Consider the following 60,948-nt stretch of genomic DNA (forward strand, 5'->3'; position numbering starts at 1 on the left):
GCTTCCCACGTTCCATGCTTGCCTGTGGGCAGAAATAATTGCAGTCAGTCTACATAAGGATCAATATAAAAATGAAGTGGGACATAGAATCATAGGATCAGCCAGGTTGGAAGAGAGCTCCAAGATCATCCAGCCCAACCTAGCACCCAGCCCTAGCCAGTCAACTTGACCATGGCACTGAGTGCCTCAGCCAGGCTTTGCTTCAACACCTCCAGGCACAGTGACTCCATCACCTCCCTGGGCAGCCCATTCCAATGCCAATCACTCTCTCTGACAACAGCTTCCTCCTAACATCCAGCCTAGACCTGCCCTGGTACAACTTGAGGCTGTGTCCCCTTGTTCTGTTGCTGGTTGCCTGGCAGCAGAGCCCAACCCCACCTGGCTACAGCCTCCCTGCAGGGAGCTGCAGACAGCAATGAGCTCTGCCCTGAGCCTCCTCTGCTACAGGCTGCACACCCCCAGCTCCCTCAGCCTCTCCTCACAGGGCTCTGCTCCAGGCTCCTCACCAGCCTTGCTGCCCTTCTCTGGACACCTTCCAGCACCTCAACATCTCTCTTGAATTGAGTGGCCCAGAACTGGACAGAGTTTATCCAAGTCCTAAGGTGGATACTCCTGTTCCAAGACACAAAGCACACAGTGGTAAGCCACTTTGGACTACAAAACTGCACTGGCTACAGCAATACCACTGCACAGGTGCAGCAAACCCCCTCTGATAGGACACACTGCAAGGATCTTTGCAGGTGAGCTGAACCCCGTTCCAGTCAGCAGAGCACAGCGACCAAGGCCGCACCATGGCAGCACAACCTGTCTGCCACTGCCACCTCCTGAACCGCATCGCTGCCTCTGCCAGCGTCTCAGCTGTGCTGCCAGCGTCTGAGCTGTGCTGCCAGCGTCTGAGCTGTGCTGCCAGCTGCTCTCTGGGTGGCTGGGATGCAGTGTCTCCAGGGCTCATGTGGCACAGACATCACAGAATGGCTCCTCAGGATGGAAGAGACCTCGCAGCTCATCCACTCCAACCTCCTGCTGTGGACAGGGACACCTCTCAGCTAGACTCAGCTGCTCCAGGCCTCACCCAGCCTGGCCTTCATCACCTCCAGACAAAAGGCAGCCACAGCCTCCCTGGGCAGCCTGTGCCAGAGTCTCAGCAGCCTCCTACTGAAGAACTTCTTCCTCAGCTCCAGCCTAACCCTGCTCTGCCTCAGCTTCAAGCCATTCCCCCTTGGCCTGTCTCTAGACACCCTCAGCAAAAGCCCCTCTGCAGCCTTCCTGCAGGATCCCTTCAGAGTGGGATGGCAGCTTTGAGGTCTCCCTGGAGCCTTCTCTTCTCCAGGCTGCACACCCCCAGCTCCCTCAGCCTGTCCTCATGGCAGAGCTGCTCCAGCCCTTTGTGGCCTCCTCTCAGCTGTGTCCTCCTTCCCCTGGGGACACCAGAAGTTCTCAGCAGCTGCACTCCTGTCTATGTTTTTGTAAGAGGCTTCATTATTAATGGAAACCCTCTAAAAATTGTTATCCTGGAACAAGAGAGTTCAGTCTGTTGCTGAGTCATCATAGATACTGGCAAGCTGCTTCCTCCAGCAGTCCCTGGTCGGTGAGCAGCCTTTGGGCATGTTCCTGCAGCAACTCCCACTCTGCTAGGGAAAAGGATTACCAATGCAAATTACAGGGGTGTGGTTATTAAAGGGTACTAATTGGGAAAATGAGACATTTGCTGAGCTGAATGATTGCTAAAAGCATCTGTCCTCACCTTCAGAACCAAAAGAGGTTGAAAGAATCATGGAAAGCAGAGTGGTTTTTCTGGGGAAAGGCCAGGCATGGAAGCTGTTCCTCTCTCAGATTGTCTGAAGTGCTCCTCTCAGAGGCATCCAGCCCACAGGACATCCCCTCCTTATCTAATCCATAGCACTTCCCCTTCTCATCTGATCCATTGGATGCAGACCTCACATGGAGTACTGCATCCAGCTCTGGAGCCCTCAACACAGGAAGGACATGGACCTGATGGAGAGGCTCCAGAGGAGGCCACAAAGATGAGCAGGGGGTTGGAGAAGCTCTGCTAGGAGGACAGGATGAAGGAGCTGGGGGTGTTCAGCCTGGAGAAGAGAAGACTCCAGGCAGAGCTAAGAGCAGCCTGCCAGGACCTGAAGGGGCTACAAGAAGGCTGCAGAGAGACTGTTTGCAAAGGCCTGCAGGGACAGGATGAGGGCAATGGCTTCAAACTAGAGCAGAGCAGATTGAGATTGGATGTGAGGAACGAGTTCTGCACAAGAAGGGTGCTGGGACACAGCAACAGGCTGCTCAGGGAGGTGGTTGGGGCCTCATCCCTGGAGATACTCAATGTGAGGCTCAACAGGGCTCTGGGCAGTGTGATCTAGTTGAGGCTGCCCAGAGAGGTTGTGGAGTCTCCTTCTCTGGAGACTTTCCAAACCCACCTGGATGTGTTCCTGTCCAACCTGCCCTAGGTGTGTTGCTCTGGCAGGGGGACTGGACTGAATGACCTCTGAAGGTCCCCTCCAAGCCCTAACATTCTGTGACCACCCACGAGAGAAGCTTTGCTAGGTGGTAGTGCTTTAACTTCCTTCTGCTGACTCATCTCCCTCTAGTTCAAGCTGAAAAAAAAAGTGGGCTGCAGACCCAAGTCTCCCATTTCCCAAATACATCAAAAGCAGATAAGAATCCAGGGCTCTCTCTCCTCACATAAATGATCTGTTGGCTGCTGAGGATCCATAGGTGCCCACTGCTACCTCTTTGTGAGCAGTGTCACAGCATCTTCAGCCAGGAGGAGTGGGAGCACTGCCTCCAAAAGCAGCATAACTGAAGTCTCTTGGTGGAAATGGGAGAAACTCGATTGCACCTCCTGATCTAGTGGAGGATGTCGCTGCTTGCTGCAGGGGGGGTTGGGCTGGATGGCTTTTGGACTTAGCTTCCAACCCAGCCCCTTCTGTGATTCTGTGAGCACCCACATTCATTCTGAATGGGGCCACTGATTGCTGGGTACGGTCTGGAGCAGCTGGCAGGTGCTTCTCCTCAGGGATAAACTGGCAATCCCTGTCTACCTTCCGTTCAAAGGCACTTCTGTGGTTCTAGGAATGCTTCAGCAGCCTTCTTTAAGAACAGATCCCAGGCTGAGGTTTCTCAGAGAGGTGAAGGTTGCTTTCTGCTGTGTTCCATCTAACACCCAGAAATGGCTTCAGAGTTGGGCACCTCAACACAAGAGAGATGTGGAGGTGCTGGAGCCAGTGCAGAGCAGGACAAGGAAGCTGTGAAGGGCCTGGAGAAGAAATCTGATGAGGAACAACTGAAGGAGCTGGGGATGGTTAATGTGAAACAGAGAAGGCTGAGGGCAGACCTCATGGCCCTCTACAGCTACCTGAAAGGACCTTGTGGAGAGGTTGCTGCTGGTCTGCTCACAGGGCACTAGTGGCAGAACAAGAGGGAATGGCCTCGAGCTGCAGCAGGGCAGGTTCAGGCCAGACATTAGGAAGAATTTTTTTCTCATCAAGAGAGGTCAGGAAGTGAAATGTGCTGCCCAGGGAGGTGGTGGAGTCACCAACCCTGGGTGTGTTTAAAGGTCATTTGGATGTGGTGCTTGGGGCTATGGTTTAGGGTGAACCTTGTAGAGTAGGGCTCTGGGTTGGACTGGGTGATGCTGAGGCTCTTTTCCAAGCTGAACGTTTCTGTGTCTCGGTGGGATTAAAAGCCTCCTGCTGTTTGTGTTGCTGTAAGTGGCTGCTCCTTCTCACAGAATCACAGAACCAGCCAGGGCTGGAAGAGATCACAAGGATCATCTAGTTCCAACCCCACTGCCACTGGCAGGGACACCCTACCCTAGACCAGGTTGGCCAGAGCCTCATCCAGCGCCTCCAGCTTTGCTCCAGCCTTTCTCCTGCACATGCAGCTTGCAATTTAAAAGTGTGAATCCCCTCACACCTCAGAGGACAAAGAGTTTCACAGGGAAGTGGATTTGAACACCACCAATGTACTTTCTTCTTTCCTTGGACAGCACTTTCAAGCTACATATGCTTGGCAGGTGCCTAATGAAGTGCAAGATCTTTACAGAGCTGCTGTGGATCGCAGGTGAGTCCAAGGCCTGATATTACTTACCTGAATACAAACTGATTTCTGCCTACAAACCGAGGCATGGCAGGATGCTGTGCTCTTGTACTGCTGTTGTGCTCCCTGGAAGCTGAAATCACAGACTCACAGAGTGAATCCAATCCTTCTGCCAGAGCAGAAGGGTACAGGTCACACAGGAGCACATCCAGGTGGGTTTGGGAAGTCTCCAGAGGAAGACTCCTCAATCTCTTTGGGCAGCCTGCTCAAATAACTGAACCAGGTATGTCAGAGAGTCCCAAGAGACTGTTTGGGTCATAGAACTTCATTTCCAAGGACACCTCAAATCCTGAGCAGACAGGTGGTGTCCCAGCTGCTCCTGAAATCCCTGCCCTGTGCTTAGCCTCTAACAGAGAGCTGGTGAAAGTCCTGCCAGGAAGGCTTCGGCTGCTTACATTGCTCTCCCCCAGGGCGAGATGATCTCTGGCCTGACCTTGGCCTTTCTAATGTTTCAGCCTTTCTGCCCAATGCAAAGAACACAGAAGGCAGCGAAAATTGCCTCTATGGGCAGGCATCAGCAGTGTTAAGAACTACAGCCTGAGTGCCCAGCTGGGCAGGGCTGAACTCCACCTCCGGCAGCTCTGCTGGCTAGCAGCAGCCAGGGGTCCTGCTGCTCTCCAGCTGTTTGCCTTCTGCTTTCCTTCTGCTTCTCAGTGTAGAATGTGAGCTCTGACACTGCACCTGGACTGCTCCTTCAGGATGAAGCAGGATGAAAACACAGAGTCACAGAATGGCTCAGGATGGAAGGGACCTCAGAGATCCTCTACTCCAACCTGCCTGCTGTGAGCAGGGACACCCCTGAACTAGACTCTTCTCCAGTCTGAACACCTCCAGCTCCCTTAGCCTGTCCTCACAGCAGAGCTGCTCCAGCCCTTGGACCATCTTCGTGGCCTCCTCTGGCCTCACTCCAGCAGCAATGTGTCCTCCTTCTGCTGGGGACACCAGCACTGGAGGCAGGATTGGAGGTGAGGTTTGAGCAGAGCAGAGCCAAGGGGTGCAATCCCCTCTCCTGCCCTGCTGCCCACACTCCTCTGGCTGCAGCCCAGCACACAGCTGCCTTCTGGGCTGCATGAGGGCACTGCTGGCTCCTGGGGAACTGCTCAGCACCCAACACCCCCAAGTCTCTTTCTTCAGAACTGCTCTCACTCCACTGTGCACCCAGCCTTGATTTGGTCCTGAGCTTGGCTCGACTCAGCTGCAGAACCTTGCAGTGTAAGTTGCTGAACCCCCTGAAGCTGGCACTGGCAGTGGAGCCCCCTGTTGAACCTCCTGCAGTGAGACCCTTCTGGCTCTAACAAAGCAATACCTCAGAAAAAGAAAAGTGAGTATCAGTCACCTGCACTTTGAAATAGCAGCTCTGGGATTTTGGGTGAGAACTATCCAGCCTTTTTGTTTTGGAAGGAGCAGATATTTACAGCTGTACCTAAGCTGCTGCTCCTGGGGTGAATCACTAAGTTCCTAATCTCGCTATCAGCCTCTGAGCACATTGCATTTGCATCTGCGTCTTACAGCTCGTTGTGTGACAACTCCTACTGCTGGAAACCTGCTGGCCCAGCTGAGATCTGCAGCACCAGGCTAGCTCTGGCCACTTGGCTGCTGAGATTTGTCAGCTCCACGACACTTCTCTTCGCTGCTGTTCTCTAATGTGTCTTCTCTCTCTCTCCTCTTTCTGTCTTCACACGCAAGACAATGTCAGAGGCTTTACTAAACCCCATCGTCCACCTGGACTTTAGTACAGCCTTTGACACTCTCTCCCCCAGCATTCTCCTTCAGAAACTCCTGGCACAAGGCTTGGCTCAGTGCCCTCTGCCCTGGATAAAGAAACTGGCTGATGGCTGGACACAAAGAGTGGTGGGGAATGGAGATAAATCTGGCTGGTGCCCAGTCACCAGTGGTGTCCCCCAGGGCTCAGCACTGGGTCCTGTCCTCTGTAAAGTCTTTGTCAATGATCTGGCTAAGGGGATTGAGGCAGATGACACCAAGCTGGGTGGCTGTGTCCATCTGCTAGAGGGCAGGGAGGCTTTGCAGCCAGACCTGCACAGGTGAGAGCCATGGGTCAAGGCTAACTGTATGAAGTTCAACAAGGCCAAGTGCCAGGTCCTGCACCTGGCTCACGACAACCCCATGGTAAGCTACAGACCTGGAGAGGTACAGACAGGAGCAGAGGAAATGGTTCCAAGCCACACCAGGGGATGTCCAGGCTGGATGCTAAGAAATATTTCTTCCCAGAGAGGGTTCCCAGACATTGGAATGGTCTGCCCAGGGCAGTGATGGAGTCCACATCCCTCAGGGTGCTCAAGCAGCCTGCGGAGCTGGTTCTTAGGGACATGGTTTAGTGTTGACCCTTCAGTGCTGGGTGGAAGGTTGGACTGGGCGAGCCTGGAGGTCTCTTCCAACCAGATTTATGATGTGCTTCTGTGATTATTTTTGTGTCCTGCTCCCTAGCATGTTGCTTTGGATTTCTGAGGTTTTAGCAGCTATTCCTTATAATTTTCAGCTTTCTCTTTCCTGTTCATCTCCACCATATTCCTTTGTGCAGGAATCCTGTGCTTATTCCTTATGCTCAAGATAGAAACTGCTTCATGTAAGTATTCTGTATTCCTTCTTACATCCGGACACAGCTCTCATGGTGTGGACACTTCTTCTACAGAGGAATCTGTGCCAAACTACCCTCTGTGTGTTAGGGGAATCTTAAATACAGTACAGGTGGCAAAATGAGAGCTGTAGAGATAGAGCAGGCAAAGAGGAACAGTGCACAGGTTGCCAGGCTGCTGGAGGATTTCTGGAAGGGAAGCTGAGAGTGGCCTCTCATGAGTAAGAAAGGAAGGAAGCAAAGGAGTTTTGGGAAACCTTTTTTTTGGTTCCCATTCCCAGAGGTTAAGCCTCCTGATCGATTTCTTCACGCAGGTTTCTGCAGGGCTTCCGGCACAGCCAGGGAGGTGAGGAGGGAGAGCTGATGCCTTGCGCAACACTGCTGCGTGGCAGCTTGGCTCTGGGTGCTGCAGCCTGGGAACCAGCTCGGGTTAGCCTTGCAGGGAGGCTGTGCCTCACAGAGAGAGACATCCAGCTGAAATCCAGCTGGGAGGACACTCCCCCACCTTGGGTCTCCCTGTGGGAAAGAGTTGCCCTCCACTGTTGTTTCATTCCATTCGTGATTAATTGTGTGCCAAGAGAGCTCTGGGGCAAGCTTAGTGATTGAGGACTGTCACAGAATCATAGAATCAGCCAGGTTGGAAGACACCTCCAAGCTCAGCCAGTCCAACCTAGCACCCAGCCCTGTCCAAACAACCAGAGCATGGCACTAAGTGCCTCATCCAGGCTTTGCTTCAACACCTGCAGGGATGGTGACTCCACCACGGCTGTTTGATCATTGCTCTCCTCTGGTCTCATCAAGCTCAGCTCCTCAGCCTTAAGATCTGATGGGTTTCATTTGAACATTTCCAGAGTTTAGGAGACATTTCTGTTGGTTTAATTTTGCTCTGGTGAGAGCTGACCTTGAATCCTGTGGCCAATTCTGGTGTACCCATCATAAGCACACAGAGCTGTTAGAGCGAGTCTGGAGGAGCCTCCTGGAAGCATGCTCTAAGGTCTCCCTGGAGCCTTCTCTTCTCCAGGCTGAACAGCCCCAACTCTCTCAGCTTGTCCCCGTAGGGGAGGTTCTCCAGCCCTCTGAACACCTTCACGGTCTCCTCTGGAGCCTCTCCAGCAGCTCCAGGTCCTTCTTGCGCTGGGCCGCCTGAACTGGAGGCAGTGCTGTAGGTGGGGCCCCAGCAGAACAGAGCAAAGGGGCAGAATCCCCTCCCTGTGCTGCTGGTCGCACTTCTGCTGCAGCCTGGGCGGCAGCGAACGCTTTTGTGCTGAGGTGTCTCAGACACGAGTCACTTCCCACCGCATTCCATCTTCTTGTCCTCTCTACAATTAAATAATTTGTTACCACCATGTTTGCCCTTCCCTCACCTCAAACTTCATTCCCTTCTCATGCTTTGGCTTCAGGCTTGACAGGCTGAGCTGTCACTGCAGCCCTGCTGAGCAGCTTCTCCTGCCCCTGCTGCTTTGCAGAAGTCGCAGCTGTCCTCTTCCACGCATCTTTTAGTGTCCCCATGTCTCTTAACAGACAAGCAGGCACCACGGTAGCCTTGGGATTTTTGGGGGTGGTTTTCCTCTTGTTATCATTGCTGTGGTTTTTTGGGGTTGGTTTGGAGTTTTGGTTTGGTTTTCTTTTGTTTTCTTTTTTTTTTTTCCCCCGGCAACTGCACTTTCAGGTCCCAATAACTTACTGATCCTCGCTGAGTAAAAGTAAATGTCCTTTCAGGTAGGTTGGACTGGATCATCTTGGAGGTCCCTTCCAACCTGGTTGATTCTATGATACTATGATACAGGAGCTCAGCAAGCCCAGAGGAGGCCACAAAGATGACCCAAGGGCTGGAGCATCTCTGCTGTGAGGACAGGCTGAGGGAGCTGGGGGGGTGCAGGCTGGAGAAGGCTCCAGGGGGACATCAGAGCTGCCTGCCAACAGCTGAAGGGATCCTGCAGGAAGGCTGCAGAGGGACTTTTGATGAGGGTGTCTAGAGATAGGACTAGGGGGTTGGTTTGAATCTGAGACAGAGCAGGGTTAGGCCAGAGCTGAGGAAGAAGTTCTTCAGTAGGAGGGTGCTGAGGCTCTGGAACAGGCTGCCCAGGGAGGCTGTGGCTGCCTCCTGCCTGAGGGTGTTGAAGGCCAGGCTGGGTGAGGCCTTGAGCAGCCGAATCTAGTTGAGAGGTGTCCCTGCCCATGGCAGGAGGCTGGAGTAGATGGCCTCTGAGGTCTCTCCCAGCCTGAGCCATTTTAGGATGGTTAATCACTTGTTCACTCTCTGCAGGCCCCTCTACTAAACTCCTACGTGGCCACACACTTACATCCAAGCTAAACAAACTCCCTGCATGATGAAACGTCATTGACTTTGGCTGTGTTTTAACCCTAGGTGCAGCCCTGGACCCTTCTTTTTGTGCTCCTGGTGGATAATTGAGGAGTTTTCATAACCCGAAGGTGAGGGCATTAAAAAGAACCTGCGACCAAAGAGGATGTGGGAGCTGGGTTCTGAACGTGACACAAGCCATAGAAGGAATCCTGGGCTTTATTGTCTGAATTAAGTTGCAGGGACTGTTAAGTTAAACTTAAAATAACCCTTTTAAATGTTGTTGAGGATAATGAATTAGCCAGGAGGAGTCAGAGCCTGCTGCTGCCAACTCCAGCGCTTGGGGACTGGAGATAGCAAGGGCAGATAAGCAGCAGCTTTCAGGCAGTCAAATAAATTACATCTTGGGTTTGGCTGCATCCTGGCAGCAGAACCAAGCCTGGGGTTTTCCCTGCATTATCTTACTCTATGATTATGCAAATCTCCTTTTAATGTAGCGACTCCTTAACAGGAAATTAGCCTTAGACTTGCTGGTAAGCTCTTGCAACCGCCAGCCCTTTGCTTGCAAAAGCCCTGCGTGTCTGAGCTACAAAAGACACATTAACCCTCGCAGCACCAGCGCGTTGCAAGCATGCAAACAGCGGGACGTGCCGGGATACGTCGAGGATGTAGCAGGCGAAGCAGGAAGGAGATTCGTTTCCTAACACAAAAGCATTCCCGGGTTTGAAAGTTCAAGCAGGATGCAAACTGCGCTGAAGTTTACGTTCGGCTTTAAAGAGCATAAGGAAAACAGGGAGGGAGTAAAACCTCAGCGAAAAGCAGGAGCGAAGCTGAATGAAAGATGGAAACGAGGCTGCATCTTTCATTCAGCTTCACTCCTGCCAGCCTAGAGACAAAAGGGATGCGATCAGGAGCGCTAAAGGCGCTCCACAGCAGCTGCGGAGCCAGGTCCTGGCCGCGGGCGCTGCTGCCTGCAGACAGGCGCAGGGCAGGGAGCTGCGTGCTCGGGACTCGGAGGGTAGCAGGGACCCGAGGGGCTTCGTCGGCAGTCACGCGTGCCTGGAACCGAACGTTCAGGAAGCTTCTGCTGTGTGCCCTGTGGTGGGATCCCTGCTTACCTCTGGGCAAGCAGAAGAGCTCAGCTCTCCACGGCTGGGTTTGGTCTCTGCTAGGCAAAACTATCCTAGGGAACCTCTTCCTTAGGCCAAGGATCTCCAGCAGAAGAGCTCACAGAATCATAGAATCAAGCAGGTTGGAAGAGAGCTCCAAGCTCATCCAGGCCAACCTAGCACCCAGCCCTGGCCAGTCAACCAGACCATGGCACTAAGTGCCTCATCCAGGCTTTTCTTGAACACCTCCAGGGACGGTGCCTCCACCACCTCCCTGGGCAGCCCATTCCAATGCCAATTACTCTCTCTGCCAACAACTTCCTCCTAACATCCAGCCTAGACCTACCCCATCTTTCGTTTTAGGGCAAAAAAATAGCACTTATGCACACGTTGTCACTGGCCAGAGGTAAGCTGGCAGCTAGCAGTGGAGTGCCCTCCACCTCCCTTCCCCTTTTTAACCCCAGCTGAACCACAGACCGCTCAGCCCTGTTACAGGGGAGCTGAAGGGAACGAAGCACCCAACTTCCCAGTGGGATTTAGGGCAGCATCTGATTCATCCCTGCTCTTTTGAAACTTCTATCAAAGTGAACTGTTCAAGGCATGACCTTAAGGTAACACTGGAATCAGCCACAAAATCTAGACTGCCAGCTCTCAGCTTTAAATGTGAGCCCTGCTCTTTCTTCTGGATCCAGTGTGTTCTGTTTGTAATTACCAGGAATTACCATTAAAGCAATGGGAGCCAAGCTAGGGCTCATTAAGAAGCAAGAATTTGTGCTTAACTATTTAAATAAATTCTTGTTGATCTAGTTTCTGCAGATTAAACTCTGGGTTTGGGTTTTTTTGTTGTTGTTTTTTTTCTTTTACAGATAGGAGAAACTTGCTGGTATAACAGCAGAGGACCTTCAGAGCCCAAAAAGCCAAGTGGAGGGTGAGTGGATGTTTGCAGATGCTACTCAGGCAACAGGAATCCTCATGAGCCCCCATCCAGTCAAACATGCTCGGCCCACTCTTGGTACCCAGCACCAGCTGCTCAGGAACGTTTGCTGACTGCTCCAGCACTGTCTGGCAGGTACTTGAGTAGCTCTCAGGATACTGAGGAAGAAGAAACCAAACAAAATTGGCTGCTTGCAATTGGATTTATTTTCAACAGATTAAAATCCTCAGAATCATAGAATCATAGAATGGGCTGGGCTGGAAGGGACCTCCAAAAGTCATGAGGCCAAGCCCCTGCACTCAGCAGGGACATCCTCCTCTAGATCAGGTTCCCCAGAGCCCTGTTGAGCCTCACCTTGAACATCTCCAGTGATGGGCCTCAAACCTGGGTGACCCATTGCAGTGTCCCAGCACCCTCATAGTAAAGAACTTGCTCCTAACATCCAATCTCAATCTGCTCTGCTCTCATTTGAAGCCATTGCCATCATCCTGTCCCTGCAGGCCTTTGCAAACAGTCCCTCTCTGTCCCTCTTGTAGCCCCCCTCAGGTCCTGGCAGGCTGCTCTCCGTGTTGTAGTTCCACCAGAGGTTTCCCCCCCTCAGCAGTTTCACAGCAGTGCAGCACTAGCAGGCAAGCTTGGTGCACAGGTCCTTGTGTTCATGCCAGCCAAAAGCCAGTGAGCTTTTACTAACCCTCTGATGTGTGCAGGGAGCCCTTGGGTAGTACCAGGACCAGCGCCTGAGAGCTCTGTTTCAGGCTTGGGGCTCATCTCGTGCAGTGTCCTTCTGGAGTAACAAGCTGGAAACATTCAGTGGACCTAAACTTGACCCAAGGCTACAGCTACACTGACTCCTGTGGAGTACCCTCGGTTGGCTGGCAGCAAAGCACAGCCAGAGGCAGGGGTGGCTCACACCTCCTCAGACTGTGCCGCCAGGCTGAGAGCTGGGCAGAGGGGGACCTCAGCAAGTTAAATGAGGACAAGTGCAGGATCCTGCACCAGGGGAGGAACAACACCAGGCACCAGTACAGACCAGAGGTTGTCCTGCTGGAAAGCAGCTCCGTGGTGGCCAGCAAGGTGTCCTTGTGGCCAAGAGGGCCAGTGGCATTCTGGGGTGCATCATGAACAGTGTGGCCAGCAGGGCTAGGGAGGTTCTTCTGCCTCTCTACTCTGCCCTGCTGAGACCACACCTGGAATACCGTGTCCAGTTCTGAGCTCCCCAAGTCCAGAGAGAGAGATTTGCTGGAGAGAGTCCAAGAGAGAGCTACAAGGGGGGGCTGGGGGGCAGGAACATCTCTGCTGTGTAGAGACTGGAGAGTCCTGGGGATGTTTAGTGTGGAAAGGAGAAGGCTGAAAAGGGATTTGAGCAATATCTATCAATATCTGAGGGGTGGGGGCCAGGATGAAGGTTCCGGGCTCTGGTGGTGCCCAGTGGCAGGACAAGGAACAACAGGTACAAGCTGGAACCCAGAAGGTGCCACCTCAGCACGAGGAGACACTTCTGTATGGTGAGGGTGCTGGAGCCCTGGAGCAGGCTGCCCAGGGAGGTTGTGGAGTTTCCTTCTTTGGAGACTTTCCAAACCCACCTGAGTGTGTTCCTGGGTGACCTGCCCTGGGGTTGGACTGGGTGACCTCTGGAGATCCCTTCCCACTCTTGACATTCTGTGATTCCATACTCTGTTACAAAACCCTTCCTCAGCTCAGAGGGGTGTCCTTGGACAGCACCTGGGCACGTCAGGCACAACTTTAATCTCACTTTACACACAGAGCAAGAAAATAAGAACAAAGCCTCCAGGGGTTCCACTCCCCTTACAACAAAAGGAAACTACAAACCCCAAGTGGCTGTAGCAATGCAGCATCTTCCCAACAGGCTCTGTGAAGAGCACCGCTGACAGCTCCTTGCAGTGAGGATGTCTGAACCTCACCACTCAGAGGGTTTGAAACCAGTTTGCAGCTAGGAAGCCTGACTATCAAACCAGACTTCTCCTGTTCCTTGACACAAAAGGAAGCCACCTGAAGTGCCCCAGGTCTGGGCTTTGTTTTCTAAGAAATTGCCATCTGCTGGACAGTGAGGGGGGGGAGGGAGGGTGGAAGTTACAAAACCAGTGGCTAAAAAAACCCTAACAAACCACTTCAAGGAAGGCTGCTGGTTTCTTTGCTTGCTTCCACTGGTCAGTGGGCTTTGTGAGATCTCATTTTTCACCCAAGGATTTCAGAGGGAAAAGAAGCAGTGGCTGAGGTCTTACAGCATTCACTGCAGGACCTGGACTGGCACCGTAGCTGCTCGCTGTTACAGATCTCTCTCTTCGTGTTTCAAGGTGCTGTATGCTGCAGTTTCATTTCCTTCTTGGAAAGCAAGCAGGATGTTTCCTAGGAAAAGGGTTTCATTGGGAAAGGCTGGAACTTAATGAGTTTGTTGGATGAGCCACTTGAAATGGGAGCAATGGCATTTTTGCATAAGCCTGTGTGGTGATGCTCAGCTCAGACAGTTGGCTCCAGCAAGTGATCAGGGCTCTGCTGCCGACCTGAGAAACACTGAGCTGGCTTTGCTAGCCCACAGCTCCCCGCAGCAAGCGAGGCAGTGAGATGCAGTGGGACTTTGGAAGCTTTCACCACACAGGAAATGGTCCTGGGTTTATTCTACAGAGCTGGAGCTGAGCCCTAAGCTTTCTAAACACTCTGGGACACAGAAATCATAGAACTCATAGAATGGTCCATGCCAGAAGCGACTTCTAGAGTTCATCTAGTCCAGCCCTCCTGCAGACAGTCTGAACAGTCCCAAGGAAAGGGGGCAAGTGCTGTCTGCCAGCTTCAGCTCTGAGGGCCCAGCTCTGTTTCTCTTCTGGCTCACCTCTGAACTGATGCAAGTTTTTACCAGTGGCTTTCCTAGGAAGCAAGAGGATCATGTTCTCCACCCAGTCCCACAGCACTCTCCTCTCACTTGGAAGGTTAGCTCAGCTCACAGCAGCTCAAGAACAAGCTAGAGGTGATGCAGGGTGAAGTGGTGGGAATGCATGACATAGGCCAGTTGGTGCTCACCCTGCCTTGGCTCACCCTGGGCACTGCCTCTCAGTCTGGTGCTACTGGGGGGCCACTGCAGGAGACTTGGAAAGACACTAAGGTACATAAATAGGTGAGTCACGATTTAAGCAGCAGTTTAGTGAAGTCTCCTTCAGGCTGGCTGAGTACACATCACCAAGAGCTGTGGCCACCAACAAAATCTCGAGGACAGGGATGTTGTCAAAAGGCAGACAAAGGCAGAGAGCATCCTCAGCAAGGCCTTCCAAATGCAAGCTGTGTAGTTCTGTTTCCTATTCATGACAATGACAGTTAAGAACATTTCAAAACACAGAGGCTGCAGGCTGGATTGTGGCATGAAAGAACCAATAGCTGAAGCCAGGCTTTAGGGTTGGTATCTGACTTGTAATTAAAGGGTGGTCCTCCCTGTTTCCCCCCCAGGAATAAAGGCCACCATATCCTTCAGCAGCTGCCAGCTAGAACAAGTCAAATGGTGCACTAACAGAGCAGGCTGAACAAGTGCATGCTTCTGAAATGTGTATTTTTAAAGCACATAAATGTCAGATCAGTTCTCTGCAGCTTTTTCCCAAAATCTTGGTTTTGCAGATGGATTTTCATCTCTCCCCCTGCAGCATTTGACAGGAATCAGAAGTAGCAGGCATCCTTCAGCTTTTGTTTTGGTGAAGTCTCCTTTCCTTGGCTGTGTTTTGCCAGACTGCTCACATCTGTCAATCAGCACCACCTTCTGGTGCTGACAGCGTGAGGGAGAGTCTGGAGCTGCCACCAGCAGGAAGGAAACCTGTGAAGAGAGACAGCAGTAAAGTGAAACTGCTCTAAACCCAGGGACTTAGTCACAGGAAACAGGTAAAGGCACATGAAAGCCATTGTACCAGCTCAGCCTGATGCAGGGGCTAAGGAGCACGTTTAGAATGGCTCATAGAGTGGTAGAGGTTGGAAGGGACCTCCAGAGGTCATCCAGTCCAACCTCTCTGACAGAGCAGGAGCACTCAGGGCAGGTCACACGGGAACACACTCAGGTGGCTTAGGAAAGGCTCCAGAGGACACTCCATAACCTCCCCAGGCAGCCTGCTGCAGGCCTCCAACACCCTCACCACACTGAAGTTTCTCCTCATCTTGAGGTGGAACCTCCTGGGTGCCAGTTGGACCTGTTGCTCCTTGTCCTCTCTCTGGGCACCCTCTCCCTGACACCCACCCCTCCTGGTTCCTGCAGTCCCTGACGCAGCTCAGTGCAGGACTGGTGAGCAGTGTACAGCCCTGTGCTGGCAGCACTCCCAACAGCTGCTCACACAGACACACACACACTCGGCACAAGCCTCCTGTCCTGCTGCTTCCTCCCCCACTGTGGGCACCATGGCCAAGGACACAGAGATGTTTGTTCTGGGTTGCTGCTGCCTGAGCAGCCACTTGGCATCTCCCCTGAGTGGCTGGAGGGAACCACCTGATGTGCCACACGTGTGCAGCACTCAGCCTGCGCTGTGCAACCAGCCCAGCACTTGGCCCAGCAGCTCCTGCACACCCCCAGCACTGCTATCTCTGGACTTGCTGAGTTGCAAGCTCCCAGCCCCTGAAGCATGACACCAGCACTGTGTCCTGCCACGCTGAGCTGTGTACTGCTTCTGTGAACTCCTTCATCTGAAGTACTGCCTGAACCCCTGAAAGCAGCTCTGTGGAGAAGGACCTGAGTGTGCTGATGGGGAACAGGTTCACCAGAGCCAGCAACGTGACCCTGGAGATCCTGAGGGCCATTAAGACTGCAATCAACAGGTCCAGGGAAGTTCTCCACCCTCTCTACTCTGCCCTGATGGGGCCACAGTAATGGGTTCAGTTTTGGGCTGCTCAGTTCAAGAGGGACAGGGAACTACTTGAGACAGGCCAGTGGAGGGCGACAAAGAGGCTGAGGGGGCTGAAGCATCTCTGACAAGGAGAGACTGAGAGCTCTGGGGCTGTTTAGCCTGCAGAAAAGCAGCCCCAGCGGGGATCTGAGCAATGCTCAGCAAGAACTAAAGGGTGGGGGGCAAGAGGCTGGGGCCAGAGTCTTGTCAGTGGTGCCCAGCGACAGGACAAGGGGCAGTGGGCACAAACCAGAACCCAGAAGGTTTCACTCAGACATCAGGAAACATTTGGTGCGAGGGTGCTGGAGCCCTGGAGCAGGGTGCCCAGAGAAGTTGTGGACTCCCCTTCTGTGGAGAGATTCCAAACCCCTCCCTAGACACAGTCCTACAAAAACAGCTCCAGGCAGACCTGCTGTATCAGGGGGGTTGGACTGGTTGATCTCCAGAGGTCCCTTCCAACCCCTACTTGGGATTCTGATCACATTAGCTCTGTGTAAAATGTCAGTTATGGAAACCTCCAGCCCTTGGAGCACTGCTGCATCCACAGACAGCACCAGGGTGGTGTGCTGCTTGAGGCAGGCAGGAATCAACAGCTTCAGCAACTTACAACCAGTTTTGCTGAAGGCAAGGAGAAACCCCAAGCCACCATCTAAGTAATGCCCACTCAGACAGATGGAACCCAAAAGCTGCTCCTGCCAGCTGCAGAACAAGCTTGGTGTTGAAGCAGCTTTGCAGAAGTAAGCTCACAAGGCCTGGGGCTGTCTTCTCCACTGCCCTTCTCTGGTAATGCTTGCAGAGCTCAGTTAGCAAAGGCAGCTGCACCCCACGCTCTCCACAGGTGCTGAGACATACACAGGACAGGCTCCACTCTTAATGCAGTGCCTTCTGCTGCACTGTGGGGCACGGGAGGATGGTCTCAGCAGACGTGCCCATGGTGCTAAAGGAGTGGGGCAGATGTGCACCACTGAAGGTCCCTGAGGGGCAAAGCAGGCTAAGGTGACACTGTCAGCTGTAGCCTCTCCCTGCAAACAGATTAGCACAGAAAGAATCCACACCTGGACACCACGGACACTGCCATTCACACAATCCCATTTTCTCCTGCTGGGTGCTTGGAAGGATCCAGTCCATGCTGCTTCATCTGCACCGCAATGTCGAACAAGTAATCGTAGCACTCACACCTGGAAGGAGAGGGAAGAGCACCCTGCAGTGTCAAGGCAGCCTCCAGTTTCACCACTTCTTTTGACAACCAATCATTCTCTCCCTGCAGCTTCACCCCCCCAGTGTGACAGGCTGACTACACAGTCCTCTGAGCACCTGCTTCCACGGAAAGTGCCCAGCATTTTCCCTGTTTAATCCATCAGTAAATGAAGAAATAAATTCCCCAAATGGAACTAGAGAATGCTACACTAAAAGGAGGAGAGCCACAAGGATGATCCAAGGGCTGGAGAAGCTCTGCTGTGAGGACAGGATGAAGGAACTGGGGGTGTTCAGTCTGGAGAGAAGAAGGCTCCAGGGGACCTCAGAGATGCCTGCCAATAGCTTAAAGGATCCTCCAGGAAGGCTGCAGAGGGACTTTTGCTGAGGATGCCTAGAGACAGGACAAGGGTGAATGGTTTGAAGCTGAGGGAGAGCAGGGTTAGAGTGGAGCTGAGGAAGAAGTTCTTCAGTAGTAGAGCACTGAGACTCTGGCACAGGCTGCCCAGGGAGGCTGTGGCTGCCTCCTGCCTGGGGGTGCCCAATGCCAGGCTGGATGAGGCCTTGAGCAGCTGAGTGTAGTTGAGAGATGTTCCTGCCCACGGCAGGAGGCTGGAGATGAGCTCTGAGGTCCCTTCCAGCCTGAGCCATTCTGGGATTCTGTTGGCAGGTATCATGTAAAAGCAGAGACTGCCTGCAGGTTTCATGAGGAGGAACCTGTCCACCTGAATGAAAACCTCTGCAAGCCTATGAGCCAGCAGTGACAGGAAGGGAAAGCCAAGAGGCAGATTCAGGGTAACCAAAAGCTGCCTAGACATGCAGTGAGACCAGAACTTCCCGTGCTAGCTCCTTGTCCGTGGGTGGGAAGTGCACCCCACTGGAAGGCCCCTGACCCAGTGAGGCACAAGAGCAACAGCTGCTCCATGCCACCTCGTACTCACATGGTCTTGGCCTTCTGCCACGTCTCTCCCCACACGTAGACCCCGTGGCGCCGCACCAGCACGGCGCAGGAGTCCGGGCAGCGCTCCATGGCGCGAGCCATCCTCTCCTTCAGGTCCCGCTCCTCCGGCGTGTTCTCCACGATGGGCACCACCAGCAGGTCGTCATAGCTGGAAGAGAGATGGATGGTGGATTCCAGACCAGAGCTGTTTTTGGATGCAGGAAACTCCTCCTTCAGAAAGGCTGGCCAAAAGGCTGGCTGCAGGGCCAGCCGTGGATGCTGCCTGCCTTGCCTCCAGCAAGGCTCCTGGCACTGTCCTGTAACACCCCCAGGGCAAAGCTCAGGAAGTGCCATCCAGAAGAGCAGAGAGAGAGCTGGATCAAGAACTGCCTGAGCAACAGAGCCCAGAGGGCTGTGACCGACAGCAGAGAGTCCTGCTGGAGGCCTGCTTCTAGTGGTGCTCCCCCGGGGTCAGTGCTGGGTCCAGCCTCGTCCAACATCTTCACCAACGAGCTGGGTGAAGGGATGGGAGTGTCCCCTCAGCCAGTCTGCTGATGGTGCCAAACTGGGAGGAGTGCCTGACACCCATCAGGCTGTGCTGCCATTCAGACAGACCCAGCCAGGCTGGGGACTTGGGACCTCATGAAGTTCAGTGAGAGTAGGAGTAGGGTGCAGCACCTGGGGAGGAACAACCCCTGCACCAGGGCAGGTGAGGAGTGACCTGCTGGAAAGCAGCTCCACAGAGTAGCACCTGGCAGTGCTGGTCAGTAACAAGATGTCTCCAAGGGCAGCAATGTTCCCTGGTGGCCAAGGAGTACTCAGGCGCATTAAGAAAAGTGTGGCCAGCAGGGCTAGAGAGATTCTCCTCTTCCTCTGCTCTGCCCTGGCAGGAGCACACCAGGAATACTGTGTCCAGTTCTGCGCTCCTCAATTCAAGAGAGCAACAGGGATCTGCTGGAGAGAGTTCAATGGAGGCTATGAGGATGATGAAGGGCCTGGAGCATCTCTCAGACAAGGTAAGGCTGAGAGCCCTGGGGCTGTTTAGTCTGGAGAAGAGAAGGCTGAGAGGGGATCTCAGCACTGGCTACAAATCTCTGCAGGGTGGCTGTCAGGAGGATGCAGCCAGGCTCCTTTCAGTGGTACCCAGTGACAGGAGGAGGGGTAGTGGACAAACTTAAGTCACAGGAAACTTTATCTCAACACGAGAAAACTCTTCTGTACTGTGAGGCTGCTACAGCCTTGGAGCAGGCTGCCCACAGAGGTTGTGGAGTCTCCTCTGGAGATCTTCAAATCCCACCTGGATGTGCAACCTGCCCTGGGTGCTTCTGCTCTGGCAGGAGGAGTTGGACTGGATGATCTCAGGAGGTGCCCTCCAACCCCTACCGCTCTGGAATCATCCTGCACCAGGAGTGAGCAGGTTCTCAGCACATTGGCTCACCAGATACACTCTGTGCTGGAGGAGCATCCAGGTACTCCTCTCACACCCAAACATTTGCTGTGCTGGCAAAACCTGAGCTACCTCTGGGACACAGGAAGAATTACCACTTCCATGTGTTGGGTGTAGCTGTTCACACATCACTCTGCTCTTGGGTTCCCTGACAGCCTTCTCAGGCTCTCCCCATCATGCCCTGGCATCACCTACAGGCTTTACCTCACATTACTTCAAAGGATCACAAGATGGAGGAGGAAATGAAGCTGTCTGCTGGAGAGCAAAAAGCCCCTGGAAATGAGGTTGCCCTGCTAAGAGACGTTAATAGAGAGCAGAATGAAGAGATGAAAAGCAGTCTGTGAGAGAGTCATCAGTGGGCTACAAGTGATCTCCAGTGAGGCCGAGAAGCCCAGCTCCAGAGGCAAGATGATGCATGCTCCTCAGTGCAACCTGCCCAAGAGCTTCACCTGAAGGAGGACTGGGATATTTGGCATTGCCTGAATCTTAATTAACACTGGCAGAAACTTGTCTAAGTGGTTGTAATAAGTCCCCAGTTCAGGTTGAAATCCATCCTGGAGATCACAAGGAGATTTCAGGAGTGAGTGCTAGCAGCACTTGAATGAAACAAAGAGACAGCAGTGCTGAAAATAACCTGGCTTGTAGCTCACAGCACATCCTGAACACCCAAAAGGTCTCCCCCCCAGCAGCCTGCAAGGCCAGGGCTGCCCACAAAAAAACACTGAAGTGCCCTGGTTTGCTCAGGCTTGCTTGGACTGACCTATTCTGATCACCCAAATCAGATCTGGAGTCTTTGCTAGTGAGGCCAACTGAGTGGAGAGATTGACTTCAGTGGAGAGATTGACTTAGTAGGTTCTGCTTTTCGCTTGAGCCTGAGGCAGGTGTAAATATGGACTCCTATCATCACCCTGAGCTTTTCATCCAGGACTAATGCCCATGAAACCCCAGGAGGACTCTAAGCCAGCCAAAGACCTGGGGTCTCTTTGGTCTGATGAAAATGTAAGCAGCCCAGATTGAGCCAAACCATCCTATGGAAATATCCTGTGATGCTGCTGGACACATCCCATTCTCCTCCTGCTGAGGCCAAAGGCAAGCCTCCTCTTCAGGCCAGCAAACACTCCTCACTATCCCACCTGCAGCACTCTCCTGGAAAACTCCCAGAGAGGGTTGATGGAGCTAAACCCAACCCATCATCAGCCTTACTCTTGAAAGATCCCATTCTGTACTCACAGAACCCCAGAGTGTAGGGGTTGGAAGGGACCTCCAGAGGTCATCCAGTCCAACCTCCCTGACAGAGCAGGAGCACTCAGGGCAGGTCACACAGGAACACACTCAGGTGGCTTAGGAAAGGCTCCAGAGGACACTCCATAACCTCCCCAGGCAGCCTGCTGCAGGCCTCCAACACCCTCACCACACTGAAGTTTCTCCTCATCTTGAGGTGGAACCTCCTGGGTGCCAGTTGGACCTGTTGCTCCTTGTCCTCTCTCTGGGCACCCTCTCCCTGACACCCACCCCTCCTGGTTCCTGCAGTCCCTGACGCAGCTCAGTGCAGGACTGGTGAGCAGTGTACAGCCCTGTGCTGGCAGCACTCCCAACAGCTGCTCACACAGACACACACACACTCGGCACAAGCCTCCTGTCCTGCTGCTTCCTCCCCCACTGTGGGCACCATGGCCAAGGACACAGAGATGTTTGTTCTGGGCTGCTGCTGCCTGAGCAGCCACTTGGCATCTCCCCTGAGTGGCTGGAGGGAACCACCTGATGTGCCACACGTGTGCAGCACTCAGCCTGCGCTGTGCAACCAGCCCAGCACTTGGCCCAGCAGCTCCTGCACACCCCCAGCACTGCTATCTCTGGACTTCCCTGGAGAAGGGACTCCACAGCCTCTCTCTGGGCAGCCTGCTCCATTGCTCCACCACCCTCACCACACAGAAGTGTCTCCTTAAACTGAGGTGGGACCTCTTGTCTCGTGGTCTCATCATCTTGCTCACTTCTTGAGTTTACCTATGAGGCTGTGATGGTCTCCAAAGCCTTCCTGGAGCCATGGTAGACACCATCCACTGCTCTCCCCTCACCTATGCATTTGGTCCTGCCTTCACAGAAGACTTTCAGATTGGCCAGGCAAGATGTCCCCGTAGTGAATTCATTCTGGCTGCTCCTCATTCCCTTCTCCTTTCAAGTGAGAGATGGCCTCCAGAATGAGCTGCTCTACCACCTTCCCAGGGATGGAGGTGAGGCTGACTCATCTGGAGTTCCCTGGATCTTCTTTTTTGCCCTTTTGGAACCCTGCAGTGCCACTGGCCTTCTCCCAGTCCTCAGGCACCTCCCCTGCTCTCCATGACCTCTCAGAAATGATGGAGTGGCTCAGCAACACTATCAGCAGCTCCCTTAGCACTCATGGGTGCAGCCATCAGGGCCCAAGGGTTTGTGCCTTTTCATTCCACCCAAGTCATCTCTAACCCAGTCCTCACTGACCAGTGCAGAGTCTTCCTCCCTCCAATGTCTGAGATTACTGAGGGCTGCTCTGAGCAGTCAATACTGAAGCAAAGAATGTCCTAAATTTCTCTGGAATTCAGGGAACCTTGCGTGAGGCCAGGCAGTGGAACAAGCCTGGGGGGGCTCTGAGCACAGCTCTGGGTCCTTGCAGAGCACGAGACCAGTGGAAAGTAAGGGTATGGCTCTCCCATCAATCAGACCCCATGGATTAATCACCCAGCTGATACCCTGAAGGAAGGTGGAAGCCACCATGCTGCAGCAGGGGGGCTTTAGGTTGAACACGAGGAAGGATTTTTCACAGGCACTGTCACAGGCTGCCCAGGCAGGTGATGCAGTTCTCACCCTGGGGATGTTTCAAAGCACCCCTGGTGCTTGGCAGTATGGCTCAGGGGTGCACTTGGTGGCACAGTGTTAATGGTTGGACTCAATGATCTTGAAGGTCTTTTCCAAGCTAAAGGATTCTAACATTCTACATTCCTTAGGAAGCCTGGAGTCTGCAGCTTCCATTGGTTTGCTGTTCTGCAGCATCAAGAGGACTGCAGAGGATGACTGGGAGCTATGAAACCACATCAGCAAGTTCACCAACACCAAGCTGGGTGCTCTGGCTGACAGCTGGAGGGAAGGGATTCATCCAGAGGGGCCTCCACAGGCTGAAGGCCTGGGCCCAAGCCAACCTCATGAGGGTCAACAAGACCAAGTGCAAGGTCCTGCATCTGCACTGGGGCAATCTCAGGCACCAGTGTAGGCTGGGCAGTGCTGGGCTTGGGAGCAGCCCTGAAGAAAAAGACTTGGGGGTGCTGGTGGAGGAGAAGCTCAACACGAGCCAGCAGTGTGCACCTGTAGCCCAGAGAGCCAAGCAGAGCCTGGGCTGCAGCCAGAGCAGTGTGGGCAGCAGGGTGAGGGAGGGGATTCTGCCCCTCTGCACCACTCTGCTGAGACCCCACCTGGAGCACTGTGTCCAGTTCTGGAGCCCCTGGGACAGGAAAGGTCTGGAGGTGCTGGAAGGTGTCCAGAGAAGGGCCATGAGGATGATCAGAGGACTGGAGCTGCTCTGCTATGGGGACAGGATGAGAGAGTTGGGGTTGTTCAGTCTAGGGAAGAGAAGGCTCTGAGGAGACCTTCTTGTGGCCTTCCAGTGTCTCAAGGGGGCTGCAAGAAAGCTGGGGAGGGACTTTTTAGGGTGTCAGGTAGTGATAGGACTGGGGGGAATGGATCCAAGGTAGAGGAGGGCAGATTGAGATTAGACATTAGGAAGTTCTGTGTTGCCCAGGCAGGTGGTGGAAGGCCAGGCTGGATGTGGCTCTGAGCAAGGTGATCTAGTGTGAGGTGTCCCTGCCCATGGCAGGGGAGTTGGAGCTACATGGTCCTTGAGGTCCCTTCCAGCCCTGACAGTTCAGTGGTTCTGTGAAATCAGTGCTGTCTCCTGACTAACAGTGAGGAATGGTTAAGAATTCCAAGCACATACCCAACACACACCACTGCTGGATGTTTTCCTCTCCAACCAGTGCTGATGGACAACTCAGTACCAGAGGTGTCTTTCACCACCTTCCCAATCAAAACCCTCCTCCCCTGCTGACAAGAAGGCAGAGCTGGCAAGTCAGCCAAAGGGAACAGAGGCTCCCACAGCAGACACGCCGCAGGCTCCCTTGCCAAAGGGCAACAGAGAGCTACAAAATTCAGCATCAAAAAGTGGAAAGAATGCAGCATTTCCATTTCTTCTCTACCTGTCAGGGATTACATAAACCTTGTTTGCAGATCCCAGCTCAGCTCTCCGTGGGTGGAGTCCTCCCAACAAGCCATCACACATACTCTGGAATAACTCAGCACTTACCTCAGAGCTCACCCTTGAACAGTAATAACTCCAGCTCTAATGAGCTGCTTATGTGAGGTTGCTTTCAAAGGCTGTCAAGGCAAATCTCAAATCCTCCACTCTCTTAACATGCCCTGAACTAGCACAGGCAATGCCAAGTGAAGTCCATCCAAAGGTAGTTTGTACCTTATCAATCCAAGCCAGTGCTGGCTGGCCCTGGTTTCAGCGGAACATTGCAAGGCTGTGCAACATCTCTGCTCCTGAGAGATGTGTCAGGGCAGGGCTCCTTGGCTTCTCAAGCTCAACAGGCCACAACAGCCTTGACAGGACAAGGCTTTATCTCAGATTTCTTCCACAGGCTTAAGACCCTCTTAGGGAAAGCCAAGGATTGATTAACTCAGAGGTCTTCTTCTTCCTAATACTTTGACAGACTCAGAATGTTGGGGACTGGAAGACACCTCCAGAGATCGTCCACTCCAACCCCCCTGCCAGAGCACCAGCACCCAGGACAGGGCACACAGGAACACATCCAGGTGGGTTTGGAAAGTCTCCAGAGGTGGAGATTCCACAGCCTCTCTGGGCAGCCTGCTCCAGGCCTTCAGCACCCTCACAGTGACAAAGTTTTCTCTCCTGCCCCCATGGCACCTCCTCTGCTCCAGCTGGCACCTCTTAGCCCTTGTCCTGTCCTTGGACACCCCTGACCAAAGCCTTGCTGCATCCTCCCCACACTGCCCTGCACACCTTTAGCAGCAGCAATGAGGGCAGCCCTCAGGCTCCTCTGCTCCAAGCTCCCAGCCCCAGCTCCCTCAGCCTGGCCTCTCAGGAGATGTTGCACTGCCTGCAGCAGCTTGGTGGCTCTGGGCTGGGCTCTCTCAAGCAGTTCCCTGAGGTCCTTCTTGAGCTGAGGGGCCCAGAACTGGACACAGTATTCCAGATGTGGCCTCAGCAGGGCAGAATAGAGAGGCAGGAACTTCTCTGGGCCTATTCACACAGCACTTGTAATGCACCCCAGGATGCCCTTGGCTTCTTAGCCACAAGAGCCTCCTGCTGGCTCATGGGCATCCTGTGGTCCACCAGGACCCCCGAGATGCTTTCCCTAAAGCTGCTCTCCCACAAATCATTTACATACTTGGACACTCAACTGCAGTGACTTCTGCCTGGATAAAACAAAGTTAAATGGCAATAGCCTGACACAGAGCCAGAGAGCAATACCGGTGGTAGCCTCCTGAGGTACATTTCTGGATTCCTTTGATCATCTCCTGGTGAGTAATGGTGAACTCACTCCCTGGGTACAGAAGCGTAGCCATGACAGCAGCCTTGGAGTGAGTATGGATCACTGCACCTGCCCCTAAAAACACAGCAAGAAACAAAAAAGCATCTTGAGGATTAATTTGAAAATGTGTTCATCAAGGAAATGGCATGGACAGAGCTAACTCATCCTGTAGCATCATGGAGTGGCTCAGCCTGAATGGCACCTCAGAGTGCCTGCTCCAGCAGAGACACCTCTCAACTAGACTCAACTGCTCAAGGCCTCATCCAGCCTAGCCTTCAACACCCCCAGGCAAGAGGCAGCCACAGCCTCCCTGGGCAGCCTGTGCCAGAGTTTCAGCAGCCTCCTACTGAAAAACTTTCCTCAGCTCCACTCTAACCCTGCTCTGCCTCAGCTTCAAACCATTCCCCCTTGTCCTGCCTCTAGACACCCTCAGGAAAAGTCCCTCTGCAGCCTTCCTGGAGGATCCCTTCAGCTACTGGATGACAGCTCTAAAGTCCTCCTGGAGCCTTCTCCTCTCCATGCAAAGACCCCCAGCTCCCTCAGCCTGCCCCCATAACAGAGGTTCTCCAGCCCCTGCATCATTTTTGTGGCCTCCTCTGGACTCACTCCAACATCTCTGTGTCCTTCTCATGAAGACATTCCCTGTGCCAGGGAAGGTTTAGGTTGGACATTAGGAAAAAAATTCTTTCCTCAGAGAGTGGTGAGGGGTTGGAAGAGGCTGCCCAGGGAGGTGGAGGAGTCACCAGCCCTAGAGGCGTTCAAGAAGCTGTAGGTGTTCTTCAGAACATGGTTTAGTGGTAATGGTAGCTGGGCTATGGTTGGGCTCAGTGGTCTTAAAGAGCTTTTCCAGCCTTAATGATTCTGTGGCTCACTGCTGGAGCTGCCTACAAAAACAAGGAGGTGAACGAGGCTCAGAGGAGGTTACCACAGCTGACCCTTTGCACACCCATAAATCAGTAAAGCCATGTTTGTGTGCTTGGAGCTGCTGTGTCTGAGCCATGTTTGTGTGATTGGAGCTGCTGTGCCTGAGCCATGTTTGTGTGCTTGGAGCTGCTGTGTCTGAGCCACGTTTGTGTGCTTGGAGCTCCTGTGCCTGAGCCATGTTTGTGTGCTTGGAGCTGCTGTGCCTGAGCCATGTTTGTGTGCTTGGAGCTGCTGTGTCTGAGCCATGTTTGTGTGATTGGAGCTGCTGTGCCTGAGCCATGTTTGTGTGCTTGGAGCTGCTGTGTCTGAGCCATGTTTGCGTGCTTGGAGCTGCTGTGCCTGAGCCATGTTTGTGTGCTTGGAGCTGCTGTGTCTGAGCCATGTTTGTGTGCTTGGAGCTGCTGTGTCTGAGCCATGTTTGTGTGATTGGAGCTGCTGTGCCTGAGCCACATTTGTGTGATTGGAGCTGCTGTGTCTGAGCCATGTTTGTGTGATTGGAGCTGCTGTGCCTGAGCCACGTTTGTGTGCTTGGAGCTGCTGTGTCTGAGCCATGTTTGTGTGCTTGGAGCTGCTGTGTCTGAGCCATGTTTGTGTGCTTGGAGCTGCTGTGCCTGAGCCATGTTTGTGTGCTTGGAGCTGCTGTGTCTGAGCCATGTTTGTGAGCTTGGAGCTGCTGTGTCTGAGCCATGTTTGTGAGCTTGGAGCTGCTGTGTCTGAGCCACGTTTGTGTGATTGGAGCTCCTGTGTCTGAGCCACGTTTGTGTGCTTGGAGCTCCTGTGTCTGAGCCATGTTTGTGTGCTTGGAGCTGCTGTGTCTGAGCCACGTTTGTGTGATTGGAGCTCCTGTGTCTGAGGGCTGTGCTATTGAATATGAAGCTGTGCAGGGGCTGCTGCAGGCACTGCTGATCTAGGGGCACTGGCTCTGCACCTCTCATGCTGTAGGCATTCATGAAGAGCGGTGTGCATTGGCTCTTCTTCAGCTTCTTGTGCACGGGGGGACCACTGATGTCCTGTCCACTCAGGTCACACACAAACATGTCTTCTGGCTGTAAGGAAAGAGTCACCTGTGAGGGCCTGAAGAATTGTGCTTCACAGCATCACAGAATGCTAGCAGTTGGAAGGAACTTCCAGAGATCATCCAGTCCAATTCCCCTGCCACAGCAGGGTCATCCAAGGCAGGGCACACAGGTAGGTTTGGAAAGTCTCCAGAGAAGGAGACTCCACAACCACCCTGGGCAGCCTGCTCCAGGCCTCCAGCACCCTCACAGCAGAGGAGTTTCTCCTCATGTTGAGATGGAGCTTCCCAGGTGCGAGTTTGTGTCCACTGCCCCTTGCCCTATCACTGGGCACCACCAAACAGAGCCTGGCCCCTTCTTGACACTCACCCTGCAGATATTTGCCATCTTCCTGAAGGACTGTGAGGTGCCTTTAGGGAACACACCTCTGCCCTTTGGAGCTGGGGGCTCATCCTGAGGTCAGTCATGTGCAGCCATGGTGTGCTTACAGCACCCTGGGGGCATCAGCAGTCCCGGGGGTTTAACTGACAGAGACAAATCTCGCTGCTAATGCAGCTGAAAATGGCACAGGTGACCTTGACTCCACCTGCTGATCCTCCCTGGGGTTGTGATCCCCCTCCCCACAGTGCTCCCTGTGGCTGATGCTGATCTTCAGGTCTAGAGCTGGGTCTGCTCAGCCTGGAGAAGAAAAGGCTCTGGGAAAGTTGTCCTGCATGTGACAAAGTTTTACCAGGGCATGCAGAACCAGTGGGGGTGGCTGGAAGAAGCTGGATTTAGATTAAGCAGCAGGAAGAAATTCTTGCCTGTGATGAAGGTAGTGAGGCACTGGAACAGGTTGCCCAGACAAGTTGTGGAGACTCCAAGCCTGGAAGTGTTCAAAGCCAAGCTGGATGGGGCCTTAAGCAAACTGGTGTAGTCAAGTGTTCCTACCCATGGCAGGGGGTTTAGAACTCGCTGATCTTTAAGGTCCTTTCCAACCCAACCCATTCTATGCTCAATCTCTCCTCCACTTACATTTTGGAGGTTTTTTGGAAAGGGAGGTCACCTTTTCCCAGGGAGAACCCACCACATTACTGAGAATATCAAAACCATGATTTGTCATCAAACAAAACCAAATAAGAGCTAAGCGTAGTGCCAGAGTGACCTGAAGCCACAGCCAGACAGCTTTAAAGCCAGCCAAGCTTGGTAAAGGACAAAGCTGGACTTCAGACAGGTTCAAATCTCACAGCCTGCTGTGCCAGAGCCAAGAAACCATTGAGAATCATCCAAGAAACCACTGAGAATCATCCAGAGCAGGCACTGAAGCATCTTGGTTTGCTGTGGGAGTGCAGTGCTAGGCAAACTCCTCTGCTGTTTCAAGAAGGCAGCCAACAGCAGAACAAGCAGCTGACTTGTCAGAAACAAGACCCAAAGCAGAAGTGCTTGGATCCACCCCAGGCTGAGCTCCCAGACAGGACTGCAGCTGGACATACCTGTATCCTCTCCTTCTGGACCCCTGAGGGAGCAATGTAGATTTCATTCCTAAGGAAAATCAGAGGGGAAATGCAGAGGGTTAGACTGGAGCTGAGGAAGTTCTTCAGTGGGAGGATGCTGAGACTCTGGCACAGGCTGCCCAGGGAGGCTGTGGCTGCCTCCTGTCTGGGGGTGTTCAAGGCCAAGCTGGATGAGGTCTTGAGCAGCTGAGTCTAGTTGAGAGGTGTCCCTGCCTGTGGCAGGAGTTTGGAGTGGATGATCTGCGAGATCCCTTCAGCCTGAGCCACTTTATGGTTCAGTGAGACACAGCCTTACTTCTCCTACAAAGAACAGCACTCAGCCTCCTCCTGCAAAAATCCCCAATCCCCAGAATGCCAAAGGAAAACAGACCACGAGAAACTGCAGCAGACACTGATCTCTGACAGAAGATGTGACAGAACTTGCAGTTAAGAACCTCCAGAGCACTACAGTGAAATGAGCTATCTGTGCTGTTCTGCAGTGCAATTGCTCTCGGGGTTTACCTGTGCAGTGTAGGGCTTTAATGCATTTATATATCTATTTTTATTGACAACACTGAAGCCAATCCAACTAAAGGACTGAAATTCAAGTAGAAAAGCATCTTCTTCAGGTAAACCTTGTCAGGTTTACATGAACAAAGCCTTTAAAAATGGCTTTAAATGAAAATTAATTTAAGGCATTTTCTGAAGTATTTTCAGTAATAGCAAAAACAGCAAAAAAAAAAAAAAAACAAACAATGCCCAACCCCAGATCATCTCAGACAACTGCAAATCACTTTCAGTGCCAACAGGAGCAGAGCAAATCCAGGAGCACAGAGACATCTAGTGAACACTGAATCCAGTTACAGACACGGAGACAGAAGGATCATCAGTCCAACCCCGCTGCCAGAGCAGGGTCACCCAGGGCAGGTCACACAGGAACATGTCCAGGTGGGTTTGCAAAGTCTCCAGAGAAGGAGACTCCAGAGTATAGAACTGTCTGCTCTTGGGTTCCATCTTGTACCTGTCATTTCTTACCCTGGCACTGGGCACCACCAGAGCCTGGCACCTCCAGCCTGACCCTCACCTCTCAGATACTTATACTGATCAGATCCCCTCTCAGCCTTCTCTTCTCCAGACTGAACAGCCCCCAGGGCTTTCAAGTCTCTCTACACAGCACTGTTCCAGTCCCCCAGCCATCATAGTAGGTCCCTTCTTCACTCTCTCCAGCAGATCCTTTCTTGCCTGCAAACTGTCAAGGGTGGGACTCCTCTGCTCTACGGACGGCATCTGAAAGCTTGGTGCCTGGAGGAAGGCCCTCTAAATCCCATCCCCAGTGAACTGAAGCAGGTAGAGCACACTCTTCCTTCAAGACAACTTTATTCACCTAAACTGAAGACAGGAAATGGACAGCCCAGCAGCTGCCTCTCCTCTGGACAACTGCAGTGATTAACTCAGACCAGCTCCCTCCCTTCTGCAGCTTACCTCTGGGGTACTGTTCATTCCCCCCTCCACTTGCTTGCTTATTCCTGACTTTCTAACTCTTTTCACAGCACTGCCTTCTCCCACCCCTATCACAGCCACCCTGTTCTAACCACAGCCACCCTGTCTCTAACCACCACTTTATTTCTTCTCCACCTTTACTTACCCATGTTTTAAGCTGATTCCTCCACCAGTTCCTGTTACCCAGCCTAAGCCATAGAACAGTCTGCAAAGCTCTGGAATGAGATTCCTTGGATGTAACTTGTCCTACAAAAAACATAAAGAAAGAAATTAAAACCCCTCCAGAGCATCACAGACCTGAGTTTCAGTTCTGCAGCAGGGTTTAGAGGAGCAGCACTTCCACGGTGCAGTGTGGCAGTCTGGTTTGTGCTCACCCACCCCACTGACACACTGCCTGCATGTTTGCACTACCCCTTTGCACTCTGCAGGTTCCAGTCACACCTTGAAATCAACAAAGAACACCCCTCAATACAATGCAGCTTGGATTGTCCTTCACAGGGAAGCTCTCCTGTCCAAGTTGTTCAGATGCAGTGGCCCACAAGTGTTTCAGCAGTGAGATTAAGTCTCAAAAGAAGAAAGAGAAATGGATCTAACACTGACACACTTGCAGCAGTTAGAAGCTTCAATAGCTTTTAAGTGACAAGTCATCTGTGGCTCTGCTGCTCAGCACAGTCACTGGTGCCCAGGAAAGAACCTCTCCAAGAGGCTGTAAGGCTGAAGTGGAATGCTCAGTGACCCTCGATGGTCTGAAGGTAAGACTATAGGACATAAGCTGAGTGGTACTAGGACTTCCTCAAGACTGTCTCCTGGCCCTTAGAATGCCAGCAGAGGTTTTGTGCAGTGCAGCAGGCAGAACCCTGGCAATCTGTTGCAGCTGCCAGAGAGGGCTGCACACCACAGGAAAATGCTTCCCATTGGTGCTGGACTTGCAGAACCAGGCGTGGAGGTGCAGTGGCAGGAGCACGGGAGACTGAAGCAGGGAGAGTGGCCGTGTGGCAGGAGGCAGTGACGATGAAGCAATGGAGAAGGAAGGCATCCTGGAGCAAGTTTGGCTGGGTTTGGGATCTCCCACTTCAGAAGCTGCTTTGGCAGTCTGTTCAACTGTGCCTGGTTACAAATATCTTCTTAATGTCTAACCTAAGCCTCAGTTGCTGAAACTTAAACTTGGGATCTCTTTTACTAAAGAGTTATGGACACGAGGAAGACATTCTTCTCTTTCACCACATTTTACCTCATAAGACAACTCCATCTGCTCCTCTCCAGGGCTCGGGCACCCTCACAGCAAAGAAGTGTTTCCTTATGTCTAAGTGAAACCATCTGTGCTCTAGTTTGTGCCCAGCTGCCCCTTGTTCTGCCACTGGGCGCAACTGAAAAGAACCCAGCCCCATCCTCTAGATCGGCACTGCTCAGGCTGCTCTCCTCCAGGCTGAACAGCCCCAGGACCCTCAGCCTTTCCGCATCAGGGAGATGCTGCAGCCCCTTCAGCGTCTTTGCAGCCTTCACTGGACTCTCTCCAGTAGTTCCCTGTCTCTCTTGAACTGAGGAGCACACAGCGGGGGGCACCTCACCAGGGCAGAGGGGCAGGAGACCGTCCCTCGACCTGCTGGCCACACTCTTCTGGTCGCACCCCAGGACACGTTGCTGGCTCACGGGTTCCCAACCAGCACTCCTTTTCCGCAGAGCTGCTGTCCAGCAGGTCACCGCCAGCCCGCAGGGGTGCAGGGGCTGTTGCTGCTCAGGGGCACTCTGAGCTCCCCTCCCGAGCGCACCCCGCAGGTTACGGCCAGCCCGCAGGGGTGCAGGGGTTACTCCTGCTCAGGGGCACTCTGAGCTCCCCTCCCGAGCGCACCCCGCAGGTTACGGCCAGCCCGCAGGGGTGCAGGGGTTACTCCTGCTCAGGGGCACTCTGAGCTCCCCTCCCGAGCGCAGCCCGCAGGGGTGCAGGGGTTCCTCCTCCCCAGGGGGGCACTCTGCGCGTCCCTCCCGAGCGCAGCCCGCAGGGGTGCAGTGGTTCCTCCTCCCCAGGGGGGCACTCTGCGCGTCCCTGCCGAGCGCAGCCCGCAGGGGTGCAGGGGTTCCTCCTCCCCAGGGGGCACCCTGCGCGTCCCTCCCGAGCGCAGCCCGCAGGGGAGCAGGGGTTACTCCTCCCCAGGGGGCACCCTGCGGTCCCTCCCGAGCGCACCGGGCCGCGGGGCAGGTGCGGAGCCTCCTTACCTGCACGCCGCCGTCCTCCTTGGCTGCCGCCATGGCGCCGGGGGCCTGCCGCGGGGGCTTCTTGCTGGCACGGCGCAGGTGCGCCCTGGCTGCCTCTGCCTGCCTGTCCGCGGCGGAGGACACCGACCCCAGCGATGCTCTGGGTGGGCGGCCATATGGTGAGGGTGGGACGGAGAGACCTGCTACCTGCCCTCAGGTCGGAAAAGCAAGAGAGGGCCAGTAGCTGGGGGGGAAATGTGAGCGTCCCTCGGGGATGGTGGAACGATTGAGTAGGGCTGGGGCGCGAATGCGTTTGTGGTGGGCGTTGGCTTGTACCGGCGGGGAGAGAAGCGGTCAAGGCCGAGCGGACGGGTAAGCCCCAAGGCAGGGCTTGTGGCGGTGTTCCGCTCAGGCGGTGCGGAGGCAGCCTGGGAGCGGGGCGGGCAGGGAGCGCCGGCAGGAAGATGGCGGCTCCCCTGCGCTGGGGCTGCGGCGCCAGCGGCGCGCTGAGGCTGCTGCTCGCCCGGCGGCCGGCCCTGGGCGCCGCCGCCGCCGCTTTCCCGGCCCCGGCAGCCCGGAGGCGTCTGCACGGCAGCCCAGCGCTGCTGGGTGAGTGGCTCCTGCCGCCGCGGAGCTGCCGCGGGCGGGCGCGGGGCTCGGTGCGCCGCGGCAGGGAGGTGCAGCGCCCGGAGCTGGGTGCGCAGGCGGCAGCGCCCGGCCGCGGCTCCGCTGCCACCGAGCGGGAGGAACCGGGGGGCAGCGCTGGCCTGGGCAGGGGTGGAGAGCCTCTGCGGATGGGCTGGGTGAGCCGGCTGCGGAGTGGTTGGGTCTCTGGAGGCAGCTGCAGCCACCTCGGGAGGAGTGCGGCCCGCAGGGGGGGTTCGGGAGGAGCCAGGAGAGTACCGAACGCCTGGGAAAGGAGGTACCGGGGGCGAAACGGAGGGGTTGGGGTCCGGGGGAAGCCGCACTGACCAGCGTTCGGCCTTCCCATGCAGCCGTATCCGCTCGGTACGGATGTGGGCAGCAAGCAGAGCGTTTTCCCGGTGTGAGCTTAGTCACCTCCCGTTTGTGGGGCTGCTCTTACCCAGCGATTGGCAATCCCAGCGGCTTCCGACCTTGCCCTGCAGGTTTCAGGTGAAGGAGGGCTTGGAAGCTGTGCTCTGTGTTTGCGTTTTGCTGCTGGGGTAGTGTTTGGGTTTGGGGGGTTTGTTTTGCTTTGGTCATGGGGAAGGATTAAAATGGAAGGAGCCTTAGAACCCCAGAAAACATTGGGTTGGAAGAGGCCTCCAAGCTCCTCCAGCCTTTGTCCCCCGCACTGGAAGGTCACCACTGAGCCCTGTCAGTGCTCGAGGTCTGTCCATTTCTGGTTGTTTTCTTTCGTCTTCTTGTTGATGCCTGCTTGAGTTAGTCTTTTAGTTCTCCCCTTGGCTGCAGAGCCTGGCTTGGGAAGCTAAGAGATGGCTCTCCGGTGGGGCACATTAAAGCACCCCTCTGTAGTTCATAGAATCACAGAATCAAGCAGGTTGGAAGAGAGCTCCAAGCTCATCCAGGCCAACCTAGCACCCAGCCCTAGCCACTCAACCAGACCATGGCACTAAGTGCCTCAGCCAGGCTTTGCTTCAGCACCTCCAGGGACGGTGACTCCACCACCTCCCTGGGCAGCCCATTCCAATGCCAATCACTCTCTCTGACAACAGCTTCCTCCTAACATCCAGCCTGTACTTCCCCCAGCACAATTTGAAACTGTCCCCTTGTTCTGTTGCTGGTTGCCTGGCAGAAGAGGCCACCCCCCACCTGGCTACAGTGTCCCTTCAGGTACTTGTAGACAGCAATGAGGTCCCCCCTGAGCAGGCTCTGCGGTGTGACCATGCTGTGGCTGCTTGTGTATCAAAGGAGGTCAGAAAGGGCAATGACCTGCCCAGGTTTGAGTACAAAGCTGACTGTGAGTGGGACTCTGGGGTTATAGCTACTTAGGGTGTCACAGAGGTGCAGTTGTCTGCTCTCGAAGCTCGGCTGTTTAACACACAGCCCAAGTGTGCATCGAATGTCCTCTTGGAGGAGGAAGGGGGCAGGAATGCTGTGCCCAGCTCCCACTCACTTCTTCACATGTATCCCCAAGAGCAAATGCTATGGATACACAGAGAAGTTCCTTTAAAGTAGCAGCTGCTGTCTGTGTGAAGGGGATGTAAGTCTTTCCCCCTTTTTCCTTTGTTCAGATGTTTCATGGAATCCTACAATGGGCTGGGTTGGAAGGGGCCTTAAAATCTCATCCAGTTCCTACCCTGTGCCGTGGGCAGGGACACCTCCTACTGGCCCAGGTCATTCAAGGCCTCATCCAACCTGGCCTTGAACACATCCAGGGAAGGAGCATCTTCAACCTCCTTGGGCAACCTGCTCCAGTGTCTCCCCACCCTCGCTCTAAAGAATTTCTTCTTCCTCTCCAGTCTCAATCTTCCCTCTCCTAGCTCAAAGCCACTGTCCCCTGCCCTTTCACTCCCAACCCTTGTCAAAAGTCCCTGGAGCTCCTTCAGGTACTGGAAGGCTGCTCTGAGGACTCCCTGAGCCTTCTCTTCTCCACCCTCACTCTGAAGAATTTCTTCTTCCTCTCCAGTCTCAATCTTCCCTCTCCTAGCTCAAAGCCACTGTCCCTCATCCTTTCACTCCCAGCCCTTGTCGAAAGTCCCTCTCCAGCTCTCCTGGAGCTCCTTCAGGTACTGGCAGGTTGCTCTGAGACCTCCCTGGAGCCTTCTCTTCTCTAAGCTCAACAGCCCCAACTCTCAGCCTTTCTCTGTAGGGCAGGTTCTCCAGCCCTCTGATCACCTTCACAATCTCCTCTGGGTCTGCTCCAGCAGCTGCATGTCCTGAGCTGAGGCCCAAGCAACTGACCTGTAATTACACAGCTACTCCTGACAGCAGTAAAATGAATGGGTGGTGGTTGGGGTTCAGGTTTCATGTGTTCATGGCTCTGCCTGCCTTAAAGCCAACGAGATCCCTTTGGGGGTCTTGTGTGAGCTGCCATCACTTTTCACTTATCCATGATGAAAGAGCAACTCCTGGAGTGCTGGTAAGGACTGCCCGGGCAGTGCAACCATCCCACAGGGGTGTGAGGACTCCTGTTCTTAGCACTTCCATGTCACAAGTACTGGGTGGAGAGAATCAGTGAATTTAAGATTTCCCTCTTTGCTGATTTCTAGAGCCACATTTAAGGCTGGTTTTTGGGTGTGTGTGCTCACTCCCTGAAAACCCACTGCAATCGTTTGAAAGGAGGCCATGGCTGTAACTGTGTTCTTGTGTATCTGCTGCTGAACAAGGCTCTAAGCTGCAGCTCAATGACCAGGGATGTCCCCATGCATGAGCACTACCTGGATAGGTGAGGAAGGGGTAGGTTGGTGAGCTGAGAGAGGGGTGGAGGAAGTGGAGCTGAAGTGCAGCTCACTCTTTCCCTTGCAGAAGCACTTGGATTGTAGTTCTGCAGCTGCTTTAGCTCAAGTTCTGTGCCAGTTCCCCCTGTCCACTTTGGGTCCTGATGTGCTCACGCTGCTGCACGAGGAGGCAGATCAGGAGGCTAAGCTGAAGGTGATTGCAGTCGTGTCTGGTTTGGGGCTCAGCTTCACTTCCAGCAGAATGCCTTCCCGAGGCTGCACAGCTGGGCAGCAGTGCTGCTCTCAGCTCTGCGGCTGCTGTGAACAGAGGTGTGAACAGGGCTGCTTGCAGCATGAACTGATACACGTGGAACAAAAGGCATCTGCCCTGAACTGGCCCTGGGGAGCTCCCAACTCCAAAGCAATACTGCAGACCGATTGCAAATCATATTAAGCCTCAGGATATTGGTAGAAGTCAGGCTCTTCTCCTAAGGAAGATCTTCCTCTAATCAATGAGGAAGCAGTAAGGGACCTGCTGAGACATTTGGATCCTCACAAGTCCATGGGACCAGATGGGATCCACCTTAGGGTGCTGAGAGAGCTGGCAGCTGAGCTGGCCAAGCCACTCTCCATCATTTATCAGCAGTCCTGGCTCAGTGGAGAGGTCCCCGAGGACTGGAAGCTGCCAATGTGATCCCATCCACAAGAAAGGTCGTAAGGAGGAGCCAGAAAACTACAGACCTGTGAGCCTGACCTCAGTGCCAGGCAAGGTCATGGAACAGCTCATCTTGAGTGCCAATACACAGCACCTACAGGATGGCCAAGGGACCAGGCCCAGACAGCATGGGTTTAGGAAGAGCAGGTCCTGTCTCACCAACCTGATCTCCTTTTATGATCAGGTTCCTGCCTGGTGAATGTGGGGCAGGCTGTGGATGCAGTCTACCTGGACTGCAGCAAAGCCTTTGACACTGTCTGCCACAAGAAGCTCCTGGCCAAGCTGGCAGCTCATGGTTTGGACAGATTCATTCTGTGTTGGATCAAGAACTGGCTGGATGGCAGAGCCCAGAGAGTGGTGGTGAATGGTGCCAAATCCAGCTGGCAGTTGTCACTGGTGGTGTGCCCCAGGGATCAGTGCTGGGCTCAGTCCTGTTTAGTATCTTCACAGATGATCTGGACAAGGGGATTGCGTCCAGCATCAGTAAGTTTGCAGATGACACCAAGCTAGGAGCAGCTGTGGAGCTGTTGGAAGGTAGAAGAGCCCTGCAGAGGGACCTGGCCAGGCTGGATGGGTGGGCAGAGGCCAATGGGATGAGATTGAACAAGGCCAAGTGCAGGGTTCTGCACTTTGGCCACAACAACCCCAAGCAGCACTACAGGCTGGGGACTGAGTGGCTGAGAGCAGCCAGGAAGAAAGGGACCTGGGGGTACTGATAAAGAGTAGCTGCAGATGAGGCAGCAGTGTGCCCAGGTGGCCAAGAGAGCCAATGGCATCCTGGCCTGCATCAGGAGCAGTGTGGCCAGCAGGACAAGGGAGGTTATTCTGCCCCTGTGCTCAGCACTGCTCAGGCCACACCTTGAGTGCTGTGTCCAGTTCTGGGCCCCTCAATTCAAGAGAGATGTTGAGGTGCTGGAAGGTGTCCAGAGAAGGGCAACAAAGCTGGTGAGGGGCCTGGAGCATAAACCCTATGAGGAGAGGCTGAGGGAGCTGGGGGTGTGCAGCCTGCAGAAGAGGAGGCTCAGGGCAGACCTCATTGCTGTCTACAACTACCTGAAGGGAGGCTGTAGCCAGGTGGGGTTGGGCTCTTCTCCCAGACAACCACCAATAGAACAAGGGGACACAGCCTCAAGCTGTGCCAGGTGAGGTCTAGGCTGGATGTTAGGAGGAAGTTGTTGTCAGAGAGAGTGATTGGCATTGGAATGGGCTGCCCAGGGAGGTGGTGGAGGCACCGTCCCTGGAGGTGTTGAAGCCAAGCCTGGCTGAGGCACTTAGTGCCATGGTCTGGTTGACAGGATGGGGCTGGGTGCTAGGTTGGACTGGATGAGCTTGGAGGTCTCTTCCAACCTGGATGATTGTATGATTCTATGATTCCACTGCCTTCAGCATCCTTGTGGCTCTGTGCTGAACTCTCTCAAGCAGTTCCCTGAGGTCCTTCTTGAACTGAGGGGTCCAGAGATGGACACAATACTCCAGAGATGGCTGCAGAGCAGAGGGTCATGAGATCCTCTCTGGACCTACTAACCACAGCCCTCCTCCTTTCAGGGAGCTGTAGAGAGCAATGAGGTCTCCACTCAGCCTCCTCTTCTCCAGACTACACACCTCCAGCTCTTTCAGCTGTTCCTCCCCAGCCCTGTTCTCCAGACCCTTCCCCAGCTTTGTTGCCCTTCTCTGGACCAGCTCCAGCCCCTCAGTGTCCTTGGAGCAAGGGGCCCAGCACTGAAGGCAGTACTCAAGGTGTGGTCTCTAAGTGCTGAGTACAGTGCTTGTGTGTAAGCTCCATAAGAGCCTCCTGAGGCATCTTCCGTGCAACTGTCAGCCTCCTGCCTTCCACTTCATTTCTCTTCAGCTGGAAGACAGTAATCGTTCTGGAAAGGTTTTTGGTCTGAGGACCCCTGTGCTTCTTTTCCAGGTGTACCTGGCATTAAAGTTCTCATGCCTGCACTTTCTCCTACAATGGAAGAAGGAAACATTGTGAAATGGTTAAAAAAGGAAGGTAAGAAACCGTTTTCTGTGTCTGAACTTGTTCTGTATATTCTGTGCCTCTAAGAATTATTTCTGGTTGTACTTTGGTCTTTCGAAGCAAAATATTTGGTCTGTTGGTGCTGTCATCATCTGGTCCTGTCCGTGGCCACCCCTGTCCAAAGCCTGACTGCGTCCTCCCCTCACTGCCCTGCACACCTTTAGCAGCAGCAATGAGGGCAGCCCTCAGGCTCCTCTGCTCCAAGCTCCCAGCCCCAGCTCCCTCAGCCTGGGCTCACAGGAGATGTTGCACTGCCTGCAGCAGCTTGGTGGCTCTGGGCTGGGCTGTCTCAAGCAGTTCCCTGAGGTCCTTCTTGAGCTGAGGGGCCCAGAACTGGACACAATATTCCAGATGTGGCCTCAGCAGGGCAGTGTAGAGGGGCAGGAGAACCTCTCTGGGCCTATTCACACAGCCCTTCTAATGCACCCCAGGATGCCCTTGGTCTTATTTGCCACAGGTGGCCATTGCTGACCCATGGGCATCCTGTTGTCCACCAGGACCCCCGAGTTGCTTTCCCTAAAGCTGTTCTCCAACAATTAATCCTATTTTTGAAAGCTTTCCTTTCTGCTGTTGAAGGAGGTGAGGGTGTTTTTAATTTCCAGTCTCGTCCTGCTGATCAGCAGCTTTGGCAGGCTGAGACCCTCTGAGGCCTCTGTGTCATTGTTCTGCCCTCCAGTAACTGAAGGGATCCTGCAGGAAGGCAGCAGAGGGACTTTCCCTGACGGTGTCTAGAGACAGGACAAGGAAGAATGTTTTGAAGCTGAGGCAGAACAGGGCCAGACTGGAGCTGAGGAAGAAGTTCTTCAGCAGGAGGGTGCTGAGACTCTGGAACAGGCTGCCCAAGAAGGCTGTGGCTGCCTCCTGCCTAGAGGTGTCGAAGGCCAGCATGGATGAGGCCTTGAGCAGCTGAGTAGTTGAGAGGTGTGCCTGCCTGTGGCAGGAGGTTGGAGTAGATAAGCTGTGAGGTCTCTTCCATCCTGAGTCGTTCCATCATTGTATGTGATGTTGTCTGCAGTGCACAACCACCAGAGGTCAGCAGGATGCTGCTTTGAGGTTTTTTTGCCTGCTCTTTGTTTCAGTATGAAGTGTTTTGACTTCAGGGTTCCCCAGGATGAACAGATGAGTGCGGGACTGCAGAAGGAGAAATGCTGATTCTAACTGGCAGCTTTTCCATTTCCTTCTCCATTCAGTTTCTTACTGATTCCTTTGGGCAATGAAATCATTCTCCTAATAGCTGTGCTTCAAATCCCCTCTCTACTGGGTATGGATTTCACTTTGATGAGAGCTGGTAGACTGACAGCCCAGGAAACCAAAAGCACAGCTTCACAGGTTGCATCAGGCTGGTTTTGACCCTCAAAGGTCATCCTGTCCAGCCACCCTGTCTTCATCAGAGATACCTCCACTAGATCAGGCTGCCCAGGGTCACATCAAGTCTTTTCTTGAATGTCTTCAGGGACAGGGCTTCGAGCACCATCCCTGCACAGCCTGTTCCAGTATTTCACCACACACAAACCATTGCTCCTATCCCCACAGGCCCTTCTAAACAGTCCCTCCCCAGCCTTCCTGTAGGACCCTTCAGACACTGAAATGCAGCTCTGAGGTCTCTCTGGAGCTGGTTACTTGGGAGAAGAGGTCAACACTAGCCTTGCTCCAATCTCCTTTCTGGGAGCTGTGGGAGGCAGTGAGCTCTCTCCCCAGTCTGAACACCCCCAGCTGCCTCAGCTGCTCCTTGTATGACATCCTCCAACCCCCTCAGCAGCCTCACTGCTCTTTGGACACCCTGGAGCACCTCAGTGTCTTCCTATCATGTGGCACCTAGAACTGAACCCAGTGCTCAAGCTGTGGCCTCACCAGAGCTGAGTACAGGGGCACCATCACTGCCCTGCTGGCTGGCCACATTGATTCCAACCCAGGCTAGAATGCTGGTGGCCTTCTTGGCCACCTGGGCATGCTGCTGACTCATCTTCTGACAGCTCTCGACTAGCACCGCCAGATCCTTTTCCAGCAGGCTGCTTTCCAGTCACTCTGCCCCAAGCCTTGACCCTTCATGGGGTGGTTGTGACCCAAGTGCAGGAGCCAGTCCCTGGCCTTGCTGAAGCTCAGGCCACTGACCTCAGCCCATGGGCTGAACCTGTGCAGTCTGTGCTTGGGAATGAAAGATGCACTGCAGTCTGTACCTATGAGGGGTCTGCTGGCTGTAGAGAGGCTCAGGTGTGTCAGGTGGCTCAGTATCTGCCTTCCATGGCTCAGCAGCTGTGCAGGGCAGGCTGAAGTGTCCTGTGCTGTGTTTTGCAGGAGAGGCAGTGAGCGTTGGAGATGTGCTGTGCGAGATCGAGACGGACAAGGCGGTGATCACCATGGAGTCAAGTGATGATGGGGTGCTGGCCAAGATACTGGTAGGGCTTCTGCCTCTCTGCCTTCAGACTCCCATGCAGCACATGGACTAAGGTGCCTTTAGGCAGCTGGATCTGCTCAGCTCAGTCTAGAGTGTTCGCTTGTATTCCTGGTGACAAGTCACTGACAGTTCCTCCAAGTGGTGCCTGGCTCTGAGTGTGTTTAATGGACTTTGAGCTCACCTGATTGAAGCGGTGTTGCACCTTAGGAATGAGACCTGTGCACTGTCACACTTCATGGTGTTGCTTAGGATCACAGAACCACTAAGGTTGGGAAAGACCTTCAAGATTGTCAAGTCCAGCCATAACCCAACTACTATGACCACTAAACCATGTCCTGAAGCACCACCTGCCAGCTTCTTGAACACCTCCAGGCCTGTTGACTCCACCACCTCCATGGGCAGCCTGGTCCAACTCTTCACCACTCTCTCAGGGAAGTTTTCCTGATGCCCAACTAAAAGCTCCCCTGGCACAACTTCAGCTCTTAACATCTGTTTGCAGAGGCCTTATGCTGTTCTTTCCATGCCCTACTCTAACAAGACAAGGCAAATTCCACCTCTTGTCCTTCTGCCTTCAGCCAACAGTTTAGAAGCAGGTTTTTTGTGTGTCAGTGCCTGGGTGTTCATTCTCAGCAGGATCTACCAGTGTGGGGCTACTGCTCTGAGTGCAGAGCACCTCTTGGTGCTTCTCTGTGAAAACTCAGAGGTCATGCTACAAAAGTTTTGCTGTCTGTCAAGTGTGTATAATGGGGAATATATTTTAGAGTTCTTTATAAAACCAAGTGCAAGGTCCTACATCTGGGCTGGGGCAATCCCAGGCACCAGTATAGGCTGGGCAGTGCCTGGCTTGAGAACAGCCCTGATGAAAAGGACTTGAGGGTGCTGCTGGATGAGAAGCTCCACGTGAGCCAGCAGTGTGCACTTGCAGCCCAGAGAGCCAAGTAGAGCCTGGGCTGCAGCCAGAGCAGTGTGGGCAGCAGGGTGAGGAAGGGGATTCTGTCCCTCTGCACTGCTCTGATGAGACCCCACCTGGAGCACTGTGTCCAGTTCTGGAGCCCCTGGGACAGGAAAGGTCTGGAGGTGCTGGAAGGTGTCCAGAGAAGGGCCATGAGGATGATCAGAGAGCTGGAGCTGCTCTGCCATGGGGACAGGCTGAGAGAGTTGGAGTTGTTCAGTCTGGAGAAGAGAAGGCTCTGAGGAGACCTTCTTGTGGCCTTCCAGTACCTGAAGGGGGCTACAAGAAAGCTGGGGAGAGACTTTTTAGGGTGTCAGGTAGGACTGAGGGGACGGTCCAAGGTACAGGATAAGAGATTTAGGTTGAATGTTAGGAAAAAGTTCTTAACCATGAGTGTGGTGAGAGACTGGCACAGGTTGCCCAGGGAAGTGGTGGAAGCCTCTTTCCCGGAGGATTTAAGGCCGGGCTGGGTGTGTCTCGGGCAAGCTGATCCAGTGTGAGGTGTCCCTGCCCATGGCAGGGGGTGGAACTGGGTGATCCTTGGGGTCCCTTCCAGCCCTGACAATCCTGTGATTCTGTAATCTTTAGGGAGAGGAATGGTTCCCAGATGGCATCAGTTTGGAAAGGACCTTCACAAGTCATCCTGTCCAGCCCCCCTGCACTCAGCAGGGAGACTTCCAACTAGAGCAGGCTGCCCTCTGTGCCTTCATCCCAGTCATTGATGAACAGATTGAACAACACTGGTCCCAGTACCAGCCCCTAAGCACCTCCACTAGGCACAGGCCTCCAACTATTCTGTCCCACTGACCACAGCTCTCTGTCTTTACTTCAACCAGTCCCCATCCACCTCTCCCTTTGATCATCCAGCCCACACTTGCTCACCTTAGCTGTGAGGGTGCTGGGGGACACTGCCATGCCTGTTTGCAGGAGGTTTTTGGTAGTCTGTGACCTGTTTGCTCTGAGTTCTGAAGGCTGCCTATAGATGTGTGAGGTTTGAGGGGCACTGGGTGGTACTCTGCACCCTGTCCTCGCTTTCAGTCATGAGGCAGCTGCTAACAGAACCCAGAGGACTGTCGTGATGAGCTGTCACCCATGTGTCTGGAGTGGCCAGCTCTGCCATTGGCAGTCCTTATCTGGCCAGCACAGTGTCTCACTTGATGTCCTCCTTGCCTCCGTGCAGCTGCAAGAAGGAAGCAAAAATGTACGCCTGGGCTCACTGATTGCTCTGCTGGTGGAAGAAGGACAGGACTGGAAGCAAGTTGAAATCCCAGCTGATGCTGGGGATCCATCTTCTCTGGCTCCACCAGCACCTCAGCTTCCCTCGGCTCCTTCAGTTTCCGCCTCTCCTAAACTGGAGCAGCAGCCTGGAAAGCTGCAGTAAGTTTGTGTGTTTGTTTTGAGGTGCAACTCTTACCTCAGTTAGTGAAGCTGAAGCAAGAGCAATCCCTGCTTACCTGCTGTCAGGCTGTTGTGCACTGAGCTGCTCTGCAGATCAGTGAGGTAACAAAGCTTGCCTGGCTTTTGCTTGTGAGCCCAATAAATCAGCCTTATGGGAAGCCCCTCTGTGGCTGTGCTTTTGTTCCAGCAGACAGCTGCTTTGTGAAGGAGGCTGGGCTTAGGAAGAAGGGTTCATTTGCACTGGCTGCTAATGCCCCAGCTGCTCTCATTGCTTATTGCTTGGGTTCTGTTTTATTATTTAGGGTAGGAAGGCAATAAAAAAAAACTCCAACCCCCTCCCAGGCTCTTGCATATTTGAGAATAGAAAAAGCTTCTTCTTATGTCCATAACTGTGCAGTGCAAACAACTCCAAACTGTAGCTTAGGTCCTTTTTTTTTAGTTTTGGTTTCATCTGTTAGGTTAACTCTAATCAGTGCAGACGTCTCAAATTAGCCCCAGAGTGTTAGTCCTGTATGAGCAATCTGTTGGTCACTGGACTGTGGGGTAGGGTGCACCTTCTGGAGGTCTCACTGCTCCTTTGGAGTCAGTTGTGCCCACCCAAAGCTGGTGGCTGCTAAGGAAAAGGATGGGAAGCTACCCTAGGCAGCACGTGGGCTGGGTGTCTTGGCAGGGCTGTGCTTGTTTCCTGTGTTGAGGTGTGGTTTGGTGGGGGTTGTACACAAGACACTGGGGAGACCTCAGAGCAGCCTTCCAGTACCAGAAGGGGCTCCAGGAGAGCTGGGGAGCGACTTTTGACAAGGGCTGGGAGTGAATGGATGAGGGACAGTGGCTTTGAGCTGAGAGAGGAGAGATTGAGACTGGAGAGGAGGAAGAAATTCTTTAGAGTGAGGGTGGGGAGACACTGGCACAGGTTGCCCAAGAAGGTTGTGGATGCTCCTTCCCTCAAGGTGCTCAAGGCCAGGTTGGATGAAGCCTTGAGCAACCTGGGCTGGTGGGAGGTGTCCCTGCCCATGGCAGAGGGTAGGAACTGGATGGTCTTCAAGTTCCCTTCCAACCCATTCTGTGAATTGTATGAATTAAAGCCTGGTAAAGGGGCGTAGCCTAAGCTCAGTGTTAGGATCAAAGCCTTTGAGCAAAGCTCTGTAGAGCATACCTGTGTGTTTTTTCTCTGTGCCCATCAGTTGCAGAAAGCCACTCTTAGTGCTTCAGCAGTTTCTTTTTCTCCTCATCTCTTTAGGATTCGCCTAAGTCCTGCAGCTCGCAACATTCTGGAGACACATGGGCTGGATACAAGCAATCTGGAACCTTCTGGGCCTCGAGGCATCTTCACCAAAGAGTATGGAGACATTTCAGTAAAGCTGCCACCTCCACTTGCCCTCTCTCTCCCTTGGGAGCTGGAGCAATCTTCCTGAGCTTGGGAAGTCTGTTTGTTGTGAAAGCCAGCTGTTCCTTCCACCTTTGTTCTGGGAGGGGGTGGAAATGACTTAGTTCAGTTTACCAAAGCTGTTGAGAAGATACAGAGAATAGGTTAGGAAATGTAAGAGAAGCAAACAACAGACCCAAAGAGCAGCAAACCTTTTATCTGGCCCATCTGTGATGGTGCTGTTGTTGTACTTCCTGCAGCTGAGCCTGCTGCAAGGTAGGGATGGTTAACCACCACCATCAATCTCAAGAGCTTTGCTAGTCAGAGACGTCTTTAGAGCCACAATGAAATCTGAGTGCCCACTTTTCTGCACCCCCTTTCAGGTATTTTGCTTCTTTCCCTGAGGTTCAGGTAAAGCCTGGCAGAGTTTAACTTGTGCTGCTTTTTCAGGAGCCTGGGGAGAGCAGTGAGGTGCAGTGGTAAGAAATCCAGGGGCTTGTTTTCCTCTCATCTCTGGGGGGTTTTGCCTCATCTTTGGTTTCAAGAATATTTGTTTGCAAACCCATGGGATGCTCTGATCAACCTGGTAGTAGTTTACTCCAGTGATTACTTAGTGACTTCACTCCAGCCTGTGAGCATTGGGGTAGGAATCTTTACAGCTCTTTTTTCCCTACAGTGCGTGGCTAGGTGGAGATGAAATTAGAGATGCAATATCCAACGGAACATCAAATGATCAGTTGTAATTTTGTCTTAATTATGGAAGTGCAGTGGTAATTTGTGGCATGCTGCTAGGCTGTGGCAGGTGGAAGCCCTCTAGGACTCAGAGCTAACTAATTAGCGTTGCCTGGCTGTCAGGGAGGTGCAGCAAAAGATGTTCTGTAGCTATGAGAATTAAATAGCTAAAGCCTCATTTTCCCAAACTCCTTCCTTCCATGCAAAGGTCTGACTAGAAAATGTTCTGGGAAGAGCTGGGCTGGGGACTTGCAACCCTTCTTTTGAAGTGGTGTTGATCTCTCAGATGCCTGCAGGCTCTGCTCCTGTGTTCAGCTTGAAATGAAGTGTTTGCAGGGTGTTGTAGGAAGCTGCTATAGATAGTCAAGGAAAGAGTGCAGCCAGCAGGTCTGTGGAGGTTCTCCTGCCCCTCTACTCTGCCCTCTTGGGGCCGTACCTGGAATGCTGTTGTCCAGTTCTGGCTTCCCCAGTTCCAGAAAGACAGGGACCCACTGGAGAGAGTCCAACACAGGCTATGGGGATGCCTGTGGGGCTTGAGCATCTCCCCTGTAGAGAGAGACTGAGAGCCTGGGGCTGTTTAGTCTGGAGAGGAGAAGTCTGAGAGGGGATCTGATCAATACCTGTAAATATCTGAGGGGTGGGGGTCAGGATGATCTATTTGGTGATGCCCAGTGACAGGACAAGGAACAATAGGTACAAGTTGGAACCCAGGAGGTTCCACCTCAGCACAATGAGTTACTTCTGTGTGGTGAGGGTGCTGGAGCCCTGGAGCAAACTGCCCAGAGAGGTTGTGGAGTCTGCAAACCCACCTGGATGTGTTGCTATGTGACCTGCCCTGGATGATGCTGCTCTGGCAGGGGGATTGGACTCCATAATCTGTGGAGGTTCCATTCCAACCTCTGTGCCAATGTGTGACCCTAAGTGGAAACAATGTTAAAGCATTTTCTTAGCTTTAGAACATGTCAGAAGTTCTCAAAGCTGCATCTGATGAGCAGATGGTGTGGCTTAGGACTGCCAAGTTAACACTCTGCAGGAGCTTTTGGGAGCTTCTAATATGCTAAGTGGGAAGGTTGCATGAAGTCATGCAGTTACCTCCTTTTGTTTCAGGTTGCAGGGCTGGGAGATGATTTTCCTTCAGTGGAATCCAGCTCGTCCCCCAGTGCTGTGGTTGTGTTAAATAGGAAACACTTCCTTTGGGAACAAATCCTGGCTAAGATGTTAGTTTGGGAAAGACAGCAATGGCAGATTCACACCCCAAGCTCAGGCTGTGGTGTTTGTAATGTGATTTGCTGAACTGTGTATTGAAGCCAGAAAGAAATTGAGGCAAGTCACCAATCAATAACAGATGCTGGACAGAACAAAGCTTTCCAGCTGTGGGGGCTGGCTCCTGACTCTCACTCCAGAAGGGCCTCTGGCTCCATCAGGTAGCTTTGCTGTTGAGTATTTATGGCTCATGTTTTGGAGCCCTCCTATGGCTGTGAGCCTGATTTCTTGCATTTAATTTCCTCCTCCAGTTCCTGTAATAAACCTTTGCATACATAAACCTTTGTGTTCAGGCTGCAGCGATGCCTTCGTGAAGTGATATTACCTGGGGGGTGTGGTATAGACTTCTGTGTTCACCTCTGGAGAACAGGACAAGGGGGAATGGTTTGAAGATGAGGGAAAGCAGGGATAGAGTTAGGAAGAAGTTCTTCAGTATAAGAGTGGTGAGACTCTGGAACAGGCTGCCCAGGGAGGCTGTGGAAGCTTCCTTTCTCAAAGCGTTGAAGGCCAGGCTGCATGAAGCCTTGAGCAACTGAGTCTAGTTGAGAGGTGTCCCATGGTGGGGAGGCTGGAGTGGATGAGCTGTGAGGTCCCTTCCAACCTGAGCCATTGTGTGATGAAGAAAGGGGCTCTCTGACTGGTACAGCTTCTCTAGCAAGTGCTTGGTAGGGGTGCAGTTACAGCTGCAGTCCAGAGGGTGTCCGCTGGCTTATTGTTCTGGCAGGTGGCCGTGGTGGTGGCAGTGCAGTTGTTTCTGTTTAGCCTGCTAGGTGCTGATCCTTGCATGCTGCTTTACAAATGCAGCTGGAAGGGATGTGGTGTAGCTTCCAGATAGGAACCCACTGATGTCACACTGTGCCCACAGGAGTGACCTGTGGTGGTGGCAGCTGTATAAAGCCCTTGGAAGATGCTTCTGCAGTAGGTGAGACTCAAGCACAGGTGGAGCTGTTAGATGTTGCTCAGTTTGGGGCTTTGGTTCTTCAGCCTGGTGCTGTCTTTCTGATAGCTTATGAAGCAGGGGCTTGGCTTCTGTGTTTGTTAGAAAGGTGCAGGGAACTCAGTGATCAATGTACCAATTGTCTGTGAGCCCTGATTAATCACATCAGCTGCTGGTGGTGGCAAACAGAGCAGGAAGAACAGCTTTCACCTGAGACTTTCTAGCCCAAATAAGTGCACTCTGACTACACAGTGCCTCACAAAGTTACCTTTTCCACTCACCTTTAGTGGTGATGATTGTTCTCACTCTCTAACAAGCATTTTCTGCCACTGCATAACTCCAGGCCCTTTGATTCACATAATCTAATTGGAGTTGCCTAAAGATACCACAAAAGAAATTGACACTGCTGTCAGTTAGCAATGCTCACCCGGGGGGTTGGTTTGACAACAGAGATGGAAGAGCACAGGGTTGGCAAAGGAAGTGGAGCAAGTGCTGGAGCAGCCTTCTTTGGGCATCTGGGAGATCGTTTCTTTGTCTGCATTTCACTGTCTTTTAATTACCAGAGATGCTCTCAAACTCGTGCAGAAGCAGAAGGGCAAAGCCACTGAACTGAAACCTGAGCCTTCCCCAGCACCTCCCCAGCCTACTGCAGTGCCTTCTGCTGTGCAAGCAACAGCTGTGACTTCTGCTTACCCAAGGCCAGCAATTCCACCAGTTTCCACACCAGGAGAGCCTGCTGCACCGGTAATGCTTCTCTTAAGTCCTCAGCATTGCTACAGTTAAGTGTTGCCATGGCAGGGGCTTGGAACCAGAAGGTCTTTAGGGTCCCTTCCAACCCAAGGCATTCTGTGAATCTGCTAGGTTGCCAGAAGTGGGTAGGTGAAGGAAACCAAGGACAGCCAGGCTGCAAGCTCAGTTCAGTTGGCAAGCTTTTGGTCTGGGTGGTTGTAAAGCAGTGGAGCTGCAGAGCCCTGGAAGTGATGCTCTGCACGCTGGTGTGTGTTTGGCTGCAAACTGAAGCCATCAACAGATTCACTTGGAGAGAGGGAAGCCAGAGAGGCAGCAGTTTTGTTTCAGTCCCCAAACAAGATGCCACTAGTTTGGAAGTAACCAATACATTCCCCCTCTTGGCCCCCACAGGATCAATATGTCAGGTGGGATTTCCAGACTGGGGGAGACTTTATTTTCACTGTCCTTCATCCTTTGCTTTCCTGCAGGCTAGGTACAGTAAATGCCCACTGATCAGTTGTCAAGAAGTGAGGAAGGAAAGGGCTTGGTGGTTCCCTTGAAGAGTGATTTTTCACACTGTCACCTCAGTACACTTCCTGTGCTGATTTAAAATGTTAGAAATGCCAGGAATTGTTTTGGGGTTTTTTTTGCCTGTGCTGAAGTGCACATCAGTTCCCACCAAAAAGGGGGAGGGGGGAGAACCTTCCTGGCTCTAGAATTACATTTGAAGGACCAATTCACTGCCCCTACCATGGAAAGGGCTTAGAGAGGACAGGAAAAGCAAACCCAAGACAGTATGTCAGCAGAGATGAAGGTGATTTAACAGCTAAGGAAAGAAGGAGGGAATGAGAAAACCAAGTGACAGAAAAGCAACCACCCACCATGCCCACCCAGCCCCTGAGCAGTGGGCACCTTCCCAGAAGCTCCTCCCTTGCATTTGCAGTGATGATTTATGTCTGTGTTGGTTGTCTTGGCTGTGCCTCTTCCCAGCTCCTTGCCTGTCTGCTGCTTTTTGGAGGGAAGCAGAGCAGGAGAAGAGCTTTGATACAAGTGCTGAAGCACCACTGTGATGTCAGCACTGCTTTAGCTACAAATCCAAAGCCCAGCACCCAGTGGGCACCCCAGGGAAGAGTTTGCTCCATCCCAATCAGAGCCAGCACCGTGCTGGTGGGGATCTGCAGCACCTTCCCAAGATGCTGAAGGGATTTTGAGGGTTTTTTTCCTTCTCATTTTGATTTTTTTTCCTGAGCCTGAAGAACGTCTTTGAGGTTCACGTTCAAACTTGATGAGGGCCTGAATAACTTGACCAGCACTGCAAGGAAGTTGAACAAGGTAGCCTTTGAGGGTCCCTTCCAGCCCAACCTGCTCTGTGGTCCCTCCAGGCTGGAGCTGACCATGTCATTTTCAGTTCATGTCAGGCAGAAAACACTGGGCTTTGCTTGCCCTGTGCAAACAACCAGAGCACAGAAAGCAAGCTCAGCCTTGGACATCTTTCCTTGCCAGAGGAAAGCCTCTTTCTGTGATTGCAGCAGAAGGTGGCTGTGTGCTGAGCACTGCTCAGTGTGCAATGCACAGGGGCAGCAGCTCCTTCCTGCCAGAAAAGCTGGCTGCCTTGCTTTCTGCACTCACTTCCTCGTGTTTCAAGAGATTCCCTGGCAGGTGACTGACAGCTGGGAAAACCTGCACTGAAACATGACACAGGGTGTCTAGAAGGAGACAGAAGAGTAACAAAAGAGACAGGCAGTGAAGCTTTTCCTAAGGACCCACTCAGGAGACTGAAAAAGCAGTACTGATGTGCCCTGGTGGCCAAGAGAGCCAGTGGCATCCTGGGGTGCATCAAAAATAAATGTGGCCTAGGAAGGTCTCCTGCCCCTCTACTCTGCCCTGCTGAGACCACACCTGGAAAACTCTGTCCAGTTTTGGGCTGCCCAGTTTAAGAGAGACAGGGACCTGCTGGAGAAAGTCAAACAGAGAGCCACAAGGATGACTGGGGGAACTTGAGCATCTCTGCTATGGAGAGAGACTCAGAGCCCTGGGGATGTTCAGCCTGGAGAAGAGAAGGGTGAGAGGGATCTGATCAATGTCTATCTGAGGGGTGGGGGCCAAGACGAAGGTGCCAGGCTCTCTTTGGTGGTGCCCAGTGCTAGGACAAGGAACAAGTACAAGCTGGAACCCAGGAGGTTCCACCTTAACATGAGGAGACACTTCTATGTGGTGAGGATACTGGAGGCCTGGAGCAGGCTGCCCAGAGAGGCTGTGGAGTCTTCCTTCTCCAAACCCACATGGATGTGTTGCTGTGTGACCTGCCCTGGGTGACCCTGCTCTGGCATTCTGTGGTTGTCCTGAGGAAGGCCTCTGCTGTCATTTCACTGGAACCAAGCCTGCTGTGCTGAACACATGCCAGTGGAGCAGTGCTGGCATGCCCTGGGCCAGGGTCCAAAGGCCTTTTCCGAGCAGCTCATGCTAGGACAAGCTAGCTGTGTGCTGCCAGCCTGTATTTACTCTGCACACCCTGCTGTGCTCATCCAAGTGGGACAGCAGAGCACTCCTTGGCTTGCCCATCCTGATTGCAGCGGTGGGTTCTTGGTTTCTGGGCATATTTGGATTGAGCAGGAGTCACTGCTGAGAACCTGTCAGTGCTGAGCCCTTTTTCAGCCAGGGGGACACCTTTGCTTTGCTGCTGTTTCCTCTGCAGTCTGTGGTTCTTTCAGGGCACCTTCACTGAAATCCCAGCCAGCAACATCCGGAGAGTCATAGCCAAGAGGCTGACAGAGTCCAAGACAACCATCCCCCATGCCTATGCTGCTGCTGACTGTGACATCGGTGCTATTTTGAGGTTGAGACAAGAGCTGGCCAAAGGTTAGTGCTGAAACTGGCTGGCTGTGACCTGTGCTCCTGATGCTTCTCTGCCTTACACCAGCTTGCCCAGGAGATTTTTTTTTGCATAGGCACTGTACAGAACTCTTTTGGAGTTCTCTGATAGTGGACTCCAGCTGTAGTTCCCTCTGGTCACTGAATGGGACAACTTGCCAAGATAGAACCATAAATGGACAGCTGCCTGAAATGAGCCAGCCTGTGCCCAAGTGGCCAGAAGGTCCATCCTGGCCTGGATAGGGAACAGTGTGGCCAGCAGGATCAGGGCAGGGATGGTCCCTCTGTACTGGGCACTGGTGAGGCCATCACATGAGTCCTGGCTTCAGTTTTGGGTCCTCACACCAAGAAGGACATTGAGGAGCTGGGGCAGGTCCACAGAAGGGCAGCAAAGCTGGTGAAGGGTCTGGAGAACAGGGCTGGGGAGGAGCAGCTGAGAGAGCTGGAGTGGTTTTAATCTGGAGAAGAGGAGGCTGAGTAGAGACCTCATTGCTCTCTACAGCTCCCTGAGAGGAGGTTGCAGTGAGGTGGGGTTGGTCTCCTCTCCCTAGTCACAAGTGATAGGAGAGGAAAGGGCCTAAAATTTTGCTGGGGGAGGTTTACATTGGATGTTAGATGAAACTTCTCTGATAGGGTTCTCAAAGCCTGGCACAGGCTGCCCAGGGGGGTGGTTGAATCCCTGTCCCAGGAGGTGTCAGGCAGAGATGTGGTGCTGAAGGTCATGGGTTAGAGCTACCCTGGGTAGAATTAGAGAATGGTTGGACTGGATGATCCAAAAGGTCTTCTCCAGCTCAGCCCATTCTATGGTTCTACCATCTCTAGGTTGCCATTTCCAGAGGCATTTCCAAAAGTATGTGCACACCAGAAAACAGACTCAAAACTGCAGGAGCTTTGGTTCTCCCTCTGTTCAGCATGCAGCACTGTGGCTTCTTGTCCTGTGAGGATGGTGCAGATAATGTCATGTGAATATCTTGCATCTTCAGGGTGATTTTGCAGCAGCTGTGACTTGATTCTACACCACAAGTGCTTCTAGGTTTGATGTTTAGTACTTCTGGGCTCCTAAACCGTGGGGAAAAAAGCCCAAACCAAACAGCAGAGCAAATCTCTTGAGCTTTTGGGAAAAGGAAGCAAAGGTGCTGCTGCTCAGGATTTCTTTGGCTCACCTCAGGAAGGCCCAGACCTCTGCAGGTCATTGTATTTGATTGTGGCTTCATAAGAAGGACACAGAGTTGCTGGAGGGAGTCCAAGGGAAAGCCACAAAGATGATTCAAAGGCTGGAGCATGTCTGCTGTGAGGACAGGCTGAGGAAGCTGGGGGTGTTCAGCCTGCAGAAGAGAAGGCTCCAGGGGGACCTCAGAGATGCTGAAGGGATCCTGCATGAGGGCTGCAGAGGGACTTTACCTGAGAGTGTCTAGAGACAGCACAAGGGGGAATGGTTTGAAGCTGAGGCAGAGCAGGGTTAGAGTGGAGCTGAGGAAGAAGTTCTTCAGTAGGAGGCTGCTGAGACTCTGGCACAGGCTGCCCAGGGAGGCTGTGGCTGCCTCCTGCCTGGGGGTGTTGAAGGCCAGGCTGGATGAGGCCTTGAGCAGCTGAGTCTAGTTGAGAGGTGCCCCTGCCCATGGTGGAGAGGTCGGAGGAGATGAACTGTGATGTCCCTTCCAACCTGAGTCATTCTGTGACCTGATACTGCCTTTAGTGTGTGTTGCTTTGCTTTGAACGTAGGAACTCAGTCCCTGGCTTTGCAGCCTGCCTGAGGGCAGATTGGCAGCCTGCTTTAAGGACTGGCAATGCTTTCACCTTGCTAATTCTTCCATTCAGAGGCCCTCAAAGGCCACTAGAGAACAGGCTGCTTCTGCTGACTAGCTGCAAGCAAGCTCATCTCTGTGCTTACTGCAGTTAACATGGCCCCCTCCATCACCAGGAGCAGACTGCACTGTTGTCTCTCTGAAACATAAAAACCTATCTGCTGCTTTTTGTAAGCTGGAGTCTGCAGCTTTCCTGACCTTCTAGTAGTACCTAGCAAACTGTCTCTGCTCAGGAGGCTTCTCCTTGGCAATATTCCTAAAGGAGAGAGGTTTCCTTGCTCTGTGGCTGTAGTCTGAAGCAGAGTTGTTGCTGGCAGAGGAGCATTTCTGCCAGAGCACTGCAATCCTGTGCTTACACAAGTCCTGGTCAGCCCCTGAGCACTGATTCTCTTCTTCTGTCTGTTGCAGATGATATTAAAGTGTCTGTCAATGATTTTATTATCAAGGCAACTGCAGTTACTCTGAAGGTAAGTGAAGAATTGACTTTAAAGATACCTGTTTGACTGTGAAGTGCCAGAGAAAAGGGCAGCATTTCATAGGCCTGTGTGGAGACAGGGATGTGAGCACAGCAGAGCTTTGTCACTCACTGTCAGAGGCTGTTTGAGCTCTCCAGCTGAAATTCTCTACACTGGCTGTGCTGCGGACTGTGAAATGAGAACCTCTTAGTAAAGGTCCACTTCTGCAAGTAACAGCTGCAGCTAACAGGGGCCTCCCCTTTGGTCTCTCAGCCTCTCCTGCTAACAAATAATGCCAGCTTACAAAGAAAGCAGCTTTCACACCAGCCTCCTGGATTGCCACAGGTGTGTTCTGATGGCCTGTTCAGTGACCTCACCTTGGAATCAGTTGGACAGATGGAGCTCTGAGGGTCCTTTCCAAGGCAGTGCATTCAGCAGTCTTAGCTCAGTGCTGGGAACTGTCATCATTCCCCTGTCAATATAAAGGTTAAAGAGCTGCAACGCCTCCTGAAGTTAACACCTTATATTTCCTTGGGCTCTGCTCATGCCATGCCAGACTGCAGGAGCTTGGCAGCCTCCATAAGCTGTTTGGATGTTCTCTAGGCAGAGCTGCAGGCCTTGCCTTCCAGTTGGTGTGAATTGCTCTGCTCAGAAAACTCCCTAGACCACTTAATCTTTTTGAGATGCAAGGTTTCAGAGAGCCTTCTTTAATGTGAACCTCGTAAGGCTTTGGAGTTACCTCCTTAGTCCAGAGTGTCTCACGTAGAGTAACTTGGGAAATAGAATACAGAACTAATCTTATTCCACAGAGTGGTAAGGGTTGGAGGAGACCTCCAGAGATTATGGAGTACAACCTCCCTGCCAGAGCAGGTCACACAGCAACACACTGAGGTGGGTTTTGAAGGTCTCCAGAGAAGGAGACTCCACAACCTCTCTGGGCAGCCTGCTCCAGGCCTCCAGCACCCTCACCGTACAGAAGTGTCTCCTCGTGTTGAGGTGGAACCTTCTGGGTTCCAACTTGTACTTATTGCTCCTTGTCCTGTCACTGGGCTCCACCTAACAGAGCCTGGCACCTTCATCCTGGCACCCACCCCTCAGGTGTTTACAGACATGGATCAGGTTCCCTCTCAGCCTTCTCCTCTCCAGACTAAACAGCCCCAGGGCTCTCAGTCTCCACTGGGGAGATGTTCCAGTCCCCCACCCAGACATTTGGACAGAAAATAGACAAGTGTCTGGCAGCTTTGTAAGGAAGTGCTGAGAGAAGTTCTGGGTATTGCAGAAGAAACTTCCCAGAAGGCCAGTGGCAGCCTGGGCTGCATCCAAAGCAGCATGGCCAGAGATGGAGAGAGAGGATCCTGCCCTGCTCTGCTGAGACCTCACCTGCAGGGCTGGAGCCAGCTCTGGAGCTCTCAACACAGGACATGGGCCTGATGGAGAGGGTCCAGAGGAGGCCACAAAGATGAGCAGGGGGTTGGAGCAGCTCTGCTAGCAGGACAGGCTGAGGGAGCTGGGAGTGTTAGCCTGGGGAAAAGAAGGCTCCAGGCAGACCTGAGGGCAGCCTGCCAGGACCTGAAGGGGCTACAAGAAGGCTGCAGAGGAACTGTCTGCAGAGGCCTGCAGGGACAGGATGAGGGCATTGGTTTGAAATGAGGGCAGAGCAGATTGGGATTGGATGTGAGGAACAAATGCAGATTGAGCTGGGATATGAGGGTGCTGGGACAGGTTTCCCAGGGAGAGAGTTGAGGCCTAGGATTTCACAGGCTTTTGTTAACTTTTTTCCAGCACCACCAAAACCCTTTTTGCCTGCCCTGCTGTTTCCTTTTCCCGGACCATGCTTTGTGAGAGCAAAGCAAGCTTGAGTAAGAGCAGTACAGGCTGATCAAGGGCATCTGCTCACTGCCTGTCTCAGTGAGCTCCTTTCATTTTCTCCTGCTCATGGCAGTCCTGCTGACAGCTGCACTCTGTTCTTCTGCCTTCATTTACAGGCAGCAATCTGTGAGGCACTAATTAACGTAGGGAATGCCTGCACATAGCTGTGTGTCTGAAAGGGTTGTCATTGCCAGTTGACTGCACTGCTGCTCTTTTCACAGCTGTCTTTTGTTTGCTCTCTTTCTTCTAGCAAATGCCAGATGTGAATGTTACCTGGGATGGAGAAGCCTGCAGGCAGCTGCAGTCCATTGACATTTCCATTGCTGTGGCAACAGAGCGAGGTCTCATTACCCCCATCATAAAAGATGTTGCTGCCAAGGGGATAAAGGAGATTGCTGCCTCTGCAAAGGTAGGGCTGAAGAGCACAGGAGGCTGAGCAGTGCAGTAGCTGCATGGTTTGTGCAGCAGAGAATGCTGTGACCTCGATACACAGGAGTAACAAAGGCAGGTTCCAAGTGGATTTGCAGCAGTTCCCAGCATTTCTTCAGCTTCAAAATGTAGAAGGATGTTGGAGCTCTGTTCAAAAGGAGTTCAGCCCAGCTGGCCACCAGTGCTGTTCACCAGGGCTCGGTACTGGGGCCTGTTCTAGTTTGTATCTTCATTAGTGACTGGGAGGAGGGAATCGAGGGCACTGTCCGCAAGTCTGCACCAGGCTGAGCTGAGCAGCAGTGTTGATCTGCTGGAGGGTGGGAAGGCTCTGCAGAGACATCTGGACAGGTGCAGTCCATGGGCTGAGGCCAACACAGAAAGCTTTAACAGGGCCTAGTACCTAGCACTTGGGTCACAGCAACTCCTTGAATGCTCCAGGCTTGGGGCAGAGTGGCTGCAAACTGCCTGGTGGCAAAGGCCCTGCAGCTGCTGATGGAGGGGTGGCTGAGCACGAGCCACACTGCTCTACATGCAGTCCAGCTGCATGGGGGCACTGCTGGCTCATGGGGAGCTTCTCACCAACCAGGACCCCCAAGTCTCTTTCTTCAGTCAGTGCTTGACAGGATATCCACAGGACACACACAGAAACTCCCTTCAGAGCACAATGGCAGTACCTGAAGACAGGTCCAGAGGAGGCCATGAAGATGATCAGAGGGCTGGAGAACCTCCTCTGTGGGGACAGGCTGGCAGAGTAGGGACTGTTCAGCTTGGAGAAGAGAAGACTTCAGGGAGACTTTAGAGAAGCCTTCCAGTACCTGAAGGGACTCCAGGGGACCTGGGGAGGGACTTTTGACAAGGCCTGGAAGTGACAGGACAAGGGACGAGGAGAGGGGAGACTGAGTCTGGAGAGTGGAAGAAATTGTTTAGAGTCAGAGTGGTGAGACACTGGCACAGGTTGCCCAAGGAGGTTGTGGATGTCTCCTCCCTGTTGGTGCTCAAGGCCAGGTTGGATGAGGCCTTTAGCAACTTGGGCTGGTTGAAGGTGTTCCTGCCCATGGCAAGGAGTGGGAACTGGATATGCTGTAAGGCCCCTTGCAGGCCAGCCCATGCTGTGAATCCATGGCTTTTAATGACTGTATGTAAATGAATTTGTCTGTTACCACACTGCCGTTTCTTTTCTCTCTCCTATTTAGGCTCTAGCAAAGAAAGCAAGAGATGGAAAACTGTTACCAGAAGAATACCAGGGAGGATCTTTCAGGTAATAGTCTCTGGTATTTGTTCCTTGCAGTGTGGGTTAAGAACTGTTTCAGTCTCAGCTGTTCTGCACTGTCCTAATGCTTTACCTTGGAAAATCCTGCTCATTTATGGTGAAATTCCTAGGTTGGCTGTCTGGTATCTGGGGAAAATGGTGGTGGACAACAGGCTGTCTGAGCCAGCAATGTGCCCTTGTGGCCAAGAAGGCCAAAGGCATTCTGGGGTGGATTAGAAGGGCTGTGGTGAGTAGCCCAGAGAAGTTCTTCTATCCCTCCACTCTGCCATTCTGAGGCCCCATCTGCAATATTATGTGCAGTTCTGGGCCCCTCAGCTCAAGAAGGACCTCAGGAAACAGCTTGAGAAATCCCAGCCCAGAGCCACCAAGCTGCTGCAGGCAGTGCAACATCTCCTGAGAGGCCAGGCTGAGAGAGCTGGGGCTGGGAGCTTGGAGCAGAGGAGCCTGAGGGCTGCCCTCATTGCTGCTGATAAAGATGTGCAGGGCAGTGTGGGGAGGACACAGCCAGGTTCTGCTCAGGGATGGCCAAAGACAGGACAAGGGGCACTGGGTGCCAGCTGGAGCAGAGGAGGTGCCAGGGGAACAGGAGGGAAAACTTTGTCATTGTGAGGGTGCTGGAGGCCTGGAGCAGGCTGCCCAGAGAGGTTGTGAAGTCTCCTTCTCTGGGGACTTTGAAAGCCCACCTGGATGTGTTCCTGTTTGCCCTGCCATGGGTGCTCCTCCTCTGGTAGGGGAGCTGGACTGGATGATCTCCAGAGGTCCCTTCCAGCCCCTGACACCCCTGTGAGTCTGGAATTCTTGTGGCACAGGTTTGCTTCAGCTGAGCCTGGTGTACAATTCATGTTTTTCATGCTGAGACTGGTCAGACTCTTATTTTTTCACCTTAGTTTTTCCCAGCTGCAGAGAAATGCTGAAGTTCAGTGTATCATTTATTCTGTAGCCTTTGCTGATAGGTTAAATACCCTGAACAGAATTGCTTGGCAGAGGCGTTGCAGCGGACAACAACGTCCAGTTTGATTGCAGTTTGCTCTTGGGAGCAGTATCTCCAGATGGGCACAGTGGGTCAGCAGCAAGCAACACTTCTGCTGAAACAGACTGCAGCTGAACTGAATTTTAGTCAGTTTGAAAAAGGTAATTCTGAATGGTTATTGTATGTTCTGGAGCAGAGAATGTGTGCTGAGAGTGACAGCACAGAGCTGCTGCAGAAGTGCCGCTGCGGCGAGTATCCACGTGCCGGGGTTACAGCTGGAGTATGGCTGCTGCTGGAGGAGTGCTCCAGAAAGCTGTGAGCTTCTCAGCAGAAAAACATTCATGGAGTAGAATTTCAGACTGGCCTGGAAGGGACCTCCAAAGCTCATCCAGTCCAACCCCCCTGCACTCAGCAGGGACATCCTTCACTGAAGCAGGTTGTCCTGTTGAACCTAACCTTGAAGATCTCCAGGGATGGGCCCTCCCTGGGCAACCTGTTGCTGTGTCCCAGCACCCTCCTGCTGCAGAACTTGTTCTTCACATCCCATCCCAATCTGCTCTGCTCTCATTTCAAACCACTGCCCTCATCCTGTCCCTGCAGGCCTTTGCAAACAGTCCCTCTGCAGCCTTCTTGCAGCCCCTTCAGGTCCTGGCAGGCTGCCCTCAGGTCTGCCTGGAGCCTTCTTTTCCCCAGGCTGAACACCCCCAGCTCCCTCAGCCTGTCCTGCTAGCAGAGCTGCTCCAACCCCCTGTTCATCTTTGTGGCCTCCTCTGGAGCCTCTCCATCAAGTCCTTGTCCTTCCTGTGTTGAGGGCTCCAGAGCTGGCCCCAGCCCTACAGGTGAGGTCTCAGCAGAGCAGAGGGGCAGGATCCCTTCTCTGTGTCTCTGGCCACACCGCTTTGGATGCAGCCCAGCAGCTGTAGGAAAAATGAGTTGATGTGGGTCAGCTTTCTCTCCAGGCCACCTCAGAGAGTCCAAGCCTTTCCTGCTGTACTCTGTGTGGTTCAACAGAAATGTTTAGGGGAGAGCAGCATCGTCAGGCTTCCCATGCCTGAGGGATCTCTGTCAATCTGAAGGCTGTGTGGCTTGCAGCAGAGGCAGGCATAGTTTATCTGGGGATGTCCTACTCTCTGCTTGCTGTGTGCAGTCCAGGGTATCTTGCTGGAAAGAAGTGGCACTTGTCAAAAGGCATCTCTGGTGTAACTGCAGAAATTCCAGTGCTCTGAGCCTTGCACAGGCCCAGCTGGAGTCCACTTGGGATCTCTGTTGGAGTTGATGGGTTTGGCCCTGAGGGAGGGCTGGGTCACCTTAAGCACTGATTTGCTTGCTGTAGAAGATGTGTCATTTCTGGCCCTACTGGCAACTCTTTTCTCTTCCATTTAGCATCTCCAACCTGGGCATGTTTGGCATCAATGGTTTCACTGCGGTCATAAACCCACCCCAGGCTTGCATCCTGGCTGTGGGCCGAGCGAGAGCGGAGCTGAGGCTCGTGGAGGATGAAGAAGGGAACGAGACCCTCCAGCAGCATCAGCTGATGACAGTGACTCTGTCAAGTGATGGCCGGGTGGTAGATGATGAACTGGCTTCCAAGTTCCTGGAGACCCTCAAGGCCAACCTGGAGAAGCCAGTGCGCCTCGCCTTGTGCTAGGCTGAGCCAGCTTCCCTGGCCTGCGGGGCAGAAATCAGTGTTAGGGCCCTCAGAGAGGCGTTCTGTGGGGAGGTGTAAGTAGTTCCTGGGAGAAGGGCTGCTGGAGCCCTTTATTTATTGCATTAATGTAGGAGGTGAGGAGCTGTCGTGCTGAGAGTGCCTGGCACTAGGCCAGGTTCTGTGCTGCGAAGCCTTGAAGCTAGCACGCTGCGGTTCCCTGGGCACCTGCTGCTGCTGGCACCTCGGCTGGCACAGAGGAGTCTCTTCGCTCTGGAAAAGAACATTCAGGACAACTCGATGCCATGTAAAGGGAAATCCTAGAAGAGTTTGTGCTGGGTGGAGCCTGTAGGAGTCATCCAGTCCAACCCCCCTGCAGTCAGCAGAGGCATCTTTAGCTAGAGCAGGTAGCTCAGAGCCCTGTCCAACCTGGCCTGGCATGATTCCAGGGATGGGGCATCTGCCACATCTCTTGAGCAACCTGAGCCAGTGTCTTGCCACCCTCAGCGTTATAGAATAAACGTTTCCTTCTCTCCAGGCTGAATCTCCCTCCTTTAGTTTCAAACCCTTCTCCCCTTGCCTTGTCACAACAGGCCCTGCTCAGAAGTCGGTCCCTGGCTTTCCTGGAGGCCCCTTTATGTTCTGAAATGTCACAGTAAGGTCTCCCAAGAGCCCTCTCTTCCCCAAGCTGCGCAACTCCAATTCCCAGCCTGCCTTCACAGCAGAGCTGTAACAGCCTTCTGATCATCTTTGTGGTCACCCCTGAAGCTGCTCTCACAGTCACAGGTCCATGTCTGTCTTGCACTGAGGACTGCAGAGCTACCTGCCGTGTTCCAGTGGGGTCTTTCCTGCGCTGAGAGAAGAGATGCTTTGTTGAAGGACTAAATCTCCAGCTTCTAGAGGGGAGAAACTAAGCCAAGTGCTGCCAGGAGTCCTGGGCAGTGCCAAGGTAATGCATTAGCTAAACCATATTGCTGCAGTAGAGAGCTTTGGAGTTTTCAGAACCTCCTCTGGCAGATTGTGCCATCCAAATTTGACCCAATTAAGATTTAGAAGATCTTGACAGGTATTCCAATGGCTTCCTGCATAAGAGCAGAGGGGGAAGGAAGCACAACTAAACAAAGAATAAAATCTGTGGTTTAATTGAATCTACATCAGAGATTTAACTGTGCTTTATCTTAGCCTTTACTCTAAGGTCCAAGGTGGCTGTGGAGACAAAAGGGGCAAAGACATGACAGAAAGTCTGGGAGACTAAATTGGACCACAGATGAAGCTATGTCTCCGAGTGTTGAAGTCACCTGGAGAAACCCAAAGCTTGCTCTAGATAACTGGAGCTCCTGGGCACCCATGTGAACTGCAGCTGCAGTTTCGTCCTGCTGCTGAAGACAACAGCGTCGCCTACTGCTTACAGAGGGGTGAAAAACCTCAGAGCTGCCTTCCAGTGCCTGAAGGGATCCTGCAGCAAGGCTGCAGACCTGAGAGTGTCTAGAGACAGGACTAGGGGAGTGGTTTGAAGCTGAGACAGAGCAGGGTTAGACTGGAGCTGAGGAAGATGTCCTTCAATAGGAGGGTGATGAGTCTCTGGAA

General features: G+C 53.2%; 2 protein-coding genes across 6 annotated transcripts; one reads left to right on the plus strand and one right to left on the minus strand.

Annotated features, from left to right (window-relative positions):
* Window positions 1–14,584: 14,584 nt before the first annotated feature.
* On the minus strand, window positions 14,585–32,524 carry APIP (APAF1 interacting protein). 3 transcript variants are annotated; one of them, XM_064152177.1, is made up of 8 exons: window positions 32,200–32,513; window positions 30,131–30,231; window positions 28,486–28,534; window positions 26,926–27,043; window positions 25,013–25,148; window positions 18,049–18,216; window positions 16,969–17,091; window positions 14,585–14,859 (listed from the first exon to the last, which is right to left on the minus strand). In XM_064152177.1, exons 1-7 carry the CDS (start codon window positions 32,230–32,232, stop codon window positions 16,992–16,994), a joined length of 705 nt encoding a protein of 234 aa, XP_064008247.1. In that variant the 5' UTR covers window positions 32,233–32,513; the 3' UTR covers window positions 14,585–14,859; window positions 16,969–16,991. The 3 variants fall into 3 exon arrangements, with proteins under 3 accessions (XP_064008247.1, XP_064008252.1, XP_064008254.1); XM_064152182.1 differs by lacking the exon at window positions 32,200–32,513 and adding an exon at window positions 31,217–31,251; XM_064152184.1 differs by lacking the exon at window positions 16,969–17,091 and having other exon boundaries at window positions 32,200–32,524.
* A 6-nt stretch (window positions 32,525–32,530) lies between these two features.
* On the plus strand, window positions 32,531–60,513 carry PDHX (pyruvate dehydrogenase complex component X). Of its 3 annotated transcripts, none has more exons than XM_064152161.1 (11): window positions 32,531–32,550; window positions 38,168–38,251; window positions 40,574–40,674; window positions 42,806–43,002; window positions 44,261–44,359; window positions 47,882–48,062; window positions 50,759–50,906; window positions 53,132–53,190; window positions 55,298–55,456; window positions 56,670–56,734; window positions 59,100–60,513. In XM_064152161.1, exons 2-11 carry the CDS (start codon window positions 38,191–38,193, stop codon window positions 59,362–59,364), a joined length of 1,335 nt encoding a protein of 444 aa, XP_064008231.1. In that variant the 5' UTR covers window positions 32,531–32,550; window positions 38,168–38,190; the 3' UTR covers window positions 59,365–60,513. The 3 variants fall into 3 exon arrangements, with proteins under 3 accessions (XP_064008231.1, XP_064008237.1, XP_064008225.1); XM_064152155.1 differs by lacking the exon at window positions 32,531–32,550 and adding an exon at window positions 32,674–32,787; XM_064152167.1 differs by lacking the exons at window positions 32,531–32,550; window positions 50,759–50,906; window positions 53,132–53,190 and adding an exon at window positions 32,673–32,787.
* The last annotated feature ends 435 nt before the right edge of the window (window positions 60,514–60,948 follow it).

The sequence above is a fragment of the Pogoniulus pusillus genome, chromosome 1 (assembly GCF_015220805.1).
Source record: "Pogoniulus pusillus isolate bPogPus1 chromosome 1, bPogPus1.pri, whole genome shotgun sequence".
Lineage (NCBI taxonomy): Eukaryota > Metazoa > Chordata > Aves > Piciformes > Lybiidae > Pogoniulus > Pogoniulus pusillus.

Coding starts and splice junctions, on each gene's coding strand:
- APIP (XM_064152177.1), bottom strand. CDS start 32,232: ATGGCGGCAGCCAAGGAGGACGGCGGCGTGCAG. Junction 27,044..28,485: donor TCCAGAAGGAGAGGATACAG/GTATGTCCAGCT, acceptor CTTTCCTTACAG/CCAGAAGACATGTTTGTGTG. Junction 17,092..18,048: donor TGGCAGAAGGCCAAGACCAT/GTGAGTACGAGG, acceptor CTCTCCTTCCAG/GTGTGAGTGCTACGATTACT.
- PDHX (XM_064152161.1), top strand. CDS start 38,191: ATGCCTGCACTTTCTCCTACAATGGAAGAAGGAAACATTGTGAAATGG. Junction 40,675..42,805: donor GGGTGCTGGCCAAGATACTG/GTAGGGCTTCTG, acceptor GCCTCCGTGCAG/CTGCAAGAAGGAAGCAAAAA. Junction 43,003..44,260: donor CAGCAGCCTGGAAAGCTGCA/GTAAGTTTGTGT, acceptor TCATCTCTTTAG/GATTCGCCTAAGTCCTGCAG.